The 72089-nt window shown below is 39.3% G+C and overlaps 2 protein-coding genes across 2 annotated transcripts; one reads left to right on the top strand and one right to left on the bottom strand.

Moving 5' to 3' along the window:
- Window positions 1-13954: 13954 nt before the first annotated feature.
- Window positions 13955-57891, top strand: lct (lactase). Its single transcript, XM_023951181.1, has 36 exons — window positions 13955-14589; window positions 14698-14777; window positions 14918-14995; window positions 15080-15173; window positions 16200-16284; window positions 16366-17029; window positions 17110-17758; window positions 17853-19403; window positions 19494-19762; window positions 20096-20386; window positions 20477-20675; window positions 20843-21045; window positions 21128-21234; window positions 21327-21458; window positions 21724-21947; window positions 22023-22280; window positions 22849-23036; window positions 24441-24553; window positions 29117-29769; window positions 29855-29934; window positions 30219-30296; window positions 30372-30465; window positions 32365-32449; window positions 32526-33204; window positions 33285-33933; window positions 34028-35481; window positions 53078-53174; window positions 53276-53544; window positions 53626-53916; window positions 54003-54201; window positions 54331-54533; window positions 54620-54726; window positions 54817-54948; window positions 56659-56882; window positions 56970-57206; window positions 57422-57891. Exons 1-36 carry the CDS (start codon window positions 13989-13991, stop codon window positions 57586-57588), a joined length of 11484 nt encoding a protein of 3827 aa, XP_023806949.1. The 5' UTR covers window positions 13955-13988; the 3' UTR covers window positions 57589-57891.
- Window positions 57892-58559: 668 nt separating this feature from the next.
- Window positions 58560-65143, bottom strand: LOC101156782 (gap junction gamma-1 protein-like). The gene is made up of 3 exons (XM_011489951.3): window positions 64968-65143; window positions 60297-61475; window positions 58560-60223 (listed from the first exon to the last, which is right to left on the bottom strand). Exons 2-3 carry the CDS (start codon window positions 61444-61446, stop codon window positions 60210-60212), a joined length of 1164 nt encoding a protein of 387 aa, XP_011488253.1. The 5' UTR covers window positions 61447-61475; window positions 64968-65143; the 3' UTR covers window positions 58560-60209.
- Window positions 65144-72089: the final 6946 nt, after the last annotated feature.

Below are 72089 nucleotides of genomic sequence, written 5' to 3'. Positions count from 1 at the left end.
GTCCTGCAGGCTCTGGCCCTTTAGATTCTCCGTGGTTCTCTGTGAAGTGCAAAGCCGAACTGAGCGTGTGCAGAACAGGCGGTGGTGTCAATTAGTGTGTACATCCTGTTGAGAGGGCAGGTCACAGAAGTGGGTGGCTCAGCGGGGAGGCACAGACTTGAGGTGTTAAAAGGCATGAACTGTTTGTACTGTTTCACTCAGCTGCTTTCTGCTATTGAGACGGTCTCAGTCACAGTTGCAGGTAAAATCATACAGGTGTCCCTCCTTAATCCCTTCACCCCATATGTTGCTATGGTAACTACCAGTTTTTTTAAGTCATCATAAACTTGAATAGAAAAAACACTAAAGAATATTTATTTTTATAATTGGAAATACACTCAGGCGTGAAGGGGTTAGATAAAATAAGATGTGGTTTACCTTTTTTTTTTGTTATTGATCTTAAGCTAAATGATCAGATGCTGTGAAAGTCAGTTTCTGACAAAGACAGCTCACTGTCGCCATCAAAGGGTCATTCCTGGAAATGAACAAACGCTCCAGAGACGTGACAAAACATTTAGCTTTTTCATGTTTACGTTTGAAATAAAATCACATAAAACTGTCAAAATCAAAGCAAATCAACTACAAAAGTTTGATTTAACAAGGTAGACAAACAATGATGTTACATGTTCATCTGAAGCTTTTATTTTGTTTCATTAAAAGCAGGATGAGAAGTGATCATCTTTATTGATATAATAAAGATATAATACTGATGTCACAAAGTTAATAGGAAACTGATCAATCTCTTTCTAGATATACTAAAGTGGGTGGAAAGGTTAGCGTATCGTTTTGTAATTGTTTAGTGGAAAGTCATTTTTTGTTGTAGCTGCAGCTGATGAAGTCATTTGGGCACAAATGCCATAAAATGTACTGTCATGTGAAAAAATTTGGACAAAGCCTGTGAATGTTTCCCACATATTTGGATACAAACACGTTTAAAATCAATTTGAACATCACAGAGTGATCCAAGTGACACTTCACACTTAAGACACATTTAAGGGGCTGGTAGATGACACAAAATAGTGTCTCAATGACGCGATTTTAGCCTAAGGAGCAAAAACAGCTAATATGAGGCAGGAGGTCCAAGTTTTGACCTCTATTACAATATAATTTTCTGTCCCGATCTTTTTTTCTATGCGTTGAATAATTATAATGTTTTAGTTTGATTTTTATTTAATCACTTTCTTTTCTAGAAATAAAAAAAAAACATTTGACATTTGACATTCATATGTGAACCTTTTTTTTCAAAACAGAGCTGATTATTTAATGAGGATTTCACATTTCTTCACATGACTGTGGCTTCTATGTGGTGTTGGATTGGTTATGCATAAAAATGCAACTGCAAAACTCCATCCATCCGTCCATCCTGTCAGGAACTGGAGGTGTGGGACCCAAAAATGCAGAACACCAGGATTGGTGAGAGAAACTTAAGCATTAAAAAATTAACCAGAACATGATCAAAACCATGGCGAACCAAAAAGGGTGACACAGCAGATCAGATGACCTGACGAGATTGATTTGATTTTAATTTGATTGGATAGCCCCAATCTGATCTATCCATCCATCTTGTTAACCTGCTATATCTCTTTCAGGGTCAGGGGGTTGCTGGAGCCTGTCCCAGCTACTGTCGGGAGAATGCGGTGTACATCCCGAATGGGTCACCAGTCTGTCACAGAGTTCACAATCACTCCCAAACACACTCGCGCTTGCACATCTGGGGACACTTTAACTTTAAAGTAATCAGTCAACTTATGAAGGACGTTTTGGACTGTTAGAAGCAAGGGGAAAATCCACGCATGTGTAACCTTCTCTTTGCTCCTACTGCTCCACAGGGGGTGCGGTCCACTGTGGTAGAGGGGAATTTTTCTTTTGCTCAGGTTGGGTGAAGGCTTGGGTCAAATTTTACCTATCAAGGTTAATACTATCCACCCCAAGAATTTCACACGACACGTACAGAAAATGATAACAAATGTATTAATAACAGAATTATACTCAACAGTTTCAAAATAAAAAATTGTTCAAAATAAATAAATAAAAAACCACTGAGATCTCAGGGAAAATTGCAGTTTGGAGCTCCAAAAAAAAGAAAGAAAAAAAACCCACAAAAATACCCTCAATTGTGAGTGCACTCAACAGTCCTACCGCCCTCTAATGTCCAGGAATGCAGTTCACGGAGTCGGTTTGGGTGTAAGGGGATGATGGGATGGGACCAACGGTCTCTTCACTCAAGGAGGGAAATTATCCAAGATGGAGGCGTAGAAGGACCGGGAACAGAAGACGGCAGACGAAAGAAAAACTCCTCTGGAATGTCACATAAAAAAAAAAACCAGCCTGCACAACGTGCAGAAATATTATTCATTTAACTCTCATTCACTAGAAATTTAATTAAAACAGTTCAAAAAGTTTTTTTCTTTTTCCTATTCACAGCATATCAACAACATACAATGTTTTTCCACATTTATTAACTGCATAACCAGGTTATAATAACCAATGTGACTGAATATAAAAACTGAAAAAATTCTTATAAAAAGTAATCAAAGTTATCCCGACTGGTTTTAATGTAATCCTGTGCACGCGGCAACTCGGTTTAGCATGCTAACACAGCGGTTTGAATAGCTGCAATAACTCACCAGGATATCCGTTGTACAAGTAAAAAAAAATCTTCAGTGCAGTTTCAACAAGCACAGCTCCAGCTTAAATCAAAAAGCTTTCTGGGTTTTATTTTCTTTAAACTCCAATATCAATATGGCTATTCGCTCCCACGTTCTGTTTGCGTCTCTGTGACTGCACACGGTGTTCCAAAAAAAAATCAATCCCACACAGATCTCAGTAAGAGTGAGATGATCACTCTGAGCTAAAAATAAAATCTGTACGCAAAACAATGCACTTTTAACAAAGATGGTAGACAGTTAAGATGACCACTCTTAATTAACATTTGTTAACATTAACTTTGTTAGGAAAAAAACATTTTTCCTCTTATAAACAAAAACCAACAACAGCAGGCTACCTCCAAGTGCTATATGAAGAGTGGGGTCACACCACCTGGGTTACACATGCACAGGGAGAACATGCAAACTCGACACAAAATGGTCCCAAACAAAATTTGGCTTTTCATGTTGATCTCTCATTGTGTACTTATCTCTATCATTTATTCAGATTCATGTTGCTTAGGTTTTTACTGGGCTGTGCTTAAGGCTTATTATTTTATGTCAAAAGATTTGTGAGAAATAAACAAACAGAAAAATGAATCCTTTAAATTTAAAAATGTCATTTATGCCATGCTGTAAAATAAAAGCCTTGTCACTGATGGACATCAAAGTCCACAAGTGTAAATGCTGACTCATGATTCTTGGTTGAACTTTTGTGTGAAGGTGCATTTGTTTGTTTACGGTTTGTACACAGATAGTGATTGTATCTTCCTGAAATAACCTTCTAGATAACTGCTTAAAAAAAGTTCAGAATAAATGTGATAAAGGAGTATACAAGGAACATAACAGTTGGTAAATAAAAGCCCACAAATGTCACTGAAAATATTTTGAAACTGACAAAAGTGCAAAAAAAAAACAATGAGACTCAAATCAAAGCGAACAAATAGAACTCACCCATAGAAGAGAAAGGTGGATAAAGGTGGAGAGGATTTCATGTCATCCATGCACACCAGTGAAGATCACAAATCATTGAAAAAAAAAGTTCAGCGCACTGTCTAGTGGGTCTAGATGACCCAACTCCCAATGGTAAAGTGCCTAGGATAGCACAAGGGTTATAGGTTAAACATCAGGCATATCAGCTGCATGTTTCCAGATAGAAAAAGAAGATTGCCACAGTGGAGCATAAAAGGAACAAGCTGCATTTAGCACACAGTGTCTTAAATATTAGCAAAGTTCAATGAGATTTCAAGATGATTAGGCCTCAATTCTTGACAAAAATCTATTAGAATCTTTTAATGGAAGTCCCACCCAATTCTCCAGCGTTCTCAGCGGTCCATTAATTATGATTATGCTGTTTTTCGCCAAAACAGAAATAAACCTGTGTGTTCTATAGGACATAATTACTGCAGAGTGGCAGTGATTCATTATTAATTTGCCTCTGAGTCGTGGGGTTGCCCCCATTTCCCCATTTCCCATCATCCCTTTGTTTAAACTCTCTAACTTGCAGCCCCTCACACCCCCAACCTAACTTTACCGGTGCAACAAAAATGGTGAGCAACATGGCAGATAACTGCCATGTTTTAGGTTCTACATCACAACAAGCTTTTCCCAACCTTTTTTTTTTTTTCATCTGCTCCTGATTGACAATGATTTGAATGAAGAAATACTCAGAAATGCCATTTTGAGGTTCATTGTCTTCATATGTGTCCTCCGTCATCAGAAAAATGTCACAAGACCACTAAAAATGATAAATGAGAACACAAACAACTAAAAAAACACCTGAGCGACGAGAAAAGCTATGCATTATTCCAAAGTGTCCTTATTTGATCCCTATTACAAACTCCAAACATCTGTGGAAAGATGCGAAACTGATTGTCCGCAGATGATATCCTTCACATCTGAGGCAAGTTTTCTGTAGAGTAGTGGGCCAAAAGACCTGCTGACCACTGCAGAAGTCTCCTTAAGGCTGTCAATCAACAGAAGCTCCCGAAAAGTTTTCTTCGTTTGCTCTGAAAGTGAGTCTGGTGAAGAGCTAAACCCAAGACTATGTCTGATTTCTCATTGGTTTGCTCTTTGCACATATTTTATTTGAACTTTTGCCAGTTTTGTGTTACACTAATGACCATTGTGAGTTTTTCTGTCATTAACAGAGGAGCACCAACGATGTTGTCCTCCAGAGGGTTCTCTTATCCTTTCCTTCGTACCGCTTTATCTCATTAATTGTGAACTTTTGTACGCAGGAGCTGAAGTTATGGCAGCTTTACAATCACAAAAAAAGCACCGTCACAAACAGGTGCTATTGAGAATCATGATCAGCATTCTCACTTTTGGACTTTGCTGTTGATCTGTTCCAGCAGATACATTTTACTGCACATAATAAATAACTTTATTTTGTATTTTTTATAGAAGTTATGTTCTGATACCAGTGCTTGACAAAAGTTTAATCGTGAATTATGACTCGCCGATCACACTTCTGCATGGAAAGCTGCAGTATATGTTGCTCAGGTGAGAAAACGTGTTCCTGGAGGCTTCGTGCACAATGACGGAAATCCCAATCTGGAGAAGCTCAACGAATCTAAATTCTGAATCTAATTTATCCCCCCCCCCAGTTGCATTTGAAATCACTGTGTGGTTTATGGACTTGTTGGTCAATATCCAATGTATCAAGCTGATAAGAGGAGTGGAAGGCATTGGTGGTACTTTGCCTTTGCAGCTCCTCATTAGTCTTATCTATATGAGATAGTCTGAAATAATTTACTCACTAGGACTTCTGGTTTGAAGCTGTGAAGAAACAAATCATCCAAAAATGGTGCAAAAAGTAGCCTTACAAATATTATAGCTGAAGTTGAAGCAAATTTGAGTTACTGTGATGAAGTTTTCGTTAAAAAAAACTGAGTTAAACTTTGAAAATGCCTTTTTTTTGTTTTAACCTTGTAAAATCACACAAACATGAACATTTTCCACAAATTCTTGCATTTTTCAGATTCTAAAAAAAAGCACCCATTTTTAGTAGCAATAAGGCTTTGTGTGCAGAGTAGAAGTAAACAGGGATGCATCACATTGGACTTTCCCTGACATCTGATTTAATGGTATGTTTGAGCAAATTTTTTCTGTTACTGAAATATTTAATCCTTAGTGTTTGATCTTTATTAAAAAACGAATAAATACTCCTCTATCAGGGGTCGGGAACCTTTTTGGCCAAGAGAGCCATAAATGCCACATATTTTGAAATGTAATTTCGAAAGAGCCATACAATAATGTAGTGTCCCTTCCCCACACTGAGGCACGGAGACTTAACCTCTTTTAAAGTTCTTTATTCCGATTACTGCAGACCGCAACAAACGCCGTACAATTAATTCAGCAACTCCTGAATCTCTCCCGCCGACACGAGAGCGCTTCTCCCAACTTTATATTCCCCTGCTCCCGCTGCAGCCCTCCCATTTCCCTTATTCGGCCCATAGCTGAACCCCATTGGTCCAAACTACCTAACAACAGGCTGAGCGACAGAACTGAGGGCCAATCAGATCTCTGCTTGACGCGTTCAATGAACTCCAGAACTTTTAACGCGGCCCAACAGCCATCCAACTCAGTCCGCGACAATTTGTTTAAAACTAAATATACAAATGAATGTGTGCATTTGATTTAATTTCAACATTTTTAAAGTACAATAAGTCTGTGGATTCTTTTTTAATAATATTGTTATTCTGTTGCTAATAAATGATGAGTATTTCTCGTGGTAGTTTTGCTGATGGTCTAGTCTGGTTGATACGTGGTGAGTTTCTGCTTCGTTCAGGCGTTGAGACTTTAAACGTGATCGTAGGTCTGAATGTTCTGTAGATATGACAAAGACTGATCACATGCAGACGGGGAGCCAAACACACACTCACGCTGCAGTGAGTGACGGGCAGTGGGTTTTACGTTTTTACAATCCCTGCGCGATTCACCTGCTGCCTGTCCCCACAACACCTCAGCCCCACCCTCTGCTTTCTCCCTCACACATCCCGTCTCCGCATCTGCGCGCTCTTTCTCAGAGACGGGAGCGCGTAGTTTTAGGCACGTCAATTCACAGGTTTCCAGCTGGTACAAACTCTGTGAAATAATAGATAATAGTAATCCTCAACACCATATTCCTCCTTTTTTTTTTTGCAAGTTAAGGATGCGTTTTTAGTGTCAGATAAATATTATTTTGTGAAATTTTGTAAGTTATAACTGCAGCGTTACAGACAGACTGCAATTTATCATTGATTTCAAGGTTTTGTTTCTTTAAAGTCCCACTCTGATCATATTTTGATCAATTTTGATATCATATCTGTCAAAGCCAAAATCAAAAAGCCTGTGTCGTTTTCTAGAACATAGTTTCTACAGAGTTCATTTGAAATTCGCCTCAAAGTTGTGGGAGGGTCCATTGGCTCAGAGAAAGCCCACCATCATTTCTCATCATCCCTTTGTTTACTTTCTCTCCCGCTAGCTTACAGCCCCTCACAACCCTAACCTCACATTAGCAGCTCAACACAAAATGTTGGGGCTATTCAGCCGTACAGTTTAAAGCCAGATACCAGCTCAGACGAGGAAAAAAACGACATACGTTGATCTATTTGTCTGCAAGCGGCTGCATCGCAATGGAGCGGAGCTTGTGGCTCGCTGATTGCAGTTTGTCCATAACAACTACATGCTTTTTCTAACGTCATTCTTTTTATCTGTTTCAGATTCACATTAATTTCAATAAAAATATAACCAGAAATGCAATTTTAATCTTTTTAACCTCCATCATGAGAAAATTGCGACAAGAACATGTTAAAAACATCAAAAACACATTGAAGTGAGTCTTTACGATTGGACAACCCAGTCCTACACCGTCTCTGACCAGTCACAGTTTCGAACAAAAACGTTCTCTTTCCTCACATTTTTCTCATCAAACTCCATAAAATCCTCAAACAGATCAGCATTTCAGCCCAAAGAAAGCTTCAGTCACCAGGGATTTTACTAGACTTTTAAATGGGAAGGAGGACCATTCAGCAATGGGACTCATTCTGAAGAACAGACTCTCAGCTTGAGTTCTGGTACCAGACACACTCTGTGTTTAAGATCACATTTCAAGCCTGTGTATCGGTCGTCGTAACCAGTTTTATATCCTTACAAAATAAAAGGTCAGTTACCTTCATGGTTGTAGAGAAAGCACCAGAAGAAAACATAAAGAAATGTGAACAATGTCTCAATAAAGCATTTACTACATCATCTCACATTGTCCCTGAATCACCTGGAAGCAACGTATCTGCAAAAGGACTCTTGTAAATGTGTGACACTAACCAAAGATCAGTCTAGTGGGAAAGTGTTTTATGGCTGGACTCTTTGTCGTGTAAAAACAGACGTGAAAGCTTTCTTCAAAGCTTCTGTCAAATATTTGTGAGTTTGACATTTATGGAACCAAATAAAACATATTGGTGTCATAAATGACGGCAGAACCAGAGGCAAAAATGATTTAAAACGACATTATGTAAATCTTATCTTAAAGATAACAGAGGAGAAACAAAAAGAGGAATAAAAAGCTTTAGATAAAGCTTTAAATTGAAGTAACGGACAGACGTAGAAACAAAACTCACTTTTGGAAAGAAGCTAATTTATTGGCAACACTTTAAAATAAGGGTCTCTTTATTAATGTTAATTAATTCATATTTAAGCATTATTCAATTGTAAAGTGTTACTAAGCTTTCAAACGTGATTCAAATTAAAAATATACATTAAAAAATTCAGAGCAGATGTCAATGTTTTGAAGTTAATTCTGTTTAAAGTAAACAAAATAAAAAATAATATGAACTACCTTGTTAAACCATCAGAGAAGTAGCACCTTTCCTTTCTTGTGTTTCTTTTTCACTTGGATTGAAAGTGGTGTTAAACGTCATCAATCCAATCAGCAACCCGATCACTTGAGCAGCTGTTCAAAGGACGAACCCAAACCCTCCCATATAAAATGATTACAGGCCAATTTGAGGGCCTGTCTCTGCACTGAAAAGCTTTGATGATGTGGCGGTGGCAAAGGTTTAGTTGTTTTTTAATGCCTGCCGGACACCTGCACAGGTTATGGAGGGAAGCTGGAATACAAGCAGAAAAGCCATCAGGAAAACGTGCTCATTTCACCCAGATGGCCTGAGGCGGCTCAGAAACCGCTTTAGACGCTGCAATGTTTCTGCTTTCTGCAGGTATCTAGGAGACCAGGTGAAAGCAATCATTGGCAGTGCTGCAGGCGTTGTCTTAGCGACGTAAAAGCCTCCATGATGTCTGAGTTTTTACGTCAACGTCAAGATAAGTCTGAGGATGTATTTGGACCAGGACTCCTCATAAACTACTCTGGCCTTCAAGCCGGGACACATATCACACGGCTCACGTTTTGTAGAGCTGCCACCTCCCTGTAATGATATCAAGTGTAATTCATTTTATTGAAGGTAAATTATTGTCTTTTTTCAAGCTTTCAAGCTGCTTTTTTAAGGAACTATAAATGACATTTTAACCTTTTAGATTTTTTTACTTATGGCAAAATTTTCAAAATAAAAGAAATTTAGTGATTGATGAACAGTCTTGCTGTGTTCAGATTTGTTAAATTACCAGAGAACTGTTGATCTTCACTCATCAGCCGTTATTGGTTCTCGTCTGTGCTGCACTTTCACATCCCTCTCAGTGCACAAGCTTGATGGCAGTTTTCTCCACCAGAAGGAGCCACTGCATTACCTCCAAACATCCGATTCTCCCTTATTTTGACAGCAGCTGGTGACTTTCTTTCTCTGCACCAGCAAAGCATCACAAACTCCTCAGCTCTGTGATCCCACAACGGACAAAAAACCCGGCTCTGCATGCCCAGAAAGCTCACTTCGGTATTTAAAAAAATTAAACTGAACTTTTCTGCAGCGTTACATTTTATCCAAATTAGACTTACACTTTACTTGCTTAATTGATTATTTGTTTTCGTGCAGGTAACGTCTTGTCTTGTAAAAAGTCTTGTAATTTGCTTCAGATAAAAATATTTGCTTTTATGACAAAAAAATAAAATATTTCAGTTCATGCACATTTGTACTATTGTTCTTATTTTTATAGTTCTGTTCAAGAAAATAATCTCCCTCATGTTAATAACAAGGCCATGATAGCATATTAGTACTTGTGTAACTTCAGTTTAATCTCTGAAAAGCTGCTATCTGGTGACACCGCATGAACTCTTTGAGTGGGATGTTAAAAGGAAATTGGAACCTTCTCCTTTGCTCAGATTTATGTCATTATCATAAAAATGGTGACTAAATTATGTTTATATAATGTCATAAATGTATAAAAAAAACATTCTTGATGGCTTTATAGCTGCTAAGCAATTACACACAAAACGTGGATGTTCCAGAACCTTTCTGAGGACATAATTCAATGAAACAAATGTTCATTTTCAATGAAACAAATGTTTATTTTGAATGAAACAAATGTTTATTTTGAATGAAACAAATGTTTATTTTATTTAGTTCATATACTGTGGTGTGACACTTTTGATTAAATTAAAAAAAAAAATGAAATTTCACATGTCCACAGTCCATCCATCCATTTTCTAATCCCGTTTTTTGTCCCTTTTGGGATGACAGGGCCTAACACGAAAAAGTAAAGATGTGATTTTATTTATCTTTATTTAACTAGGGAAGTCATAGTCAGTTTAAAAATCTCCTTTTCAAAGGAGCCCTGGGAGGGAACAGGGAGTCATTCATTCACATACACACCAAAACTGAAAATTTGGGTTTCTGCAAAAAGCAAGTGCAAATTTAGTTAAAAAGCTTTATATAAATATTTATAGTTCAGCAAAACCTTCTGATTTTATCTGTTAATCCACTTCTCTACTCTTTGCTTGGACAACTTCCCTTGTTTTCACTTTAGTTCTTGCCCTATAGGAACACAGACCCATTTTTCCCCAAAAAGAACAATTATGTGTGATAAACTACAGACCAAATGGACCACAACATTTCTGATGTCTTTCTAATTACACTAATGTCAGAATGGGATTTAAAAAAAAACACTTTGTGATGTTATTTAATTGTTGTTGTTGTTTTTTAGAGAATGCATTTTGCAAAATGTTTCAATAAAGTTTTAACTGTTGCAGAAAATTCGTTTTGTCTTTCCTTTCATGACATCCCTCTCTGGATTGGCTAGTTTTTTGTGTTAACCTCTTCATGCCTGACTTCAATTGTATAAAAATATATTTTTTTAAGTGTTTTTTCCTGGGTTCAATAGTACTTTGCGAATTACATGAAGGGGTTAAACTCTTAAAAACGTTATTGTCTCTCAGTCTTTAACTTTCAGTTACTAGAGAGCTGTTTTGTTTGATTTTGCCCTTTTTCTGTGACAGTTTTTATACATATGTGTCTGATCCATAATTTGTTTCTATCAGCACCAGAGGTTTTTGAAGGAGTCCCTGTGTGTTGATTCTCCAGCTACTGCATCTGTGATGCTGGAAAACCTTCTTATCAGTTAAATTTTTGATTACAAAACCTTGTTTTTGTTGCTATGCAATGATTTTTATTAACAAAATGTAAACTAAAAACAGTCATGTTGAACACGTTATTAATGCTTAAATTTGCAGTTGTACTTTACGGGTTTACTTACTAATATTTGTGAATTTCTGCTCTTGCAAATTGCATTTACAATAACTATGTGTTGGTTTGTATTTAAGCTGTCTAAATTTCTTTTTCAGGTTTTTGCTGTCTGTATTTCTATTAATTCTTACATCACACACCGCCGCACAGACTTCTTGCAGAAAACAAAAGTCTGAAAAAGTAAATCTACAGACGTTGTTGGACTTCATTCATGAAAATCATATAAACAACATAATTTAACTCACTTAAATCTTGTTTATTTCAAATTTCTTGTTGTAAGCAGGAGACAATCAAGGACCTTTGATGTGATTGCCAGTTTAGTAAAAGGGACTTTTATTCTGAAACTTTCCATTTAGTTAATTTTCTGCCTAAACATTTTCATTTAAAATCACAGGGAGGCGTCCATTTCTTTTTACCTGCAAAGTTCTTATCTTATCATGAACTCTACCACGTGTAATACGAATCTTATCATGTAATGGAATTGTCATGTTGTAAATGCAAAAAAAAAAAAATGGAAGCTGTAAAGGACACACATGAATGTTTACAGGTTATGAAACATTAATGATTATGAAGTTTAATTACCTCTGAAGATTTAATAATATTTTTTAAAAAAGAACTTTAAAACACATTGGATTACAATTTTTTCAAAATAAAATCTTGCTTTTGGGATGAAAAATTAGGGTTTTGTGATTATTTGTGGTTAAAGGGGAATTGTGTTTTGAATGCTTTGTCTGCTGGTGGTTTGAAAAAGTTTCCTACTGGTTTTGTAACCCTGCCGTAAGACAGGATTTCACTCTGGGTCCATAGTTTAAAAATGCTTCAGGTGTAACATAAAAAAGATTTGGCCTTTGAATGGAAGAAAACTTTCAGTTCTTATGAGAAATGCAGAAAATATATTTAAAAAGGATTATCTTTTTTAAAAAGTTTTTAAAACCTTTATTCTTTAGCCAACTTAAATTATTAATAATTTACTTTTTTCTTTTTTAAGCTACTTTAAACATCCTTTGATACATTTTTTATACTTTGACTTCCTTTTCTATTTTATTTATCGATTGTAAATGACTTAAAGTGACATTTGATTAAAAGAGGTGCAACAGGAATAAATTAATCCTATGATTTTAAACCTTTTTGGGGAGGAGCCATGTTAAAAAATGACTGTATTGTTGGAGATTTTTGTCTAAAGTTTGCAGCCTTTTCATTTTAGAGAAAAAAAGTTGTGAAATTTGCTCATCAAAAATGGTTATCGGGTGAATTGGGTCAGGTACAGCTTTTGAGATGATGGGAAGTTTTTTTTCTGTATTATCTTGAAACAGTGCAATACAATCAATGGCTGGTACTGAAAAAGAGAAAATAGGCAACATTTTAAAATGAAAGTCAGTTTTACTTTTTATTTCCTTAATCAATGAAAAGTTCAAACCAAATGATCATAACTGGTAAAATTTTTATAAACAATTTTTTTCCCCTGATCGTTTATTAAGCTGGAATACATCTATTTTAGAATCCACTTCAATGAGAAAGAGAAGCAGCTCAACAAGGTTTGTGATCTTCTAACAGCTCCATGTTCTCCAGCATCACTTTAGTTTTACCTCACCTTTATTTATTAGTATTTCACTGCTTACCTTTGGACAAATTTATGACCTGAACTGGATGCTTTTAATAAAAATGAAAAGAAGTCCAGAAAGTTTTCCATTGAAAAGTTTAGGACCAGTCACAGCATCAGACTCATGCAGGACTGTCTGAAATTTCTCTTTAAAACTGTTTAAATAAACAATTTCTGCTGAAATAGTCACATATTTAAGCCTTATATCATGAAAAGTTCAGAAACAGGTTAGTTTTATTTTAACAATTTAAAATCATGATTAAGCCTATTAAAATGAAATTTCAACCCCAACTCTTTTAAAAGAGTGAAGTGAAAGCCAGTTAGAAGGATATATTCGTTTGAAAAGTCTGCTTATAAATGGACCTGTATGTTAAGCTAACTAGGCAAATGCAGACAAAAACATATCAGATCGTTCAGTCGCTTCTAAAATGGGAAGACAGCGCTGTCCTTTTTTAAATCCATTGTTTATGAAATCACATAAGAGTTGTGTAGCCATGGGGGGGGGCTACCAGGGTCTCAAGGTGACTCTGATCTGCTTATAGAAAGTCTTCACTAAGGTCTCTATCTCAAGTATTTTTCATTTAAAAAGATATTTTGCTGAATTGATTAAATTACTTTTGGCAAGCCATCCATGCTTTTATATTATTAGTGAAGCACAATGATAGCAACATTTTGAAAGGGATAATAATTTCTAGGAGCGATCATATAAGTGTGATAACTGGAGAAATTATCTGGAGAGGCATAGAAACAGAGAAAACACATAACAACACACGAAAAAATCTGCTTTAGAACATCCTGCCACTGCCCTGAAGTGCACTTTCCTCAAGATTTTCTGAATGTAAAGGTCTTATTCTAGGTGCAAAACTTTTCCTTGTTTGAATTGTTGCTGAAAATACAATTATACAACTCAAGGTCTACAAACAGAAGTAAAGATGTCTATCAGTTTTGTGAGTCCAGAGTCTGAAGCAATAGAAGGTAGTAACTGGGAGTGTTTGAGATAGTACTTATGTAAGAACCACATAAAACCAAAAGAGTTTGCTTTAAAGAGCATCACAGTCAGTGGGCTGCATCAGTGCAGCCTTCAGACCCAGAATGAAGGAGCTCTTGTGGGTTGCGTGTCTGTACATCTTCTGTCTTCATGGGTGTGGAACTCTTGGAGTAAATGGAAATGAGGACTTCTTGCTCCTTGCAGGTCCTCTGACTGAAAATGTGGCCACGAGCTCCGACAAGGAGGGACTCTCTGAGTGCAGCCTTCCCATAGTTGCTGCTTCTGAGCCGTATTTGAAGGGGCTGCAGAGCAGAGGGGTGACCCACGTCAAGGTGCCGCTGTCATGGGCTCAGCTCCTTCCCACGGGTCTGGCCAGCCAGCCCCAGCAGGATGCGCTCCAGTGTTACAAGACTCTGATGAAGCAGCTGCTGAAGGTGGGTCTGCAACCTCTGGTCATCCTCCATGAATCAACCGTTCCAGACGCTCTGAGGGCAAGGTATGGAGGCTGGGAGAGCCAGGAGCTGGTAGACATGTTCCAGCAGTATGCAGAGTTCGCCTTCAGGGAGTTTGCAGATCTGGCACACTCATGGGTGACTGTCAGTGACTTGGGCAGCATCTGGCAGAACGGACCGACTGCTCAGCAAAATATTCTGCAGCTCAACAAGAATGTTTACAAGATCTTCCATGAACATATTCCAAGCAAATGTGAGTAACCCGACTTCTGTGTTTGTGACCCCTAAATGGAAACCCACTGAAGGGTTTTTCTTCTGAGGTTGTTTCATTAGCCCAACTGAAGAAACACTTTTCTTTTAGTGTTTGCAGGGAGGAAATTATCCTTTGGTCTGGAAACAAAAGACATGGCGACAGTTCCCCACATGGAAGCGTCAACAGCTGTAAGCTAAATTTTATTTATCTAGCTGTTTGGATTTTCACATGATATTCTTTTTTAAATCAAAGAAACTGATATTTATTTATAACACGTATTAAGCATAACTGTAACATTTTTCTATTTTATTTTATTTTTTACAACCAGGCCGATTTCCTTTCCGTGCACGTTCAATACAGTTGTGGCTCCCCAGCAGACTTTGAACAGCAGCTGAGGAACTTACAGGTAAAGAAAAGTTTCATATTCACAGCTGGTTTCTTGTGTCATTTGTCGAAAAGAAATCAATTGTAAACTTATTTTTTTCCATAGATATCTAGTGGAAACTTGCCCATCCTCATTTACAAGATGACTGTTCATGAATGTGCCCACAGCCAGCAACAGCCTGTGGAAAAATTACTACATGGTAAGAGCCAATTCAGATTTTTTTCACCAAAGTGACCATAAAAAATGATATTTTAAAAGGGAGGAATAACAATAAAGTGACTAGAAGAAGCACAAAAACCCTGTGGAAACAAAAAAGCCAGTTTCATAAAGCAAAAATAATAAAAGGTCGATATTACCTCATTTGTAAAATGTAAATATTTTCAATAATAAATAAGACGTTGAATCGGCAACAGCCAAAGAACTAAAGATATAAATGCTGTATATTTCTAAATATTTGTCTTGCCCAAGTACTCTTGGGCAAGACACTGAACCCCACATTGCTCCTGGTGGTTATAAGTTATTTCCATTGCAAGGGATCAGAGTGTGAATGTGTGTGTGTGCATGGGTGAATGGGAGTGTCACTGTAAAGCACTTTGTGTCTTAAAAGCAAGGTTGAAAAGCACAATATAAGTATTTGCCATTTAACATTTAAGGTGAGCACATGTGCGTCTTGCAGGTCCCTTGAGGCTCGTACAGCCACCTCAAGGGACTTTGTGTACATGGAACTAAGGATTGTTGTGCGTGTGGACAGTGTGTCATGAAGTATTTGTACGGCTAATGCCAAATGCTCGCACTTATGAGTTACAGGGATTGCTTTCATACAATGCCCTTTAACGACACATTAGTAGTTATTAAGGTGCAAGTACAGGCTCCTTAGCACTCATTAATACAGAGCGAACAGGGTGTGCATATGATACACAAGTGCCCGCAGGGCTCCTTTAAGATGCCCACACAAACTACACTCTGATTGTCTAATTTCCTCATTCCTAACACTTAGACTCTACTGCAATAAACCGCAACCCCATCCAGGTTTTGCCGTTTTTCACCCACAGGCAGCCTGTCTCCACCCATAAGGGCAGTTATGGATGGGGTCACATGCATACATAACCTGTAAACCTTGTCACAACTACCCAAGATTAAATGCATGAATTTCCATCAGATATGTCTAAAATAATACGACATCTAAATATGCAAATTTTGCCAATTCTGTCTTGAACATCTACAGTACTACAGAGCAGTGGATTGAATATTATTGGATGCGACATCGTCGACATCTTACTAAACATGGATCAAAGGGATGCTTCATTGAGGTATGACTTTAAGTCACACTTGTAAGAACAAACCATGTTTAATCACGTCTGTTAATACATATTTTGGTTTATTGCATCCAGGAGTTCTGGTCACCCAGTGTCCAGGAACAGTTATCAGAGTGTTTGGGATAAATTTGGCTCCCAAACAGCAGCAGAACGAGACGTGTTCCTTGATGAGTCTTTCCCTTCCGGTTTCCAATGGACAACCTCTGCAGAGTCTTTCAAGGTGGAGGGCGGCTGGTTGGAAGGCGGCAAAGGAGAAACCATTTGGGATCGCTTTGGCCATGATAACTTAGCCTTTGAAAATCAGACAGCAGATCTCGCTTGTGATAGCTACAACAAAGTGGAATATGATGTCTACCTGTTGAGAGGTCTTCAAGTCAATACCTATCAGTTTTCCATCTCCTGGGCTCGAATTTTCCCATCAGGCCACAGAGACAGCCAAACAGAGAAAGGAGTTCTCTACTATGACAAGCTCATCAATACGCTCATAGAATCTGGCATCCAGCCTGTCGTCACACTCTACCACTGGGATCTGCCACAGGCCCTCCAGGACAATGGTGGATGGACCAACCCAACTATAGTTGATGCTTTCAAGGACTATGCAGACTTCTGCTTCTCCAGGTTTGGAGACAGAGTCAAGACCTGGAACACATTTAGTAGCCCCTGGGTGGTGAGCCATGCTGGACATGGTACTGGTGAGCATCCTCCTGGAGTAAAAGACTACGCTTCATCCTCTTATCAGGTACAAATTTACCTTAAAATTACAATTGTCTTTTTCCTGCCCTAGTGCATTTACTTTATCATTTCTTCTTACCCTTTCAGGTCACTCACAACATTATCAAGTCTCATGCTGAGGCTTGGCATGTCTATAATGACAACTACAGGGCAACTCAGGGAGGGAAAGTGGGCATAGCACTTAATTCTGACTGGGCTGAGCCCAAAACCCCAACCAACTCTGAAGACATTGCAGCTGCAGATCGCTACCTGCAGTTCATGCTGGGCTGGTTTGCACATCCCATTTTTGTAGATGGAGATTATTCTGTGGCACTGAAAACACAAATTGAGCTGAAACTGAAAGAGTGCCCCAGCTCTCCGCCAGCAGTGCTCCCAGTTTTTACCTCTGAAGAGAAGGCCAGAATAAAGGGAACAGCTGACTTTTTTGGTCTAAACCATTTTACCTCTCGGTTGGTAAATACCGTTAAAGGGGGTTGCACTTCTGGTCCTGAGGGAGTGGGAGATTATGCAGCAGGTGTGGACCCCTCATGGCCTTCAACAGCCTCAGATTGGATCTATTCTGCACCGTGGGGACTTCGGAGGCTTCTAAACTACATCTCATTAGAATATTTGAGTGCTACCAAAGTGCCTATCTACATAACTGGGAATGGAATGCCAACAGCATACAGCAGTGAAACCATCAATGATGTAAGCAGAGTAGAGTATCTGAGAAGGTACATCAACGAGGCTCTGAAAGGTAAGTGTCGTCCATTATATAAAGCAAATGCAACATCAAATATTGTATAAACTTTTCTAAGTTGATCGCTTTCTCTTTTGATTCCATATTTTAGCACAAGCGACTGATGGAGTTGATGTGCAACGATTCACAGTGCAGTCACTCATGGATGGGTTTGAGGGCCCGCAAGGCTATAGTGAAAGATTTGGTCTTACTCATGTGAACTTTGAAGATGCAAACCGACAAAGAACCCCAAAGCAATCAGCATATTTCTTCTCTGGTGTTATTGAGAACAATGGTTTTGGAACAGCCACACGCAGTTTTAAAAATGTGGCAGAAATAACAGTGACTCCTCGTTCTTCCAAACTTTTAGCTTCAGAGGTTCCATCTGAAGCAAAGGTAGTGTGGGACACCCTGTCCAGGCAATCCAGGTTCCGGAGACACGTGTATCACTATGGCACTTTCCCACAAGACTTCATTTGGGGGGTTTCATCTTCAGCTTACCAAATTGAGGGTGGCTGGAATGCTGATGGGAAAGGACCCAGCATCTGGGATAATTTCACTCATGGAATAAACACTATCCCTGAGGTTGCAAATGGAGACGTAGCTTGCGACAGTTACAACAGACTTGATGAAGACCTGTTCATGTTAGGGGCTCTGAAAGTGAAATCATACAGATTTTCCTTGTCCTGGTCCAGAATCTTCCCTGATGGAACACGCTCTTCTCTCAACCAGAAAGGTGTTGACTATTACAACAGGCTAATTGATGGTCTCTTGGCTCGTGGCATCACTCCCATGGTAACACTTTATTATTGGGACTTGCCTCAGGCTTTACAAGATATTGGCGGCTGGGAAAGTATACAAATGATCAATTTGTTTAATGATTACTGTGACTTCTGCTTTGCCACCTTTGGCGACAGAGTCAAATTCTGGATAACCTTCAACCAGCCTCACACAATTGCTTGGGCAGGATATGGAACAGGTGCCATGCCACCAAATGTCAACAGTCCAGGAAGTGCACCATACGAAGTTGCACACAACCTCATAAAAGCTCATGCTACAGCCTATCACACATACGATGACAAGTATCGTGCATCACAAGGTGGTCTGGTCTCCATTGCCCTAGATGCTGACTGGGTTGAACCTTATGATGTTAATGTCCACCGGGAAATTCTGGCTGCTGACCGCGCGATGCAGTTCAGGCTGGGTTGGTTTGCACACCCCATTTTCAAGAATGGAGACTATCCTGAGGCAATGAAAGAACAAGTTCGTGTAAAAAGTGAACTCCAACGGCTGACAGAATCAAGACTACCTTCCTTCACTGAGGATGAGAAAAACTTCATTAGGGGAACTGCAGATGTGTTCTGTATAAACCACTACACCACCAAAATAGTTAATCATGTAACGGACCAACTGACACCTCCATCCTATCAATTTGACAGGGACATTGTAGAAAATGAGGAAACCAATTCTCCAACTACAGTCATAGGGGGCCAAAGAGCTGTAGCATGGGGCTTAAGAAGACTCCTCAACTGGATAAAGGAAGAATATGGAGATCCAGACATTTACGTCTCTGAAAATGGTGCTGCTACAGATCGGGGAATGACTTGGGACGACATTGATAGAGTATTTTTTTACAAGACCTACATTGACGAGGTTCTCAAAGGTACTTTGAATATTTTCTAAGACATGTGTTTAATGGTCAATGGCTTTTTTGAGTGTCAAAAATGAATTTCTTTGTTTGTTTGAATGACAGCTTATGAGCTTGATGGAGTGAAGGTCAAAGGCTACATTGCAACATCTCTCCTGGATTCTTTTGAATGGTTACACGGCTACATATATGCATTTGGGTTGCATTATGTAGACTTCAATGACCCAAACCGTCCAAGAACCCCAAAATTTTCAGCTCATTACTATTATCAAGTCATGAAGAATAATGGTTTCCCTGAAACAGCAGAATTTGGAAAGCTGTGGGGACATTTTGCAGATGGTTTCATGTGGAGCACTGCAACAGCATCATACCAGGTAAAGTGACTTAACCCTTTACACCAGAGATGTTGATGGCAACACCAATTTAACTCATATTTTGACAAACTGTATCTCCTCAACCAACATGAATTAGCTAATTCTTACATATCGGCTCTGCACAGATATACAACAGACTAGTAACGTAAAGTATTGCATAAATGCACAAGAATCAGCTGGAATTACGTTAATTTGGCAAGTGGTTGAGGAGTTACAGTAGTTAAAAGAATGTAAACACTGGAGCTGAACCTCAAGTTTAATAGGGTAAAACGATAGTAGTTTTTTGTAAAGGGAAATTCTTGTGCTTGATCTTTTTTCGTTTTCTCTTTTTAGATTGAAGGAGCATGGAGAGCAGATGGGAAAGGTATCAGCATCTGGGATAAGTTCACCCACACTCCAGGCAAAGTGTTGAACAATGACAATGGGGACATAGCCTGTGACAGTTACAATAAATTAGAAGTGGACATTGGTTTATTGAAGCAGTTAAAGGTAACCCACTACCGTATGTCCATATCATGGCCACGGGTGCTCCCTGATGGTACGATAAATAACATTAATGAGGCTGGGGTCGATTACTACCATCGTGTGATAGATGCACTGCTTGCTGCAAATATCCAGCCTCAGGTCAGTACAATTTTATATTCATTTTCTTTGTGTGTACTCAAATATTTCCACGGAAATGGTAAAAATTCTGCCCTTTTTATTTTGTTGCAGGTCACACTGTACCATTGGGATCTTCCACAAGCTATAGAGGATCAAGGAGGCTGGTTGAGCGATATTGTTGTGGACAGATTCAGGGATTACGCAGACTTTCTTTTTAGCCGTTTTGGACAAAAAGTCAAGTTTTGGATCACAATCAATGAACCATATATTATAGCTCTTTTGGGCTATGGTTATGGGTCATTTGCGCCAGGTAAACAAATGTGATGCTTCTAATGGAAAAACTGAAATACCTTAATTGTAGTAATGGTAATGATTTTAAACTGTTTTAAAGTTGAGAAAATTCAAGTTTAGATTTTTCCCAAATTCCATCAACAAGGATCATGCGGCTGAATTGCATCTTCTTGTATCTGTTTCCAGGAATTAGCCATGACCCAGGCTCTCTACATTACGTTGCTGGCCACAATGTGATTAAGGCACACGCAGAGGCCTGGCACGTCTACAACGACAAATATCGAGCCGAACAAAAAGGAAGGATTTCCATCACTCTCAACTCAGACTGGGCAGAACCCCGAAACCCCTACAAGCAAGAGGACATCGATGCTGCAAAGCGTTACATGGATGTAAGCCAAGATATGTTACGCTTCACAGAAATTGTGCTGCATTTTTTTCTGAAATAGATGCTGAAAAAATGTTTTTTTGTAGTTCTTCCTTGGTTGGTTTGCCAATCCCATTTTTAACGGAGACTATAATGAACCGATGAAAAGAATCATTCGAGAACGCAGTCTTGCAGCTGGTTTGGAGAAATCCAGGTATTTGAAACTAAAGCTAATTGTTATGAGTTGAAAGAACAACTTGTGTTTGGTTTACATTTCTAATTTAAACTTCAATTTTACTTCCACAGATTGCCTGAATTTACTCCAGCGGAGATAGAGAGGATTAAAGGCACGCATGACTTTTTCGGGTTAAACCATTATACATCTGTTTTGGCATTTAGTGTTGATTTTGGGGACACTCAGAACTACGATGCAGACAGGTAAGCAAGTTTTTATCCCAATACTTACTTTGTTTCTAAAATGCCATCTCTGATTTGGGTCATTTTGGAAACCCTGTCAGGGACATAATCTGTTTTGCTTTGTTTTCTAAAGATGTTTTTTACTAAATAAATTGAGTTGAGTTAAAGTTGTCTGTCATAATGTGACTCAAAAATGTAAACCTTTTGATATCTGAAGAAGTAATTTTCTTCTTTCTTGTGTGCTTTAAACGGTTTTACCCTAAAATCGTAACAATTTGACTTCCAGAGGTGTAGTGGTGATTTCTGACCGAACCTGGCTTGAGAGCGGCTCTAACTGGCTGAGGATCGCCCCACTTGGGTTCCGGAAGCTTTTGAAGTACATAAAGGATGAGTATGGAGATCCTCCAATCCTTGTTACTGAGAATGGTGTGTCAGAGAATGGACCAGTCGATCTAAATGATGAGCACAGATCTTTCTTCTATGAGAATTACATCAACGAGGCGCTTAAAGGTATCAAAGCAGTTTCAATGAAAGCAAATAGTTACACAGGTTCAGTAGATTTATTCTTGTACTTCTTTTTTCCAGCTAACATGACTGATGGCGCCAATGTCATCGGTTACACTGCTTGGTCACTGATGGACAACCTGGAATGGGCTTCTGGCTATGGAGAGAGATTTGGCCTTTTCTATGTGAACCATACAAATGCCGACAGGCCTCGTACTCCTAAGGCCTCTGTGCCTTTTTACACCACTATTGTCAGGTGCAATGGATTTCCAGACCCTGCAGATGGACCTCATGATTGTACAAACTCACTCTCTTCAACATCTGCGCCTATATCTGAAGGTAAAGAGGTTCAGGAGCCATTCCGGAGGGATCTCTGGTTTCATCTCTAATGTGACAGCAGTTTAGTTTAGACATTGAACAAAAGCTTACTTAAATCTTCAGTCTTGGCACTGACGAACGCCAGCAATAAATGATATGATGATGTGTATGACACCAAACAATGTAAAAAAAAGTTAGAGTTGGGTTACGTCAAGGAAGGAGCCAGAACATTAAAGACTTTGGAAGGTTGGCAAATGAGAACATGTTATTTTAATTTATTGTTCATTTAATTTGGCTCTGAATTTTGGGGGCAACCCTTTGCTGGTGGGGACACACTTCCCGATCTGCACCTTGTAGCTCCGCCCCTGTGTTATTTTTATTTTAACGAGTATAGCAGCTGTGCAAGTCAACCTAAAACTGCCATGGACAAATTTTCCACTTAAAATACAAAAACGTAGATTTTCCATAGTAACTGTGGCAAAGCTCTGCCCGGTTTCAAATTTGTTTGTTTAGCTGAGCTACAGGTTGCTAACTTTCTTTCCTGTTTGAACCTGATTTACAAACTCTAACCTAATGACTGTTTTATCAGCAGTAACAAAAGAACCGATCCAAGAAAACCCCGTGAACTTCCTGGGTATGAAGCTCTCCATCGATGAAGCTGTGACTGGACTCAACACCACCTTTGCTTTGCTGATAGTTTCCGTGGTTGCAGTGGCTGGTGTAACCGCTTTGCTCATTGTTTCAAGAAAGCGTTCAAAGAAAAGGAAGAATGACCCGTGATGTAAATACGAATTCATCTTCTTTAAAGTTTTCTGTAATATCTGTCAACTTTCACAATATAAACCCAATTGCACCTTAAAAGTTAAATTTTATGAGACGTCTTTTCACATTGATAGAGTTTCTCATTAGTGCCATTTTTTTTACAGCAGCTTTGATTGACAAGTTTTATGTTGCTGTAGTGAAACGTTTGCAATTTCAAAGTCAGTGACAAAATATTTTGTGACAAAAAAGATGTTTTATTTAGTATTTTGTAACAGCAATGTATAAATTTTGATAAAGCCCTGTTTTGATCCCGTGTTTTTCTGTTTCCTTGAAATGCCATTGTATAAAATATTGCCATGTAACGTGTGTTGTGTCCAATCCAATAAAATATTTCTTTACTTGCTATAAAAACCTTTCAAATTATTTGCCTTGGGGAGAACCAAAGGTAAAGGACTGAATGTGTGGACAGAAACCCAAATGATCAAATAAATGGACTTGATCAAACATGAAAGAAAAAAGTGAAAACACAATTTCTGGGGGGAGAAATTTTAGTTAATAGTTGCTAAATTTTACAAAAGAGTTGCAGATTTATTTTCCTGTCAAATCTTATTTGTTCCACTCTGGTCACTTACATCATCTCATTTCGCCAGTTCTAAAACCAAGGGGCAAAGGAGATTGCAACTGTAAAATAAGATTCTTCACAGCAACAATTCCCATTGTATTTGTTTTGTTGTTTTTTGAAGAGACAAAAAGATGTTATTGAGGGAGAGAATCCGAGTATTGTCAGTAGCAAGAGTCGGAATGTGGCAAATCATTTCTAAATTGCATATAAAGCTGGGTCAATACCTGACACCAAAGAGCCTTTACAACATGACATGCCAGAACAAGGGATCAGTATGGAGAGAAATTAGACTCAGTCGGATAGATCAAACATTGTCACCACATCCATCACATGAAGGACATCCAGATTCATTTATATGGATAATCCGGAACAAGTTTTCTGTCTGAAAACACCCCAGTTTGGGCTTTGTGACTGGAACGTCTTTTTAAATTGCCCATTATCACTTTTTAATCCACACCCTGCAGCCAATTAGAATGAAGTATTCACCCGGACCATGGTATAATCCTTGTTTAACCCTTGTGCTATCTTAGATGACCCCACCCTTACATTGACGTGTTCTCCCCACCATGACAAAGGTGGATAAAGGTGGAAAGATTTCATGTAATCCATGGACACCAGTGAAGATCACAAATCATTGAAGAAAAAAGGTTCAACGCACTGTCTAGTGGGTCTAGATGACCCAACTCCCAATGTTAAAGTGCCTAGGATAGCACAAAGGTTACATGGGTGTTGATGGCATCCTCATTGAGAGATCCGGTAAATTTGAGGGATTTTCTGATGTGACCTATTATCTGTAGCAGGGCAGGCCATCCCTGGTCATCAAGAGCTACAACCCTGCCTGTTTTCTAGCTCTTTCTGGACTCCTCAATGCTGACAACCTCAGGATCAATCAGGATGTGGAATCACTTGAGTCAGCTGATCAGCAGCAAGCTGGTCAGAGAGGACTGGAAAACAGGGTTGTTGCTCTTGAGGACCAGGGTTGGCCATCCCTGATCTGTAGAGTTGTCATTGACATAGTTACAACCTTTCAATTTATTGGAAGATCAACAACAAGGCTGGTAGTGACATTTCAGAAACTGACCACACGCCGGTTCCAGCTGAAGCCAGAGCGTGAGGTCATCAAAATAGCGGTTGCCTGGGAATCCCCAATGCCAAAATAAAAGGGCTCTAGAATTTAACTGAATTGACATCAGAAATTTGTTTTTGAAAATGAGCTTTGGATATTTGAGGGGGTTTTCCTGCTCAGATAAATGAGAAAACTCAGTGATGTTTAATCTATAGCAGAGCAGGAGACGGGAAATTATCTTTTTTAGCCTTAATTGAATGATTATTACCTTTATTGAATGTAGTTTTTCTGGGCTCTGACTTCATGAGAAGGCTTATTTCTGGAACTTGACCCCAAGACAAAACATTATAATTAACAGAAAGGTGTTCCGTTTTGAAACTGGGGGAAAATGATGCAGAATATAATTAAATTAGAAACTGCAAAACATTTTTAACCAGTTTTATTGGTTTTTGGAACTGAAATTTAAGGATGAATTTTATGACTTTAGTTGTGCTTTTATAAACCAATAACTGAAGTTTATGTTTGGCATTTGCTTCCCTCTACTGGACAGAAGGCCATAACAACAATAATCATCACAACAAAAAGCCAGATGTGAGCAAAGAGCCAGACCCGGGAGATCCCGCTGCAGCGTCCCCGTTCACTGAAAAGGGTCGATCGCTGATGTGGAGGATCCCTGTGAGGAAAACTCTAGAGTTAAACTAAAATGAGAAAGTAAAATAAGTAAACATTCTGAACAAAAATAAATAAATAAACCAATAAGTAAATAAATACATCTTAATCAATAGATAGTGATCAATAAAGTGACTAAAGAAATATCAAATGAGTAAAAAGAGAACTTAAAAATTTTTAAATATCAAATCAGCTCCTGAATTTCAGCTAAAGGTTTGAATAAAAAGGTAGGTCTTGCGCCTTCCTTTGAAAACCGTGAGGCTCTCTGGGAGGCTGTTCCACAGATGAGGTCCATAATGACTGAATGAGGCCTCGCCATGAGTTTTAGTTCTAACTTTTGGGATAACTAAAAGGTCTGTATCAGAAGGCCTCAGGGTCGCTCATATTTTAAAATCATATCAGTTAGATATGAAGGCTCGGGATGTTGTCTCGTTGTGTCTTAAGTTTTAAAATTCAGACTAGTTTTAGTTTGTCTCATCTTACACAGCAGATAAACATTTCATAATGCCGCACTGCAAAGCTTTGATGAGGAGACTTTGGCAAACATCTCTTCTTGTACCATTTCGTTTTCCAGTTTTGTAGCTAGATGTATTTTTATTCAAACGGCTTAAGAAAAAAAAACAAGTAATGATTAATTTATCCTTAATGCATAGCTTTTTTTACCTGTAACCTAAAAGGCTAAAATAAAATTCTTATCTTCACGACTGTGTTTTTATCCTGTCCAGTGGCGGTTCTACACTAACTTACTCCCTGGGCGAGTAACCCCACAGCCCCCCCCCCCAACCCCCCCCAGCACACACACACAATTTGACAACATCCTGTTGTGTTCCCTATCTTCTTTTTAGCAATTTTACATAAAAAATGCATGAATTTTCTAGACTCGTATTACAGGGGGGTCAAACTCAGTCAAACACGCTTAAGGTTTTGGGCCGAAGAAGATAAACATTTACTGAACACACTAAAGCTAAACTTTTAAACCTTTTAAACTGAACTTTTTTAACATAAATATGCATAAAAACAGGAACACTTAAACCCTAAATAACTTGTTATATTTTGCTCTCCATAGAAATATATTCTGTTAAAATTATACAAATATGAACATGCTGCAGAATAAAACAAAGAAAGCCTGGAAATATTAATAAGAAATTACAATTCAAATATTTCCGTTTTTTTTTTGCTCTTTTATCATTTTTTAGAGCATTTTTTTAAGCTGGACTCCTGCTTCATTTTTAGCAATAATTTCTTAATGTGTGACGTCCTGTGTGTGTCTTTGTGAAACATATCAGAGGGATTAGATCTAAAAAAAAAACTTATTGTGATTAATATGTTTATGTCTTGTAAAACATAAAAGACTAAATCATAGAATTCATCAGTGGGATTACTCCAAAAATATTTGGCATTTCCCTAAATTTGTGCAACACCAACAGTAGAAATCCTCCAAAAAAACTCAATCCATAAAAAATGGTCTGCACCCATCACCCCTGTTACGGTTTCTGTTTCTTTGCCCCTGTGGTTTGTTTCCTTTTTGTTCTGGCATGTTTTGAGTTTAACTTCCTGTCTTATTTTGTAGGGTTTCCTGTTTCGTTTTTGTTGTGAGTTTAACTTTGGTTCCCCATCCTTCCTGATTGTGTTCACCTGTGTGTCGGTTGTCTGTATGTATTTAAGTCTTGTCATTCCCTTCCTCCTGGGCTGGTCCATAGTATGTTAGTCTGTATGTTAGTCTGCTCTCCCCGTTTCGAGTGTTTAGTGTTTCTAGCCTGCCGTCTGCAGTGGTTTTGGTTTTGTGTCCTTAGTTTTGTTTATTAAAGCCCCCGTTCCCCTGCAACCTCCTGCCTCCTCTCGCTCTCTGCGCCTGGGTGCTTCCTCCCTTCTCCCCCCGTAACAATCCCTCCCCCTCCCCTTCCCTCTGACACACGCGGCTCCGTCTCTATGACGGGAGGCACAGCTGCGGCCCAGAGTTGATTGTCAGATAGAAAATTCTCCCAATCACCTGTTAGCGGGATTCAGCCAGCCACCGGCGAGTTGCGCCCCCCTCTCGAGTTTTTGGACTTATGCTCCAAAGACTACCGCAAAGAGGTGTGGCCGCAAGCATCTTGCAGCAGAGGGCGGTGGTCACGTGTGCGTCGGGTCTGCTGTGTCGGAGCAAAGAATTATGGGAAATAATCCCCATTGCCTGCTTTTGTTGAAAATGGGGTTGAGCACGGATGTTTGTTCTGCCTAATTCCTTTTCATGTGCCTGTTTTATGTTGTTTCACTCTGAGTTATTTCATCTTTTTTTTTTTTTTTTTTTTTGCACCATAAGTGTGAAGGGGAAAAAGGATGAAGACATTCTTAAGAGTCTGATGTGTCTAACTAAAACTGTTAAGTGTCGGCAGCTGAAGCAATTTCAAATTAAAAGCGCAAATCTTCCTTTATGATTATAGTAGCCTCTTTGAATACAGTAGCACAGCATCGGGCACGGCAAATGCCGCCCCCTATGAAGTGCCGCCCTGGGCGACCGCCCACATCGCCCATATCAAAAACCGCCACTGATCCTGTCTATAAATAGTTTTTTTGCAGTTTTTTTTTCTAAGTTATAAATTTACTTTTTGCTTCTAAAGTTAGAGGGAGTAAAAACTATATCATTTTCTTTATCTTAATCTCCTATCATCTTGAACTTTGACACGTCAGGACATTATGAAAACTCTTATCTCTTACAGATATTGGCCTGTCATAATAAAATAAACATTCAGAGGACGGCAACAAAACACAAAGCTTGATTTGGTGATTGCAAAACATGGACTACACTGGGAAGCAGTTTAGAAAAAATACTTTCTCTCTTAAAACATAAAATATTCATCATTTCTGGTATCTTAGTTTACATAAAAAACTGTTTATTTTTTTTTGCTTTTGGCACAATTTTTAAAGCTCAGAAAATCACAACCTCCTAAAATCTAGGGACAACTTCCTTTTTGTCTTAAAGAAAACATTTATAACGAATCTCGAATGCTAATCCGGCCTAATCTCAATACTAAAAAAAGTTCTTTGTCAAGTGTGGCCTGATGTTGATGACTGCATACATCATTCCTAGAGCAGTAGGTGCTGCCCCTGCAGGAACAGCCAACCAACACGAAGCCAACAGTATCAGAAGTAACTTTTTGCCTTTTAAAGGTTAAATTTCAGAGTAAGCCACAAAGAGGAAATTGACTGCTGCTCTCTCATTTTATCTGAATTAAATAACTAGTGGTTTTTTGAATGTAAATGCATGCAATAGCTGTTAAATCTATTCAAACAAACATCTTAAGTTCTTTTGGGGCTCTTTACTGTCCAAAAAAATCATCTTATTTCTCTTGGTAAAGCTGTTCCAGAAAGAAACATTAGCTCACTTTTGAAAATTTTTAAATTAGTCGGAGGTTTTCCTATTCATGTTTTTCAGTACATATAAAGTGGTTGGAAAGCAGTAAACTGTTATGATACAACGCCAAAAATGCATAAAATATGTAAATGATATAATGAAAGACCTTGCAACTGCTTCAGGGAGACTTGATCATCAAAGTCTTAGGTGTCAGACATTTCCAAAACTCCCATTAAATTCATCATGAAGACGCTTGCCGATGGTTAAGATTTGAAGGTCTTTAAACATGGAAGCTATATCTGAGTCCAGAGTCTTTCTGAAGCAATAAAGGCCAATAATTGACAGTAATAGTGTCATATTGTAATTATGCAACAAATGTAAGGCGACCCATGTTTGCTTTAAAGAGCATCACAATCAGTGGGCTGCATCAGTGCAGCCTTTAGAGCCAGAATGAAGGAGCTCTTGTGGGTTGCGTGTCTGTACATCTTCTGTCTTCATGGGTGTGGAAGTCTTGGGGTAAATGTAAAAGAGGACTTCATGCTCCTTGCAGGTCCTCTGATTGAAAATGTGGCCACAAGCCCTGACAAGGAGGGACTTGATGTCTCTGAGTGCAGCCTTCCCATAGTTGCTGCTTCTGAGCCGTATTTGAAGGGGCTGCAGAGCAGAGGGGTGACCCACGTCAAGGTGCCGCTGTCATGGGCTCAGCTCCTTCCCACGGGTCTGGCCAGCCAGCCCCAGCAGGATGCGCTCCAGTGTTACAAGACTCTGATGAAGCAGCTGCTGAAGGTGGGTCTTCAACCTCTGGTCATCCTCCATGGATCAACCGTTCCAGACACTCTGAGGGCAAGGTATGGAAGCTGGGTGAGCCAGGAGCTGGTAGACATGTTCCAGCAGTATGCAGAGTTCGCCTTCAGGGAGTTTGCAGATCTGGCACACTCATGGGTGACTCTCAGTGACTTGGGCAGCATCTGGCAGAACGGACCGACCGCTCAGCAAAATATTCTGCAGCTCAACAAGAATGTTTACAAGATCTTCCATGAACATATTCCAAGCAAATGTGAGTAAAACTGACTGAATACAAGCATAAAGGCTCATTAGAATAATTTAACATATTTTATTTATTGTCAAACTTTTTATTTTAGTGTCTGGGAGAAGGGGTTTGTCTTTTGGTTTGGATGCGGCAAATGTGGCCATCCTCTCCCAAATTGAAGCGTCAACAACTGTAAGCTGATTTTTTTTCAGTTGTTTTTTCTTTTAAATTCCAGTTTGCATTTTAGCAGAAAAATATGCAAAAAAGAGATAAATATATTTGCCATGAAACCTTTTATGAAATATCACTCTGCTTTGACATTACTGTGCTGGTTGTTGCAAGTAAATCATGACTCCACTAGAGTTGCTTATTTATAACTGATATTCTTAAGAATACATTTTAAATAAAAATTGAAAAACTCTGACAGACTTTTGTGCTTTAAAATTGTTCAAATAAATATATATTTTTCAAAACAGGCAGATTTCCTGTCTGTGCATATTGAGTACAGCTGTGCCTCTTCAGCAGACTTTGAACAGAGCCTGAGAAACATGCAGGTATGGTGAACACCGTGTTGATATGAGTATTTCAAATATCATTGTTCAAAAACAAACACAAGTTTTCCATTATAGATATCCAGCAGAAACTTGCCTATCCTCATATCAAAGATGAATGTTCGCGACTGCACTGATAGCCAACATGAGCCTCTCCGAGAGTTACTGCATGGTAAGTGTCCATACAGGTTCTGAAATATTTGCATGGAATGCATTTACGTGGCTTTTATAGGTCTGTAAAAATATGTGTTTATTCAGTGTGTTTACCAGTTAGTCACACTAACTTATTCATAAATGCATCAATCAATTTTAGAAAAATTGAAGTGGTATGATGTGAAATGAATGGCAATGATGCTTGAAAAACATAATGTAACAAATGACTTATTTAACTTGCAGTTAGTTTTCAAAGTGTTCATAAATATGTGATTCATCATGAATTAAATTCATTTTTTGCACCCACCAATCATCTGGCCCATAATTCTAAGATATACACTCCAATAAGATTTAAATAACCAATTAGAAAAATATCCACACACAGCAAATCCAAAGCAATAAACCTTAGAAAGCATTTGGCATCAGTTTGTATATTTAAACATTTTTTTCTGGTATGAAATTTGACTTTTTAACATAGAAGTCAACGGTAAACTGGGCCCTTATGAGACCTGCCTCCAGTGGTCTTTTAAAGAACTCTACCAGCTGGTATTAAATGTGAGAATGGAAAATGGGGGCTTGGAAATAAACAGCTATTACTTAGTCATTTGTCAGAAAAACCATTCTTGTTTTGCCGCCTTTTTTTAACATGATCTTGCTAATCCTATTTTTTGTCATAATATATTTTCTGAAGGACAAGTAATTCAAGTTATAAACTGGTCAATTAGATGCCTCAATTAAAATAGGTGGTGCCAGCTGGCCCCAATGTCTAACATTCAAATCGTTAACTTTCCAATAGATTTCGTATAGCCCACTATCAAGCGGTAGGGGTGTGGACTTCAATCAAGCAAACGGATTGGCGATAGTGGTTGCAATAGAATCGTTGACTCAAACCGACTCGGACCAATCACTGCTTACTGATGTTGTCTCGTTTAAACATGGCAACCTCTTTAATCTGAAAAAATTGTGTTTTGATTGACTTTTTATGGGAACTTGAAGTAAGGAATTTTCATTGATCTACACTGCTGTTGTGGAAAATGCTGTTGTTGTTTTTCGTGTACAGACATAAGGATTACAGAACAATACAAATCAGATAAACAAATCAAGCTTAGTAATTTTGACAAAGTACTTTCTGTTTTCAAGATAGGACTTAAAACATTTAGTGAAAGTAGTAGAGATGTCTTCCCAGTCATCTTGTCTTTACTGTAGGATCACAAGATCAACTTTATCAAAAGCAGAACTCAGTTTCAAGAGCACAAAGACAGAGATTTTGCCTTAATTTGAATTCAGACGAATGTCATTTGCTGACTTGTTAAAAGGCATCTTACCTTAAAATGTCAGGTTTAAGAAAAAGATGACAGTTGTTTGTCATCAAGATTGCTCTTCTTCCGGAGAGCCTGGATGACAAGAGTTTTGAAAACCACAGGGACAAGTTGTGGTAGTGAACTGTTCATTGCAGATTGTTAAAATCTACTTGGTATCGAACAAGCATGTGGATGAACTCAGATTGGAGATCTCACAGATGTGAGGTGTGTTATCTGCATGGTGGATGGATAACTGCAGTTTTTACTGTATCTGTTTTTTGGAACTCGTTAGATGTTTAGTACACAGATTTGGTAATTACATTTTTTTCTAGCTAAAATTAAACATCTACCCTGCGACAGACTGGTGACCTGTCCAGGGTGTCCCCTGCCTTCGCCCACAAGTGGCCGGGATAGGTTCCGGCAGCCCCGTGACCCCGAAAGGGACAAAACAGAACTCTTTTTTCTATACCTTGACCAAATGCTCATATCTTTATAAACGTCCATCCTGTCAGAAGCAATGCTGCTCAATATAATAGCATTTTATGACAAAATATAAACACTTCATTTACATTAATGTATATCATTTGGTTTTGCTTATTTTTTTTAACATGTCACAGTACTTCAAAGCAGTGGACTGAATATCATTGGATGTGACATTGTGGATGTGTTACTCCGAATGGATGTGCAGGATGCTTCATTTGGGTAAGATGTTGTATCAAAGATTAGTCAATGTGTATTCACCTCAGTTGACATATTTGCTTGATCGTTTACTCCAAAGTTATCATCATCAAGACTCAATAGGGATTCCAGAGTCCAGGAATGCTTATCAGAGTGTTTGGGATAAATTTGGCTCCCAAACAGCAGCAGAACGAGACGTGTTCCTTGATGAGTCTTTCTCCTCCGGTTTCCAATGGGCAACCTCTGCAGAGTCTTTCAAGGTGGAGGGCGGCTGGTTGGAGGGCGGCAAAGGAGAAACCATTTGGGATCGCTTTGGCCATGATAACTTAGCCTTTGAAAATCAGACAGCAGATCTCGCTTGTGATAGCTACAACAAAGTGGAATATGATGTCTACCTGCTGAGAGGTCTTCAAGTCAATACCTATCAGTTTTCCATCTCCTGGGCTCGAATTTTCCCATCAGGCCACAGAGACAGCCAAACAGAGAAAGGAGTTCTCTACTATGACAAGCTCATCAATACGCTCATAGAATCTGGCATCCAGCCTGTTGTCACACTCTACCACTGGGATCTGCCACAGGCCCTCCAGGACAATGGTGGATGGACCAACCCAACTATTGTTGATGCTTTCAAGGACTATGCAGACTTCTGCTTCTCCAGGTTTGGAGACAGAGTCAAGACCTGGAACACATTTAGTAGCCCCTGGGTGGTGAGCCATGCTGGACATGGTACTGGTGAGCATCCTCCTGGAGTAAAAGACTACGCTTCTTCCTCTTATCAGGTACAAATTTACTTCAAAATTACAAGTGTCTTTTTCCTGCTCTAGTGCATTTGCTTTATCATTTCTTCTTACCCTTTCAGGTCACTCACAACATAATCAAGTCTCATGCGGAGGCTTGGCATGTCTATAATGACAAGTACAGGGCAACTCAGGGAGGGAAAGTGGGCATTGCACTTAATTCTGACTGGGCTGAGCCCAAAACCCCAGCCAACCCAGAAGACATTGCAGCTGCAGATCGCTACCTGCAGTTCATGCTGGGCTGGTTTGCACATCCCATTTTTGTAGATGGAGATTATTCTGTGGCACTGAAAACACAAATTGAGCTAAAACTGAAAGAGTGCCCCAGCTCTCCACCAGCAGTGCTCCCAGTTTTTACCTCTGAAGAGAAGGCCAGAATAAAGGGAACAGCTGACTTTTTTGGTCTAAACCATTTTACCTCTCGGTTGGTAAATACCATTAAAGGTGGTTGCACTTCTGGTCCTGAGGGAGTGGGAGATTATGCAGCAGGTTTGGACCCCTCATGGCCTTCAACAGCCTCAGATTGGATCTATTCTGCACCATGGGGACTTCGGAGGCTTCTAAACTACATTTCATTAGAATATTTGAGTGCTACTAAAGTGCCTATCTACATAACTGGGAATGGAATGCCAACAGCAAACAGCAGTGAAACCATCAATGATGTAAGCAGAGTAGAGTATCTGAGAAGGTACATCAACGAGGCCCTGAAAGGTAAGTGTGATCCATTATATAAAGCATAGGCAACATCAAATATTGTATAAGATTTTCTAATTTGACTGGATAACCTTGTGTTTCCATATTTTAGCACAAGCCATTGATGGAGTTGATGTGCAAAGATTCACAGTCCAGTCACTCATGGATGGGTTTGAGGGCCCGCAAGGCTATAGTGAAAGATTTGGTCTTCTTTATGTAAATTTTGAAGATGCAAACCGACAAAGAACCCCAAAGCAATCAGCATATTTCTTCTCCGGTGTTGTTGAGAATAATGGTTTTGGAACAGCAAGACATGATTTTAAAAAAGTGACAGAATTAAAGTTTACTCCTCGTTCTTCCAAGCTCTTAGCCTCAGAGGTTCCATCTGAAGCAAAGGTAGTGTGGGACACCCTGTCCAGGCAAACAAAGTTCCAGAGACACGTGTATCACTATGGCACTTTCCCACAAGACTTCATTTGGGGGGTTTCATCTTCAGCTTACCAGATTGAAGGTGGCTGGAATGCTGATGGGAAAGGACCCAGCATCTGGGATAAATTTACTCAAGCACCTGGCAACATTCCTGAAAATGCAAATGGAGACGTAGCCTGCGACAGTTACAACAGAATTGATGAAGACCTGTTCATGCTGAAAGCTCTGAAAGTGAAGTCATACAGATTTTCCTTGTCCTGGTCCAGAATCTTCCCTGATGGAAGACGCTCTTCTCTCAACCAGAAAGGTGTTGACTATTACAACAGGCTAATTGATAGTCTCCTTACCCAGGGTATCACTCCCATGGTAACACTTTATTATTGGGACTTGCCTCAGGCTTTGCAAGATATTGGCGGCTGGGAGAGTGTACAAATGATCGATTTATTCAATGATTATTGTGACTTCTGCTTTGCCACCTTTGGTGACAGAGTCAAATTCTGGATAACCTTCAACCAGCCTCACACAATTGCTTGGGCAGGATATGGAACGGGTGCCATGCCACCAAATGTCAACAGTCCAGGAAGTGCACCATACGAAGTTGCACACAACCTCATAAAAGCTCATGCTACAGCCTATCACACATACGATGACAAGTATCGTGCATCACAAGGTGGTCTGGTCTCCATTGCCCTAGATGCTGACTGGGTTGAACCTTATGATGTTAATGTCCACCGGGAAATTCTGGCTGCTGACCGCGCAATGCAGTTCAGGCTGGGTTGGTTTGCACACCCCATTTTCAAGAATGGAGACTATCCTGAGGCAATGAAAGAACAAGTTAAAATAAAATGTGAATTCCAAGATTTGCCAAATTCAAGACTACCTTCCTTCACCGAGGATGAGAAGAACTTTATCAGGGGAACTGCAGATGTGTTCTGTATAAACCACTACACCACCAAGATAGTAAATCACTTAACGGACCAACTGACTCCTCCATCCTATCAGTTTGACAGGGACATTGCAGAAAATGAGATAACTGATTTCCCAACTACAGCCATAGGCGGCCAAAGAGCTGTTGCATGGGGCTTAAGAAGGCTCCTCAACTGGATAAAGGAGGAATATGGAGATCCAGACATTTACATCTCTGAAAATGGTGTTGCTACAGATAAGGGAATGACTTGGGATGACACTGATAGAGTATTTTTTTACAAGACTTATATTGATGAGGCTCTCAAAGGTACATAACATCGTTTTTACAATATATTTTTATTTGATACATTTGACATTACCTTTCTTTAACCATAGTCATGAATTTCTCTATTTTTTTTATGACAGCCTATGACATTGATGGGGTGAAAGTCAAAGGCTACATTGCAACATCCCTCATGGATTCTTTTGAGTGGTTACATGGCTATGTATATGCATTCGGGTTGTACCATGTGGACTTCAATGATCCAAATCGACCAAGAACCCCAAAATATTCTTCCTATATTTACTCCCAAATCATAAACAATAACGGTCTCCCTGTGCCAGAAGAAGAGAAGATTATGTGGGGACATTTTAGAGAAGATTTTCTTTGGAGTTCTTCAACATCGGCATACCAGGTGCGTTAAAATGAAAACTGTACTTAACTTGTTCAAAGTTGTTTTTTTCATCTTTCAAGTCCCTTTTTAGATTGAAGGAGCATGGACTGCAGATGGGAAAGGTCTGAGCATCTGGGACACGTTTTCCCACACTCCTGGAAAAGTGGCAAACAATGACAACGGCGACATATCCTGCGATAGTTACAACAAAATAGATGTCGACATTGGTTTATTGAAGCAAATTAAGGTGTCTCACTATCGGTTCTCCATATCATGGCCAAGAGTTCTCCCCGACGGCACGATACACAACATAAATGAGGCTGGGATCAATTACTACCAAAGAGTGATAGATGCACTGCTTGCTGCAAATATCCAACCTCAGGTCAGTGTAATTCTTTACTCTCCTTATTTTTTAATTATTTTTTTTAGAAAACATTGAATTGGAAAGTTAAATTCTGGAAACCTGCTCTTTGTTAGATCACTCTGTACCACTGGGATCTTCCACAAGCTCTGGAGGATGAAGGGGGCTGGTTGAATGAAACTATTGTCGACAGATTCAGAGATTACGCCGACCTCCTTTTCAGTCGTTTTGGACAGAAAGTGAAACTTTGGATCACAATTAATGAAGCATATATTGTAGCACTTTTAGGTTATGGCTATGGGTCATTTGCACCAGGTATGTAAGTGTGAAACTTAAACATTTGTGTTGCAACAATGACATTTTACCAGGGTAAAGATAGTAAAACATTTCTATGACACTTTTCTAACATTTTTGAGAAGCATATCAAAACATATTGTTGTCTATACTGAAAAAAAACATAGTAGTTCAACGTTCTCTATTTTTGGGATGAGACTCATCAAGGAATGAGAGGAAGTTAGGCGCGTGCCGCAAAACATTTGTAGAGTTTTGAGCTACTTTACCAGAACAAGGTGCTACATCCAGTTGAGGCTGGATTCTGAGGAGTATAGATAAGATGGATGTCATGGAAAATGGTACTTGATGATATGGCAAATAAAGAATGCTTTAGTTCTTTTTTATGTTTTTATTTCAGGAATAAACCACGACCCAAGCACTCTGCAATACGTTGCTGCTCACAACATTATCAAAGCTCATGCAGAGGCCTGGCATGTGTACAACGACAAATACCGAGCTGAACAAAAGGGACTGATATCTATTACCATCAACTCTGAATGGGCAGAACCCAGAAATCCCTTTAAGCAAGAAGACATTGATGGTGCAAAACGCTACATGGATGTAAGCTGAGGTCTTTTGAATTTTGCTGTTAATTGTAGAAGCTATTAATATATATATTTTTTTCCACAGTTCTTTATAGGCTGGTTTGCCAATCCCATATTTAATGGAGATTACACAGAGTCCATGAAAAAGTATATTCTAGAGAGGAGCCTTGCAGCTGGTTTGGAAAAATCCAGGTAACTAAAACAAATTTTAAGAGATTAGTTGACAGACATGAAGGTTAAGGTCACAGATGTCACCCATCTTCCCATATTGTTGAGTGGGAACGTCATGACATTCCATAACCTCTCTGTGCCACCTCGAACGTTATAGCCATGGGAAATGGATATATGGTAGGGCAATGGGGCAGAAACATGACACCCCAATGATATTTTAGCCAATAAAATGCTGAGGAGGAGAACATTAAAATAAATGACTCAAATTCTAAATGAAAAGTTTAAAGGGCCTACATGTATTTCATTCCTTTAGTAAGACTTTCAGAGTAAACTTTGTCTGTATACATGATCACATGTTACTTTTAGGGCACAAAAGGACACATTTTCAATGAATTATTAGTTTTTTTCACAGCTCCCTATGCTCCTTGTGGGTGCCGCTCATTTCATGAGATCAACCTAGAGCCAGCCTTGGCAGCATGTTGCCCACGAAAGCAAACAACATCCTGAACTCTTTGCAAAGATCGATGTGCTTCTTGTGCAGAGAGCAGGATTTTTTAGAAAAACACTCGGAGATGGGTGAATGGAGCAAAATACCGCTTTGGACTTGTATTTCATGAGGAATTAACATTCTAATACAGTTAAAACCTCAAAAAAGGTTGATTTTGCATAATAAAGGCCCTCTAAAGATATACCTGTAAGACTGAACAAAACCTAAAAAATAAACGCTAAATAATTTAACAATAATTGAACAAAAACAAGTACAGTATAAGGGATGGTGGGAGACTCATTTCAAATGTAATCTTGCAGGCTGCCTGAGTTCACTCCAGCAGAGATTGAACGAATCAAAGGCACCCATGACTTCTTCGGATTAAACTATTACACATCTGTTTTGGTTTTCCCTGTTGATTTTGGAAATACTCTCAACTATGATGCAGACAGGTAAGAAAACCAGATTTTTTTAAATCAGAAACTATAATTTTTAACTATTCACTTTGTTAGAATGCACTCATCCATAATCATCTACCAAACAGGGGCGTGGCGTTTATTCACGATCGGACCTGGCTGGACACGGGTTCCAGCTGGCTGAAGATGGCACCTCTGGGGTTCCGTAGAATCCTAAAATACATCAAGGACGAGTATGGAAATCCACCCGTCATCGTCACTGAGAACGGCCTCTCGGAGAACGGGCCTATTGACCTTAATGATGAACACAGGAGTTACTTCTACGAAAATCATGTCAACCAGTTGCTGAAAGGTACTAAAGCAGGTTTGCTGAAAATGAAGATGGATGTCAGGAAAAGCTTTAATAGAGTGGAATTAGGAACACAATTCTGTTTTTAAATTTTTTTTATTTAACGTTGTTTTTTTTCTCCAGCTTACTTGGTCGATGGAGTGGACGTCCGTGGATACACAGCTTGGTCACTCATGGATAATCTAGAATGGGCTGCTGGCTATTCGGAGAGATTTGGCTTTTTCTACGTTAATCATTCACATCCTGACAGACCTCGTACTCCAAAAGCCTCAGTGTCCTACTACACCACCCTTGTTAACTGCAATGGATTCCCCGACCCCGCAGAGGGACCCCATGAGTGCATGAACCTTGACGTTAAAGGTAAATAAATTCAGAGTAAAGCAGAAATACTGACAGTTTACTTATTCTTTAAAGACCCACTCCAATCATCTTTTTATCTGCTGTACTTTCAAAGCGTTCCCAGCAGTCTTTTAATTCTGATTATGCCGTTTTAGGCTAAATAAAAAACCTGTGTATTTTTGTCCAGGAAATAGTTTCTGCAGTGCGGCATTAAAAATTTGCCTTTGAGTTATGGTCGAGACCGCTGGCGTGGAGCAACCCTGTCCCCTTTCCCATCTCCCATAAAATGAACTGTTTGCCCGCTCTCCTGCTAGCTTAAAGCCCCTCACACCCCCAACTTAACATTACAGATGCCACAAAAACAGCAAGCAATATAGGAGCTGTCCAGCCATACAGTTTTGAGCTAGATTCCAGCTCACACAAGGAAAATTAAGACGTACATGGATCTATTTTGTCGACAAGAGGATGAATCAGAATCGAGCAGAGCAGAGAGCTTGTGGCCCAGTAAGCTCTTTTTCAAACTGCTTTTTTTTTCATCCGCTCCTGATTCACAACAATTTGACCAAAGAAATGCCATGAAAGCGTTATGAAAACATCAAAAACAGCATTTTCATTGGAGTGGGTTTTTAAAATAAAATAAAAATCTAACTTGAATCCATTTTAGGATTGAGACAAATGCTTGGAAGCTTTTCGAAAACTCTGTTTATTCCGTTGGCATTCCTATAATTTAGAACATTTTAATTGTTTAGGACGGTCACTCAACAGCAGGAGCATACACTCATGAAAAAAAGAATTTGCTGCTGTCTTGGAAGTTTCTTTCATTCATTTCTGACACTGAAAATGCAATTTCTAAGATAAAATGTTCACATCATTTATCTGACTATAACCACTAACTTCAGGAATCAGCATGTGATGACCCATTGCAGTAAATTACTAAAAGTTACTCTAGTTTTGTATTTAATTCTGCTTTTATGGGTTTTAAAGATAACACAAAGATAAGAAATGCACGTTTCAGATTTTAGGTGCTGAATTTCTGTTGAGTAAAGGCCCGTACACACCGGGATGAATATTCGCCAGGCGTTATTCGCCAGCGTTTTTCGCCACGTTTTTTGTGTTCACACCCAGGCGATTTTCGCTGACGATGAGCCGAGCGAACATGCAATTTCCTTCCCTGCCATTAGATGGCGCTTAATGTAAACAGAAATACTCCTGTACACAAGGTGGCGCTGCGCAACTTTACGCTTCTTAAAGTCGCTTTTTACTCAGAAGAAGAGAGCAAGTATTTACGCGATTGTCAGAATCATACAAAGAAAACATGAATATTTCAAGCACCAGTTGCTCTAACTGGTGCTTGGTTCGGGGATATTTTAGAATGTCCGTCATTATTTCTTCGCGGCAGTATAGACGCTACTTGGCGTCTATCTTCTTCGCTGGTATGTGTGCTCAGCAAGGCAGTTTTGTGTTTGAGCGCCCCCAAGTTGTGTTTTACTGTAACTTCAGAAGCTCCAGACACGTGTGCAAAAGCGCCATTCTCATTGGTCGAATAGATTTCGACGCGACGCGTCGAAAAAAAAAACGAACCCGAGGCGTTTTTTTTTTTGACGCTTTGACGCGTGGCGTTTTTTTCGCGTCGGTGTGCACACTCTCATTGGTGCCCTTTGTTTAGTCACGCGGCGTTAAACGTCGGCGAAAATCGCCGGCGAAATTCGTCCCGGTGTGAACGGGCCTTAATGGTGTCTTCTCTCTGTTTTTATTGTTTGTTGCAGGTCAGACTTAAATAATGAACCTCATTCTGACGCCTCCACAAAGAGCTGAACTCTGTGGGCCTTCAGAGACCGGACTCCACACCAATGACTTTGTTAAAAGAAAAACCAAAACTGTTTATGAAGTATGTTAGATGCTGAATTCTATTCCTCTGATGTTTACTGTAAAACCCTGTAAGTTTAAATCATACACCTATTTTTTTTAAATGTATCCCGTTATTGTGACTTCAGTTAAATTCTGCTGCTGGTTTCACTCAATGATAACAACAATAATTATAACAACTTTGATATTTTTACACACTTTTTTCCGCTACATTCTAAGCATATATGTAATAGAAGTTCCATTATTCAGTATCTTAAAATCCTCTGAGTAAATCCATGTAAGGATGGAAATTGCAGTGTAGCTCTACATTAAAATAAAGTTAAATATGTTACTTTAAACTGCCTTGTGATTTATTTTAACTGTTTGTTTCAACATCACTGGTCAGATTTGATCACACAAAGTTTTCTGTTGACTTTCCTCAAAAAATAAAAACAAATTTTACCCCCCAAAAATATTTTGTTGTTGCTGTTCCCTTTTAACCCATTGACGCCTATTGATGCAAATAAACATCAAACCAATTCGGCTCTAAAATTAAGTTTTTTTAACGTGGACTTCAAAGCAAAAACATGTAGGATTTATTTTGTATTTGGAATAAATTCAGGCGTCCAGGGGTTAATTAGTTGAAATAAGAGCCGTGATCAATCAATAATAATTTATTAATTCATCATTCATCTGCTAATCCGTCTAGTCCCCTTTTGGGGTCACGGGGCTGCCGGAGCCTATATTGGCCACTTAAGGGTGAAGGCAGGGGACAGCCTGGACAGGTCGCCAGTCTGTTGCAGGGCCACAATCACACACCCATGCACTCTCACATTCACACCTAGGGGCAATTTAGAGTAATTAATTAACCTTGATCAATAATGATCAATTGCCAAGTTTACCAGTAGAGGGCACTACAGGACTGAGGAGACCAATTCCACCCCCTTTGCAGGAACTTCCAGAGCAGAAGCTGACCCGAAAGGACAGACCAGTGAAGTAGAACAGTTGATGTTTAAAACTTTCTAAATGATTCCTTTTTAAAGTCAGGGAATCTTTTAAGTCTTACGTTTCCTCAGATGTTTGTTTTTTCAAAAAATCTTCTTTCTCCAAAAATTTTCTTGTTTCTGTCTGTTTGTTGTTTTGTTTTTTTTTCCTCTATGCTTCTCCCGTTCATGGTTCTGTTTGGTTTTTTAAATCATTTTTAAAGCAATGTTTTGATAAGTTGTAAGTCACAGTTGTTTTTAGACAAACACATGTTGAACTTTAGGGTTTTTATGAAACAGCTCACTTCCTGGAGTTTGGATAAAGTGTCATGCCAACGAGCTGACTGTTCTGTTGATTCTTTTTCATTAGTAAGGATACTTTTATATCTTCAGTAAATGGATAAATGGAAGAGAAAGTTAAAGTAATAATTGTATTAACTCCTAAATTACAACAAATAATTTCTTTTAAAATGCTTCATTTTGGTAAAAGGAAAAAAAACTTTACGTTTTCATTAATTATTTCGCAGATTGGTCATTTTTTGAGTATCGCTTATTAGTGTGAATCCCTTTTCATAAAAATAGAAAAAAAAATATTTTGGGGGGGTGTTGACCTATATTGATGATTTCATTTTTCACAATAATTGATAGCTTGTCTTTTGCTTTTGGAAGATATTTTGCCAATTGTGGGGTTATGTGACTGCGTAGTTTTTACACAGAAAAAAGGTTTACATGGTAAAGTTAATACAGCTGCGGTCTGCCTCCACGCTTCAAACAGAATAAACAGGAATGTCCCACCCACCTTGCACTGATTAACAGCCAACTAAATGAGTTTAAAATTGTAAAAATTCAAAATAAAAACAACTAAAACTTGTGATTCTTAAATAGTGTTTTAGTATTCAGTGCTCACTGTCATGGTCAGAACACGAGACAAACCCAGACTCTGGTACCCGGAAGGAAAAGGCAGGTAAGTGGTAAGGTAAGAAATTAGTTTTATTGTAGATTCAACGGGTCTTGATGAATAGTGAGGCTGGTACTCTGGCGGAGCTGAGACTGAGGCGTGGCTGAAGGTACGGACAAAGGTTTTCAGAGTTCGTGGCGAAGCTTCGGTAGGGTTGAGTGGCGAGACGGCGGATCTTGATCTTGACGTGACAGGAGCACTAGTCAGCAGCGTGGCTGGAGTTCTTGAGGAGCGGAGTGTTTTAGGGAGCTCAGGTATTCGGCTTCTGCTCGAGGTGGTGGATGACTCATGTGACTCTCGTGGAATGAAGTTCCATCAGTGTTAACGAACTGGCGAAGAATGCTGGAGCTGGGTCTCCTTATGAAGAGAAGGAGTCTGATGAGGTGAGTAGTCACAGCTGGTGAGTCAAGAGCAGAGCAGAGCTGGGAGGGGGAGGAGCGCTGACAGAGGCACCATGACAAAGGGAAGTGTGTTTAAAAAAATCAACAAACTGAAACCTTTAATATTTGTTTGCTCACCAGGACTTGTTCTTCCTTACGTTTAGTCACGTTTCCTCTTTTTCAAACTTTGTTTGAGTCCTTTTAACAGTTAACCCATTCATCTACTTCAAGACACAACCTGAACAATCAAGTTTTACAGTTAGAACTTAAAGTTCTGTGGAAATAGAGTTACAAAAAAACAAAAATATGACTGTTGGATGTGTATATAGGAAACCAGGATCAAAAATTGAAACTTTTAAGGAAAATTTAGAAGATATGTTAAGTAATCTAAACCATCATAAACAATTAATAATTTGTGGAGACTTCAATATAGATCTCATAAAGCTAGATTCACATTTACAAACATCTGATTTTTTTGATTCATTATATAGTAAAGGACTGTATCCTTTGATTACAAAGCCTAGCAGAATAACAACAACTAGTGCAACTTTAATAGACAACATTTTTACTAATATTTTGGAAACTCAAAGAAATTGTGGGTTAGTAATTAATGACATAAGCGATCACTTGCCTGTATTTGCTATATTTGACTTCAGGTTGCAAAAAAAGTCAGCAGAAATTCACCAAATATACAAAAGAATAAGGAATGATGAAACTGTGAACGCGTTCAGAAATGATCTCATAAATCAAGACTGGAATGAAATTTATACAGATGATGTAAATGGTGCATATGAGGCTTTTCTGAAATGTTATTTAGATCTTTACAATAGACATTGTCCAGAAGTTCTAAGTAGACCTAAATCTAAAAATAAAAGAAAACCCTGGATAACAAAGGGCCTACAGAATGCTTGTAAAAAGAAAAACAAACTCTATAAGGACTTTTTAAACTTAAGAACAGCAGCAGCTGAAAAACGTTATAAGGTTTACAAAAACAAGTTAACAAATGTATTGAGACAAGCTGAAAAGAAATATTATCATAGGATTCTGCATGAAAATAAACATAACTTAAAGGCTACGTGGAATATTCTGAATAAGGTCATAGGAAATAAGTCAGGATCAATGGAACTACCTCACTTCTTCCTTAAAGACAATGTGGTCATTAAAAAGCAAGAGGACATGGCAAATGAATTCAATTCATTTTTTGTAAATATAGGACCCAATTTAGCAGAAAATATTACATGTAATTTACAATCAAAAGATATTATTAAAAATAAAAATTGGATTTCTCAATCTATGTATTTATCTGATGTGACTGATAATGATATTTTGACTACAGTATACAAACTAAAAAACAAGACCTCAAAGGACAGTGACGGGACTGACATGAAATTAATAAAAATGACAATTGATTGTGTTGTAAAACCACTACATCATATCTTTAATCTTTCACTTAGATTAGGAATTTTTCCTGAGAAGATGAAAATAGCTAAAGTTATTCCTTTTTTTAAAAATGGAGACAGACATACTTTTAATAATTACAGACCAGTTTCATTACTTTCACAATTTTCTAAAGTTTTAGAAAAGTTGTTCGTTAACAAACTAGACAGCTTTATTGAAAAAAATAAATTGTTAAGTGAGAATCAGTTTGGGTTTCGTTATAATAGGTCTACAGACTTGGCTATAATGAAAATAGTTGAAGAAATTTCAACAGCAATTGACAAAAAGAAATACACAATAGGAGTTTTCATGGATTTAAAAAAGGCTTTTGACACCATAGATCATTCTATCTTGATTTCTAAATTATATGCATATGGGGTTAGAGGAATCGCCCTGAACTGGATCACCAGTTATTTAAAAAACAGACAACAATATGTGCAGTTTGGAGGTAAGAAGTCTGATCTCATGAATATTATTTGTGGACTCCCACAAGGCTCAATTGTAGGACCTAAACTTTTTATTTTATATATAAATGATATTTGTGATATTTCTAAGTTGTTACAGTTTGTTTTATTTGCTGATGATACCAACTTTTTTTGTTCTGGGGATAATCTGAAAACCTTAGCTAAAAGTATTGAAATGGAAATGATAAAACTAAAAATGTGGTTTGACTACAATAAACTATCTTTGAATCTAACTAAAACAAAGTTTATGGTATTTGGTAATAAAAACGGAACAGAAGTGACTTTGTCCATTGACAACATAAATATAGAACAGGTGTCTGAATTTAAATTTTTAGGGGTTATGTTGGACGACAAATTAACATGGAAATCTCATATATTTTATGTAAAAAATAAAGTAGCCAAGAGCCTTTTTGTTCTGAACAAATCTAAATATGTTTTACCATGTCATATTATGCACATGTTATATTGCTCTTTGGTTTTACCTTATTTTACGTATTGTATTGAAGTGTGGGGAAATACATATGAAACAAATATAAGGCCCTTAATTCTGCTACAGAAGAGAGCTATTCGAATTATTCACAAAGCTAATTTTAGAGATCACACAAATGAACTTTTTATTAAGTCAGGCTTATTAAAACTCAAAAATTTAATTGAATTGCAGACCTTATTAGTTATGTTTAAAGCCAGAAACAGAGATTTACCAGAAGACCTTCAAAAGCTTTTTATTTTTACCACAGGAGATGAAAATCATAGGAGAAAATTTGATTTCAAACAACAGATTGCTCGAACAACATTAAAGCAAAAGTGCTTGTCTATAGCAGGGGTAAAAATGTGGAATTCCCAGGAGAATCAGTTAAAAAGTTGTCAAAGTATTATTCAATTTAAACGGATGTATAAAGCTAAACAAATTAGTTTGTACAAACTTGACTGTTGAATGGAATTTTTGGAATTTATGTAATAAATGAATGGAATGTATTTACTGTGTAGTGGAACTGTACATTGTGAAATCTGAGCACAGGTGATGGTGTGAGAAATGTAAATGTAATGTTTAAAAGGGAGCAGATAATTATAAGAATTGTGTTCTTCAATTCTGCTCCTTTCCAATCATGAAAATGTTTAATATGTAAGAGAAATATGTAAACATTTGAACATCAATTTTCATGAAAGGAACAAATAAATAAATGAAATGAAATGAAATGAAAAGTTGTTCTATAACATTGTTTCTGTTAGATTCCACACAACAACAAAAACAAAAACTGCACCAAGTACACATTTCAAGGTTGTCAAACTTGAATGCAGATGAAGATACAGTTATCGCCTGGCTGAGTTCAGAGTCTTTCTGATCATGTTGTACGGCCTCCATAAACAGGGTCATAAATAGAGGTGATTTTGATCTTAACTTTGGAACAATCACACACACTTTTGAGGTAAACAGTGTTGCAGTCAGTGGGCTGCATCAGTGCAGCCTTCAGAGCCAGAATGAAGGAGCTCTTGTGGGTGGCGTGTCTGTACATCTTCTGTCTTCATGGGTGTGGAACTCTTGGGGTTAATGGAAAAGAGGACTTCATGCTCCTTGCAGGTCCTCTGACTGAAAATGTGGCCACAAGCTCCGACAAGGAGGGACTCTCTGAGTGCAGCCTTCCCATAGTTGCTGCTTCTGAGCCGTATTTGAAGGGGCTGCAGAGCAGAGGGGTGACCCACGTCAAGGTGCCGCTGTCATGGGCTCAGCTCCTTCCCACGGGTCTGGCCAGCCAGCCCCAGCAGGATGCGCTCCAGTGTTACAAGACTCTGATGAAGCAGCTGCTGAAGGTGGGTCTTCAACCTCTGGTCATCCTCCATGGATCAACCGTTCCAGACGCTCTGAGGGCAAGGTATGGAAGCTGGGAGAGCCAGGAGCTGGTAGACATGTTCCAGCAGTATGCAGAGTTCGCCTTCAGGGAGTTTGCAGATCTGGCACACTCATGGGTGACTGTCAGTGACTTGGGCAGCATCTGGCAGAACGGACCGACCGCTCAGCAAAATATTCTGCAGCTCAACAAGAATGTTTACAAGATCTTCCAGCAACGCTTTCCTGGCAAATGTAAGCTTAAATTTGTGTGTCTATTCTTTTTAATTAGTAGTATTATTTCCTTTTTCTTGGTTTACGTCTTTTTAGCCAACATTTAAGCTGTAGGACCCATAAGGAAAACCATTTCATGATGCATTGATGAAACTCTTTCACCACGTAGCTGATAGCAGAGATAGCATGTCAAGGTTATCATGTTGTCTCAATAATCCATCAATAAAGTTGCAGCAATGGTCACTTTGCACATGTGGAAAATCTTTTTTCATCAAAGACTGGTTACTTAAAGCTTTGAAGCAAAGCTTGTTCTTTACATTCTGTTTTGCTAAAATAGTCTATAATGCCTTTGTGTTTATAGGGAAACATCTTTCCTTTGGGCTGAAAGCAAAAGACCTGGAAACACTTCACCACATTAAAGCTCCAACAGTGGTAAACTAAAATCTGGTTTGATCAAAAATGAGATCATATTTGGTTAAACCTTTATCTTAAATGTAAAAATATTCAAAACGTCGAAAAATCAAACAATCGCTTAAAAAATTTAGGGAACATGTTTGATATTTGTAAATCAAAAAGAGAATTTGTAGCATATGCAATGTTTCTTTCATGGAGGGGGTCAAAGCTGAGAGTGTCTATGTCTCTGGAGCTACGTTGCCATAGGCAACAGCCCTAACTACAAACTTCTTCAACAAAGAGTTGTCTGGAACAGTATGAAGAATGCAGTGATTTTAATCTTAAGGATAATATTCCAAAATAAAACAGCAAATTTCATATTAAATTAAACAAATTTAACTTGTAAGGAATTGCCATTTGATTTATGAGTTGATATGTGTCCATAGTTTTCAAATCCTTATATTCTTCAGTGTTTTAAAGATTTTGCATGAAGATAATCTAGTATCAAAGCACAATTTATAATTCATTATAAAGTTTAACTTTATCTTGATTTTTTTCTGCAGATGTTTTGTTAATCAAAACAATTGTTGAATGAAATATAGTTGGATTTTTTGCTCTCATGCAAACATTTTCAAAACTATAAATTATTAAGAGCTCTGTTTTGTTTTCTTTTTCTCTAAACAGGCAGATTTCCTGACTGTAAAGCTTGAGTACAGCTGTGCTTCTTCTACAAACTTTGCCCAGGAGCTAAGGAAGATCCAGGCACAGTTTTCTCTTTACTTTTATTGTCTTGCACTCTTATCTTGAATATACAGTACTTATATCTCTGTATGACCTTGCAGATATCCAGTGGAAACTTGCCTATCGTAATTTACAAGATGGTTCTTCAGGATTGTTCCAACAGTCAGCAGCTTCAGCCTCTTGGAGAAGTACTCCAAGGTACGAGTCAGTTCATGATGTGGTTCAATAAATTTGGTTCTTGTACAAGGAAAAGCTATTTTTCAGGGGACTAGTGTTTGGTACTTCTACTAAAGATAATAACATTCATAAACATCATCAAGGTAGTTTTGGGGATCTATTGGTCATTTATGCTTAATAACCTTTTTCCCAAAACACTATAGTCAGTCAAAAGACTCTAGAACATTACGTGATTGGATCACATTTTTTTCTCCTCGTTTATCAAAAAGTCTGGTAAACCATCACCTCAGAACTGAAGGGTCATGCTGGTCAATGGGTGCAGCAGAAAGAAAAACCTGAGAAACCAGAATTAAGCCGAAAACAATGCCAAGACCACAAGACCCTAATCCTGCTGGTACACTGATTGGATAAGAGACTCCCTTTATTTTGACATAAAACTCTTATGAAGGAACTCTCCAACCATCATTAAACGCAAACTTTGCTGTTTTGAAGTCAGCAGGATAAAGCTGATAATCTTTGGGAAACAATTTGACTGATTTTTATTAGTTTACTTGTTCAGTGTTTCCAGGAAACAGAGGCTGTTCTATCAAGTAGAGATCAGTTTTAATATCCATATAGACTTCTATTGCAATGTTTGGAAATGCTTCTGTCTCTGAAGAACTACTGCAAGGTAAGAGTCAGTTCATGATGTGGTTGATTAAACTTGGTTCCTGGCAGAACAAAAGCCATATTAGGTAAAGTTGAGGTTAAGTTGCAAACCATTTTTCCATCATTATATGCAGTTTTATTTACTTCTTTGTAAGTTTATTCTAAAGGCATTTTTTTTTTGGTTTCTTCATGTTTTTGTCCTTAATTATAACAAAACTTTTTTGGGTATGGTCATATGCATCAGCGACTAATGTCAGAAACTGGTGATGTAGGACCCAATATGCCACTAAACTTGGTGGCAGAAACAGAATATGACAAGAACTAAGGAAATGTTACTAAAAATCCAAACCAAAGTGCAAAATCCTCATAGATGTATGGTAATTTAAAAAATGGAACTAGTGTTTCTTGACATCACAATGTCAGATAAGCTGTTAACAGAAACATGATAGACTTCCAAAGTACAATAAACATAAAAGCTCTAACCTTTGTTCTTATGGAGAGAAACTAATGTTATCTCTGATTAATATCATCGAGGCTGTGGAAATCTCCTTGTGCTTTCTGTCTACAGTCTCGCAGTCAATGTATTAATATAATTCAATGACTTGCTAAGGCAAGGACATTTTCAAATCTGTTTTAAGAGGTTCATAGCAGTATGGTTGTTACCCGGACTTCTTTTCAAGTGTCAGATTAGATTCTAGTAGGTGTCAATGATACATTTCTATCTGTCTAAATGTCTACCTGTTGGAAGGATCCCAGGTTTCTTCCCAGACTTTCAAAAAATTTCCAGGTAAACGGTGTTTGTGTAGATAATCAAAGTGGAGGACGTGTACATTCCCAATAAGTTTGACGTCTTATAACTATATTTGACATTGCGTGCTTATGGATGAATTAGTTATTGTTGGTGACATTACATTTGTGGATTTCATATTCAAACACTGAACATTTCCTAGTTCTGCAGCACAGTGGACTGGATATCATTGGATGTGACATTGTGGATGTGTTACTCCAGATGGGTGTGCAGGATGCTTCATTTGGGTAAGACATTGTAGCAAAAATTTGTAAATCTGTATTCACCTCAATTGACAAATTTTTTGATAATTTACTCCAAAAGTTATGACCATCAAGACTCAATCAGGATTCCAGAGTCCAGGAATGCTTATCAGAGTGTTTGGGATAAATTTGGCTCCCAAACAGCAGCAGAACGAGACATTTTCCTTGATGAGTCTTTCCCCTCCGGTTTCCAATGGGCAACCTCTGCAGAGTCTTTCAAGGTGGAGGGCGGCTGGTTGGAGGGCGGAAAAGGAGAAACCATTTGGGATCGCTTTGGCCATGATAACTTAGCCTTTGAAAATCAGACAGCAGATCTCGCTTGTGATAGCTACAACAAAGTGGAATATGATGTCTACCTGTTGAGAGGTCTTCAAGTCAATACCTATCAGTTTTCCATCTCCTGGGCTCGAATTTTCCCATCAGGCCACAGAGACAGCCAAACAGAGAAAGGAGTTCTCTACTATGACAAGCTCATCAATACGCTCATAGAATCTGGCATCCAGCCTGTTGTCACACTCTACCACTGGGATCTGCCACAGGCCCTCCAGGACAATGGTGGATGGACCAACCCAACTATTGTTGATGCTTTCAAGGACTATGCAGACTTCTGCTTCTCCAGGTTTGGAGACAGAGTCAAGACCTGGAACACATTTAGTAGCCCCTGGGTGGTGAGCCATGCTGGACATGGTACTGGTGAGCATCCTCCTGGAGTGAAAGACTACGCTTCATCCTCTTATCAGGTACAAATTTACTTTAAAATTACAAGTGTCTTTTTCCTGCTCTAGTGCATTTACTTTATCATTTCTTCTTACCCTTTCAGGTCACTCACAACATAATCAAGTCTCATGCTGAGGCTTGGCATGTCTATAATGACAATTACAGGGCAACTCAGGGAGGGATAGTGGGCATAGCACTTAATTCTGACTGGGCTGAGCCCAAAACCCCAACCAACTCTGAAGACATTGCAGCTGCAGATCGCTACCTGCAGTTCATGCTGGGCTGGTTTGCACATCCCATTTTTGTAGATGGAGATTATTCTGTGGCACTGAAAACACAAATTGAGCTGAAACTGAAAGAGTGCCCCAGCTCTCCACCAGCAGTGCTCCCAGTTTTTACCTCTGAAGAGAAGGCCAGAATAAAGGGAACAGCTGACTTTTTTGGTCTAAACCATTTTACCTCTCGGTTGGTAAATACGGTTAAAGGGGGTTGCACTTCTGGTCCTGGGGGAGTGGGAGATTATGCAGCAGGTGTGGACCCCTCATGGCCTTCAACAGCCTCAGATTGGATATATTCTGCACCGTGGGGACTTCGGAGGCTTCTTAACTACATCTCATTAGAATATTTGAGTGCTACTAAAGTGCCTATCTACATAACTGGGAATGGAATGCCAACAGCATACAGCAGTGAAACCATTAATGATGTAAGCAGAGTAGAGTATCTGAGAAGGTACATCAACGAGGCCCTGAAAGGTAAGTGTCGTCCATTATATAAAGCATAGGCAACATCAAATATTGTATTAACTTTTCTAATTTGATTGGATAACCTTATATTTCCATATTTTAGCACAAGCCACTGATGGAGTTGATGTGCAAAGATTCACAGTGCAGTCACTCATGGATGGCTTTGAGGGCCCGCAAGGCTATAGTGAAAGATTTGGTCTTACTCATGTGAACTTTGAAGATGCAAACCGACCAAGAACCCCAAAGCAATCAGCATATTTCTTCTCCGGTGTTATTGAGAACAATGGTTTTGGAACACATGCAAGTGAAGTTAAAACTGCGAGACAAGTAACATTTACTTACCGTTCCACCAATCCAACACCTTCAGAGGTTCCATCTAAGTCTAAGGTAATCTGGGAAATTTTTTCCAGCCAATCCAAATTCCAGAGAAAAATGTTTCACTATGGCACTTTCCCAGAAGACTTCATTTGGGGGGTTTCCTCTTCAGCTTACCAAATCGAGGGTGGCTGGAATGCTGATGGGAAAGGACCCAGCATCTGGGATAAATTTACTCAAGCACCTGGCAACATTCCTGAAAATGCTAATGGAAACATAGCCTGTGACAGTTACAACAGACTTGATGAAGACTTCTTCATGCTGAAAGCTCTGAAAGTGAAGTCATACAGATTTTCCTTGTCCTGGTCCAGAATCTTCCCTGATGGAACACGCTCCTCTCTCAACCAGAAAGGTGTTGACTATTACAACAGGCTTATTAATGGTCTTGTGGCTCGTGGCATCACTCCCATGGTAACACTTTATTATTGGGACTTGCCTCAAGCTTTGCAAGATATTGGCGGCTGGGAGAGTGTACAAATGATCAATTTGTTTAATGATTATTGTGACTTCTGCTTTGCCACCTTTGGCGACAGAGTCAAATTCTGGATAACCTTCAACCAACCTCACACAATTGCTTGGGCAGGATATGGAACGGGTGCCATGCCACCAAATGTCAACAATCCAGGAAGTGCACCATACGAAGTTGCACACAACCTCATAAAAGCTCACGCTACAGCCTATCACACATATGATGACAATTATCGTGCATCACAAGGTGGTCTGGTCTCCATTGCCCTAGATGCTGACTGGGTTGAACCTTACGATGTTAATGTCCACCGTGAAATTCTGGCTGCTGACCGTGCAATGCAGTTCAGGCTGGGTTGGTTTGCACACCCCATTTTCAAGAATGGAGACTATCCTGAGGCAATGAAACAGCAAATTCTTGCAAAAAGTGAACTTCAAGATCTCTCAGAATCAAGATTACCCTTATTCACAGAGGAGGAGAAAAACTTAATCAAGGGAACCGCAGATGCATTTTGTATAAACCACTACACCACCAAGATAGTTAATCATGTTACTGACAAACTGGCACCACCATCCTATCAATCTGACAGGGACATTGTCGAAACTCAAGAAACGGATTCACCAACAACGGCGATTAAAGAGCAAAGAGCTGTAGCATGGGGCTTAAGAAGGCTCCTCAACTGGATAAAAGAAGAATATGGAGATCCAGACATTTACATCTCTGAGAATGGAGCAGCTTTAGAAGCAGGGACCTTGTGGGATGACATTAACAGGGTATTCTTTTACAAGACCTATATTGACGAAGCTCTGAAAGGTAGGTACACTTAACAGTTTTTAGATTAAATGTTCAGGAGTTCTAATAGCTGATAAAAAAAATGTCTTTCCTTAGTTATAATTTTGTGTTTACCTTAACAGCCCATGAACTTGATGGAGTAAAAGTAAAAGGCTACATTGCAACATCTCTCATGGATTCTTTTGAGTGGTTGAATGGCTATAAACTTGGGTTTGGATTGCACCATGTGGACTTCAGCAATACTAATAGACCAAGAACACCTAAATATTCAGCACATTACTACTACCAAATCATGAAAGACAATGGTTTCCCTTTGCCAGATGATGAAAGGATGATATGGGGACACTTTCAAAAGGACTTTATTTGGAGTTGCGCAACAGCAGCATATCAGGTCAACTGAAATCTAAATTCTTTAACAATCAACCTATCACAAACATTCACAATTTTTCTAATCTTTCTTGTTCCATTTTAGATTGAAGGGGGATGGAGAGAAGATGGAAAAGGTCTAAGCATATGGGACAAGTTTGCTCATACCGCTCTAAAAATTGCCAACTATGACAATGGGGACATAGCCTGTGACAGTTACCACAAGATAGATGAGGATGTTGCCATTTTGAAGCAACTTAAGGTGACGCACTATCGTTTCTCAATATCCTGGTCAAGGATTCTGCCTGATGGCACCATTAATCATATCAATGATGCTGGACTGAACTATTATCACAGACTGGTGGATGCACTCCTTGCTGCAAACATCCAGCCACACGTATGTGTAAAATTCTATTGCTTTCAAAATATCTAAACTTCAAAGTAGAAAAGTTCTGGGAATTTGTTTTTTCTAATTTGTGTTAGATCACTCTTTACCACTGGGATCTTCCACAAGCTCTGCAGAATGTTGGTGGCTGGGAGAACGACACTATTGTCGACAGATTCAAAGATTACGCTGACCTCATTTTTAGCCGTCTTGGCCACAAAGTCAAACTTTGGGTCACCATTAATGAGCCATATAATGTAGCAATGGTAGGGCATGGCTACGGAGTGTCTGCCCCAGGTACAGTGAGTTAGTTTCATATATTAGATCTGTGAATTCATACTTTAAAAATGTAACCAGAAATAAATGAGTAAAAAAACTGGCATATTTTTAAGTACAATATTAAAAGCTCTGTTACACTGTTTCAAGGTGAAAGCTTCCGACCTGGAACTTTGCCATACATTGTCGGCCACAACCTTATCAAAGCTCATGCAGAAGCTTGGCACATATACAATGATAAATACCGGGCTGAACAGAAAGGAATGGTCTCCATTACCATCAACTCTGACTGGTCAGAACCAAGAAATCCCCATAAGCAAGAAGACATTGATGCCTCAAGACGTCTGTTGCAGGTTTATCGACACGACACACTTTGTCCAGTTTTATTCAAAGTCTGTTTAGCTTTTACTACCAGTAGCTCTTCTCTTTCTCTGAACAGTTTTACATCGGCTGGTTTGCTAATCCCATTTATAATGGAGACTACAATGAAGTGATGAAGACAGTGGTTCGGGAGCGCAGTATTGCTGCTGGTTTGCCAAAATCTCGGTATAGAAACACGAAGGACACACAAAATGTTATGACGGAACAGTATTGTACTTACCCGAATGTTTTTCTTCATTTGGCTAAACTCTGTAGGCTGCCTGAGTTTACTCCAGAGGAGATTAAGAGAATAAAAGGCACTTATGATTATTTTGGCTTCAACCACTACACCACCGTTTTGGCATTCCCAGTAGAGTACGGAAACCTTCAGCATTACGATGCAGACAGGTAAGCAAAGACCATCAATGAAAACAGTCTTATTTTTGACGCATCCATTCATGCGTTGAGTATTAGAACCGTAATAAATATTTCATCTTTTTGGGAAGACACTGAGCTGAGCAAAGCCAGTAATTTATGGGGATGAACACCAGAGTAATGCATTAGTTTCTCTCCATAACTGCTTAGAACAGAAGTTGTGGTTTCATTTAAGAACAAAAGTCTGTACTGAGGATCGTGTCCCTATCTTTCCCTATACAATCCTAGTTTGGGGTCAAAATAAAATGAAAGGCTCTTGGTTCTGTGGTTTATTTTGGTTTTTATGTTGTTTTTGGTCATGTTCTGAGTTTCCCCTTGTCAGTCACACTGTTAGTACCTCGTGGTGTAGGACCCTATACAACACCTGCAAAGAAGGCATCTGGAGGAACAACATAACAAAAGATGACCAGAAACATTTAGTGTTCTTGAAACCAAATCAAACAAATGTTAGGAGTATAAGAGAACCCCTCCTCAGGAACAGGCACATGAAGAGGAGCGGCCCCGGCACCTATCCACAGGAAAAAGACAGGGAACATGAAGGAGCGGCCCTGGTGACCTTTCACAGGATCAGGAAACTTGGGGGTCGGGGCTATTACCTTCTTTTTTCTGTACCTGGGGAGAGTCGTCGGGACTGTTCCTCTCCATGTCTGTTCCAGAGTAGGGGTTCTGTGATACCCCTCACATCTGATTGGCTGCAGGAACCCTAAATGTTTTCTGGTCATCTTTTGCTTTGTTGTTTCTCCAGGTGCCTTCTTTGCAGGTGTTGTACTGGGTCCTACGCCACCAGTTCCTGACAGTGTGACTAGCAAAGGGCAACTAAGAAGATGTACAAAACTAATAAAAAAAAAAAAAAAATTCACAGAACCCTAAAAGGTTTACTTGAACTCCCGCATATTTTCCTGTTGTAAAAAGCTGAGGTCAGTGACCATAACGAGAGCTAGACATGAAATGAGGTTTGAGTCAGTCTTAAAGCCCAAACACAGCAAACGTGGTGACGTGGTTTAGCGTCAGCTGCTTTAAATAGGACTCGTGGTCACACTAAAAACAAGTGCGGCAGTAGTGAGGCAGTCAGGAGAGTCTATTCTGCTGTGCTGCTGCTGAATCATGTAAATGAATGTGGATAGGATGCAGCAGACAGGAAATCTATTTAGACCGCTGCTTTATGAGTCAGATATGGTTGAGTAAAGTGGACGAATGGGTGATTGAAATCCTGCGTTTGCCCCTAAAACTTTCAACGATCAACAAAAAGCATTATTTTCCAACATTAAAAGGAATACATAATTCTATAATGAATCAATCTTTATGTAAAAAGCTGGATCAATGGATCCAATCCCTGAATTTTTTCCTCTTCATTTTCCTCTAGATTTTTTTTAATTAGTTTTTTGAAGCAAAAGTACTTCCTACAACTGTATTTTTTATTAAATGTTCAGGTATTGTTCTGTTCATATCACTGGCTTTCTAAAAGGTTCTTTATATGACTGACCAAGTAAATATGGTTTTTCATTGAATTTTGAAAAGACAACTCATTATTGAGTTGAATCATAAATTCATGCAGTATTTTGACAATTATCATCTCTTTGTTTTATTTCAGAGAATATATATGAATATAATGCATACATTTTGAGTGTTGATGTAAGTTATTTGCAGAAGGTTATTGTCTTAATGTGGTTGTTGTTGTCCCAGGGGAGCGGGCACCATTGTGGATCGTACGTGGTTGGATTCGGGTTCGGGCTGGCTGAAGGTCACACCGTTTGGATTCCGCAGAATATTAAATTTCATCAAAGAGGAGTATGGAAACCCCCCAATTATTATTACTGAAAATGGTGTTTCGGAAAGAGGACCCAAGGATTTAAATGATGAGCACAGGAGTTACTTTTATGAGAAATACATCAACCAGCTGCTAAAAGGTAATTTCATTGCGAGTTTTCTACACATATTATAACTGATGTGATGTAGCGGTACATTTTTTTTTCAAGTGCTATTTGTTTTCCCAGCTTACCTGTTAGATGGCGTGGACATCCGCGGGTTCACAGCCTGGTCACTGATGGACAACCTGGAATGGGCCACTGGTTTTTCAGAGAAATTTGGTCTTTTCTACGTTAACCATTCAGATCCTGATCTGCCTCGTGTTGCCAAAGCCTCCGTTTCTGCTTATTCCACCATTATCAGCTGCAACGGATTCCCCGATCCAGAACAGGGACCTCATGACTGCATGTCACCTGAACCGGAAGGTAAGGGAACTTTGTTATTCAGAGACCCAATTGGGCAAAAATTGTAGATAATTGTTTGGTTTTTGTTTTTAAGAACAAGCAGCCTGTTGGTAGAGAAGAAACTAGACAACTAGAGTGTAGTTTGTGTGACTATCCTCCAGGCTTCCTGTCAAGCAGAGTCCTCTGGTATATATTAATATATATAAACCTATTCTGATGCTTTTTTTTTCTTCCAGCTACTAAAGAGCCAGAAGGAGACAACTCTGTAAGCTTCCTGGGCTTACAACTGTCCGTCAGCGAAGCTGCGACTGGACTCAACACCACCTTTGCTCTGCTGGTTGTTGCCGTGTTTGCAGCCATTTCCATGACCACTTTCTTTGTTATTAAAAAAAAGAAAAAATAATGTAGAGAAACAACATGAGATGGAACTGTACAACTCTGAGGTCCAACATCACTGACCTGTAGCTATTCACAAGCTTCTTTAAGTATTTTACTCTGTAAATAACTTACAAAAATGTTTCATATTTCCTAATTAATTTCGTTACAGCTTATATGATCACGTTCCTTACGTTTTGGCAGAATGTCTACTTTTATTATCCAGAAGCATGAAACTAATATCCACTGATGTAAATTCTTACACAACCAGGTTGATTAGTTACATAATGAATAAAACAGTGAAATAAAAAATAAAGTATTTCCTGACTTGTTTATTTTGGAAGGCTCATAAATATTAAATGAATCCACAGTTTGTACGATAGTTTAAACTTTAATTATATCTTAAGTCTCCAATAGTCCAAAGCATCTGTAAAAATACCCTACAGTTAAAGTGAGTCCCTAGAAAATGTTAATTTTGGGAATATTTTATTTAGTGTTTTTAAGTCACAAAATAAATCCAGCAAAAACCAACAATAAGGTTGGTAAAATCGTATTTTATGTCAACATCAAATGAAAAAAGGGAACTTATTTTTTTAAAACCAGGTTTTATTCCATTCTGGATTTCAACATTTAAAATGTAAAATAAACAAGTGTATTAAAAGTTTATGTAAAAAGGTCGTTGAGTTTTGTTTCTCCTGGTGGAAGTTTAGGGATCATTTTCAGTTGCGTTTTTGTGTTTGCCAATTCCATCTTGAAAATAGCATTTATTCAAAAAGTTTTTTTCAATGCAACTCATTTCGAACAGCCACATATTGATTGCAAATATGTGAAAAGATTAGAAGTGGTAATATCCCACAAACAACTTGGATTTATCTTTTTTTTAAATAATAGATCACTGTTAAAAAGGTAAAATAAGCCAATAAAGATGCAAACATCAAAAGTTCAGCGAAATACAACAGTTTCAAGTCACCCAAGAAAAAAAATGATTGACTTCCCCTATTTTCTTTATAGTTTTACAATTTTATTCCAAAAACTAACCACAAAGTACTAGCAATACAAAAAAAGGTATAAAAAACACTAAAAAAAGTTACATTTCAAAAATAAATGAGATGAACATATTTAGGTTGGCACTGTGGGTTTTGTTTTGAATACAAAAGATGGCATCTTAAGAGTGCGCTCAAGGCACGGAATTCACATTTTTATCTTCCCAACCCTCATCTAGACTCTGGAACGTCAAAAATCAACATTTCACGTCTTGAAAAAAATAAAACATGGAAGAGTTTACGGTGAGAAGTAAACATTTCCTGGTCAAACTCAACTAATTCCTTAACAGAAGAAGCAACAGGCTGGAATTAACGTCAATAAACGGCTGCCTTTGAAGCGCCCAGCTATTGACAGCAGTGGAATAGGACTAACGTAAAGAAACTTTGGCCACAGTGACAACACCCCACAACTAGACGTAAAAAAAAAAAAAACAGAACAGCAATAAACATTTAGAGCAAAACATAACATCACGTTTTTCAAGCATTACCCAGGTTGGTTTATTCCTTTGGACAAAGGCACCTCAAGTGTGTTCAACTTCCTCCAAAAGGCCTGAACTGCAAGAAAAGCAGGTTCTACCAGGCTCTCTCTAAGGAAGATCAACCATCTTTTTTGCTTGTTTTTTTTGGAAAATGGATGCAAAAACATTCATGTAAACGGAGCAATGCGAGGATGAATCTGAAGCGATAAAATGTGGTAACAGAACCCCCAAAATATTTTTAAAAGAATCAAAGAAAATAGTAAAAAAATCATAAAACAAAAGCTGTGCTGCACATCCTCTGCCAATACCAGAAATCTAAAAAGAAAAAATACATAACATAAGTACGTCTGTTCATTTTCTAGGGAAATAAATAGAAAATCGAAGATGAAACCATTTTGATTAAAGACAGTTTTGTTACTAACGGAAACATCCTGCCTTGAACAGTAGGCAGTTTTACCCGACCCCGGATGTCCTAATGCCATATTTCCTGCTTCACATCCATGAAGACTGACGTGGGAATGCTGACCGGCGCAGTGACAACACCATCACAAGCGGCGAACAGAAACACACTTGATCGACGCCCTTGTGGGACAACACCTTTAAGTTTATGTCGATAAGCCCCCCCCGTACCTTTTCCTTTTGCAACTACAGTCATCAACTCTCACAAATACAAAACTCTTACAAACTTGCACAACTGGTTTGGCCCTACTTTAAAAAAAAAAAAAAATCAAGTTCCAGTTTAGGTGTAAGGCAAACTTGAGATTCACAAACTGAACTTTCAACACTTGACAAAAATGTCATACAAAAAAAGAAAAGTGTAATAAAAATATTTGTATAAAAAGGAATAGCTGCCCTGAGGGAGATGCACACGCGATTCATTCTAGTTGCACGATGGCAGTTTGTAAGCACTTTGGATCTTCATGCAGGTCGGTGCCTCCAGGTGACTGTTCTCCTTGGATTTGATGGTCAACCACAGCTGGTCGTAAACACTGGAAGGCCTGGACTGTACTCATTCGCCTCAAGCAAAGTCAATGTCCCATCATGCATGAGCACTCCCCGCTCAGTTCCCTTCTACTTTCACTGCTCCTCCTCTTCCTCCATGTTTGTTCGGATCGGCTGCTGGAAGGTTACGCCCGGAGACCTGAGGACACGTTCAGTTAGGCTCTTGTTCATCACTGAAGGTGTGAATACTGACAAGAGTTAAACGAACGTACCTTTGTCTGAGGTGCTGGTCTGCTTCTCCTGGGCAAAGTTGAGCCGGTTCTGCTCTGCCGCAGTGCCGTTGGACTCTGGACTGCTGCTGCGAGGAGGGCTGCTCTCCTCATTCTGATATGCTAGGTCCAGGTGCTGCTGGGCGAGTTTTAGGTGTCTGCGGAGCCTCTCCAGCTCCCGCGACGACGACTCATCGCCGAAAGACTCGCGGCCAGAGTCTCTCAAGTTGTCCCTGAAGGTCATTTTCCCAGACGGGTCCTTCTTCACAGTGGTGTGGTAGCCTGGAGGTGCTGAGGGCTGGCGGGAGAAGGAGGATCTATTGCTGGGGAGAGCCGAATGGCGAGGAGAGCGACGCGGACGAGGCTTTGGAGAGCAAAAGCATTCGCGTAGCCCGCTGTAGCCGAGGTGAAGGATTTCCAGCACGGTGAAGAGCAGACACAGAGCGCTGACAGCATACATGATAAGCAGGAAGATGGTTTTCTCTGTGGGGCGGGAGACAAAGCAGTCCACTGTGTGCGGGCACGGAGAGCGGGTGCACACGTACGACGGCGACACCTCCAGCCCGTAAAGGATGTACTGTCCAAACAGAAAGGAAGCTTCGAAGATGGCGCGCGACAGCAGCTGGAAAATGTAGACCTTCATCAGGCCATCTCTCTTGATGCGACGCCGTCCGTCGTGCTTGTTTTTGGGCTTTGGTGCGACTTCCTTGTCCTTTTCCGGCTCAATTTCCTCCATGATCATAGGATCTTCCTCCCCGTTATCTTCCGCCTCCTCATAGTCCCTGTTGGCACCTCGGCTCACAATGGGTATCCTCTTCCTGCTCTGGGGCCTGTAGTCGTCGTCGTCCATGCGGGCGATCTTGTGCATGGCGAACCCCAGGTACATGATGGTAGGCGTGGTGATCATGATCACCTGGAACACCCAGAAGCGAATGTGCGAAAGCGGCGCAAACGCATCGTAGCACACATTCTCGCAACCAGGTTGGTGTGTGTTGCACACAAATTTACTCTGTTCATCATAGTAGATGGACTCGCCACCGACTGCCGTCAGCACGATCCGGAAGACGATGAGAAGGGTGAGCCAGATTTTACCCACAAAGGTGGAGTGATTGGAAATCTCATCCAGTAGGCGCGTGAGGAAACTCCAGCTCATTTTGCTCACAGGACAGGAAATCCGTCAACTGAAGAAACCAAAAAACAAGCCCATGTTAGTCGTTTATTGGGATGCATGGTCATAATTTAATTTTACTTTCAAAAATACAAAAAACAGCCACAAGGAGGTGCTAGACCACTACAAAACTCCAAAATCCTCCTGTAGCAAAGATCCAGCATGCTCAGACAAAGATTCGTGAATGATCTGGATGTTAGTCTCAGCAAAGCTGGTGTGCACAATACAAACTCCATCTACCAGATGGGTCTTACAAAACAAGTATTACAAAAGTTATCGCGGCCAGAACTTGTAAATGGAAATCAGTTCAGAAGCTTGAAGCTTGAGCGCGTAAACAAGTACTGAAGAGCTCCTGTGGTTTCACACCTTCTGTGTCAAACCTCAACTTCTACTGAGTCATGGCAAATTACCATAAAAACTCACACTGCAATACTTCGGCAAATAGGAATAAACAGCACAGATTTACACACCAAAACACGCTTTGTTCTGCTCATGCATCCAAGAGAGAAAAAAGTAGATTGTCCAACACTTTAAAGTTTACTGCAATCGTTGGATTTCAAGTACTATTTAGCACTTCTCCTTAAGGTAATTACCCATTAATTAACAACAATAAAAGCTTATGTTTATGAAATACATCAGCCATTGGTGCTTAAGAGGTATTTAATCATCTGTAGCATACTTGTCAGTCACAAGATTGAAACATTTTCAGGTTATTTGCTCATATTTTATCTCCTCATTTATCAAAAACTTTGGCAAATCTTCACCTCAGAACTGAAGAGTCACGCTGATAAATTGCTCAATGTGTTCAGCAGACAAAACCAAAACCTGAGCAACCAGAACTAACCGCCAATGATTGCATCAGCAAAGTGGCCTTTAGTTTGGCATGAAACACTGAAAAAGATCTTCAGTTCAGAAAGCTACAGTTCAATTGATATATTTCCTTTAGTTTTTGAAGACCAACTCGGATTATTTCTTGATCTGATGTAAAGTTATTCCCAGTGGTCTTTAGATTATGATTATGCAGTTTTTAGCCAAAGTCAACAAACCTGTGTTGTTTTCTAGCCGTAATTTTGTTTTTGAGTTGCTGGCAGGACTGTTGGCATTGTTGAGAGCTCTCTGTTTAGATGCTCTCCTCCCAGCTTACACCCCCCACCTAACATTAACAGTGCAACAAAAATGGCGAGCAATATTGGAGCTATCCAGCCGTACATTTTTGATCCAGATGCCAGCTCGGATGAGAAGGACCTGGCTGCAGAAAGAAAAAAAAAAAAACGGTGCCTGACATCATTGGCCCGGAAGCAGAAATTATACAACCTACCCCAGAAAAAAAGTTTATAAACGCTTACAACGAGGAAAAACCATAACTGTTAGGGTCACCACTTAAAATTTGACTATAGGGATGTGGAGGGACTTCCTGCTTCAGTCAAGAACCTCCGAATCTGGACAAGGACGTATGCAGCCAGGTCCTCTTGGCTCGGACAAAGAAATCAACGACGCACACGCATCAAGTCTTCTACAATTGGATGCATCGGAATGAAACCGGGTTTGTTGTCGGCCGATTGAAACTTCAATGTTACAAACAGCTTTTCTTAATCTGCTCCTGCGTCACAACAATTTGAATGAATAAATGCTCAATTTAATTTTATTAATATGTGTCCATCATCAGACAAATGACACAAAAACATTATGAAAACTCCAAAGATACAATTTCATCCGAGTGGGTCTCGATACAATGACACGTGCGTGTTTTGTCTGCACTGTGCGCTTCAAACGTTCTTTTCTGTTTGTCGTGTAGTCATCAAGGTCAGGATAAAATGAAAAGCCCTAAAAATTAAACTGGACAAAATTACTGGTTTTCGCCTCTCATTCGAGCGGCTTTTCTGTTGCAATAGTCTTGTCTTTATCAATGATCAGTGGCTTCCTGCACCATCTTCATCCTGCAAACAGCTGTGTGGTAACAACAGCACTGTGGCATTCAGGTAACAGCTGCTACTTAGGGAGACAAAAAACGTGAAACAAAGGAGTTATCAGTCAATGATGGGTTAAATTAGCACTCTCCTGAGATAAGGTTTAGCAAACCCTCTGTATTTGTTCCATTAAAACACATTGAGATAACTATTATGGAGTTCCCCAAAGAAAGTCAAAGCATTTGAATAGGCCTGTTCTTCAAAAACAACAACAACTGAGTTAATTGAGAGCTTCTTTTCAATGCAAGACTTCAACGTCTTTAGTTCACAGATACCTGATTCTAAGTACCTTTGTTGCTGCTCCCAGCTAAAATGCAAAAAAAAAAAAAAAAAAAAAAAACAAGGATCAAATATACATTTATCATTTATAGAAACATGAATTAGGAATGTGTCGTACTCTTAGACTTTTTTGACTGGTAAATGAACAGAACTGAAGAAAGCATTTTGTTGATGCTACACTACTGAACTGCAATAAGTACATTTCAAAATAAAATGATGAAATCTACAACTGAAAACAATAAATCAAAAACATACTTGAGCTCTTTCGTAACGCCTCATGTGAACAGCATAATCCCCTCCACAAAGGCAGTCCGGGCCCATATGTGGCACTTGGAAGTATAGTTCCATTCCCTCACAGAGGGGCTTTTGTGGCCTCTCACATCTGGGAGACAAGTTAAAGTGAAGCCCCCGGGGCTCAGAGCTCTGAGGCATTTATTCTGATAGGATCCGTGCATAATTACCAAAGAAAGGGTGAGACTATATAAGCCTGGCCATATTTTATACATACTATACAATTAGTGGTCATTATAAACAAATATAAATGAGGTTAACTTACAGTTTTAGATGTAAATATATTTTGAAAATGCAGAGCATGTTTAAAAGAAATACTACTTCCGGTGTAATATTATACAAATCTCCGTGGCACAGTTATGGAAAAAAATAAGGAAAGAAAATGCTCTGCGTGGCAGTCGTGACGTCATCGCGTAAACGTGACCGTTGCCATCCCGAGTAAATATTCCAAATTAAAGTATATTGTCGGCTAAATTTTGCTTGAAACCACAAACACTTGCTGGGAAAACTGTCAAAGAGAGGCAAGATTCTAATAGTGAAAATATATTATATATATATATTTGTGAGTATTCCCGCCGTTAACAACATCCCCAAAAAAGCCGTAAACACACGCCCAATGTAATGAAAATGAAGACTTCAGAAATTTACGACAGTCTCTAAAGTGCCGAACATCGACTGTTCTAGAAATCCCGAACACTTTTCCAGCTTCATTTGGCGCTTCGGACTACTAGGCACTAGCATAAGCATGTGCGCCCAAACTTCAATGTGAAGGATTGACGTTTCCACCTCTGAAGTGTTCGTCTTTTCAAATTTACATAGTATTTCGACCCAACCGGAAGCACATTAGAGTTATTAGAAATGTTCAAAAATGAGAATTAAAGGCACAAAGATGCTTTAATAAAGAAGTGATGCTGCCGCGTCTTCTCACACACACACACACAGCCGCGCCTCGTCATGTTTGGCGTCTCACCTTCAGCTGAGATTCCAGCAGCTTTGTTTCCTTCACCGGACGCTCTCTTTTAAATTTTATCTCTCTTTTTGTTTTTCATCAAATCACGCCATCCACGTTTTTTTCCCCCCTCCAGAAGATTGGGGTCCGTCCTGCGCCAGTTGTGTGGATTGAACTGCTGGGAGAAGACAAAGACTGATCCTAAATCTCCCCCCACCTCCTCTTTCCCGCCCAGTCTCCGCCCACTCAACCAGATCTTTGAGGAGCTGCCGGCTCGACTGTTCCTGATGCAACCCTCACCGCCTCACCGAGTTCAGGAACTCCACACGCTTTTGTGTTGCGAGAATATTTGCAAATTGTAAGAGTAAAAAAAAAAAACATCCAAAACCCGCAGGATTTGACAATAATCTGTATCTCCCATGAAAATTGTATTTGTGGTGTTGTAACACATTCTGGTAGCATTTTTCTCATGATGGAGGACACCTTTAAGGGAACTTAAACTAAAAAAAAGTGCATTTCCTAGTATTTTTTGTTCAAATCATTGTAAATCAGGAGCAGACGAAAAGCTTAAATGTGATGTTGGACCTCCATCGGCAAGCCAGATGATCCATCCACTTGTAGACAAATGGGTCGTCTGAGCTGGTGTCTAGATCAAAACCGCATGGCTAGATAGCTCCAAAATTGCATGCCAATTTTGTTGCGAAGGCAATGTTAAGTATAAACAAAGGTTGTTGTTCACCTCACGGCATATCCCTTCAGGGGACGCCACCTAAGGTTTGGCAGAGAGTTTGGCGTTGGATGCCTCTCCTGCACAACTCTGTATTTTATCCGGGCTTGGGACTGGCACAAGGAGACCCAGACTTGGGTCTTGTCCAAGGACAAACTGGATAGAGCTCATTGCGCCCCCTGAGATCCAATGCCCCAGTCCTACAATCAGCCAACTGAGCCATCCAGTTCATAAAAGTTACGAAACAAATTAATCTGCCTGGTGTCAGTTGAGAAATTCTTTCATGTTGTGGACAAAATTACGTGAAAATCTATTAGTCTGAAGCACGTGGAGCAGCTTTTTGTTCTTCCAGCTCCTGTGTGCCTGTTAGAGGGGATGCATGTCGCATGAGGTCCTCCTTTTCCTGTCATGCAGATGTTCGGAAGTTGTTGCTTTATTCAATCACTGCTCACCCTTTCCTTAGTGGAAGTAACTAATGGGTTTTGAGTACCTCCTGGCTACCACTCTGCAGTGACCGATATGCCCTGAGGTAAAGGAGTTTCAAATTCATTTCACTTATTTGTTTGGCCCTTGTTGGTAGCAGTATGAATCCCTCATGGCAGATTGTCTAAAGACATCTTCTGAACCAATTCCTGCAGTGAAAAATGGAAACTACCATTCTTTTAGCTGATATTAACCTGGCTTTCCATCACAAGGGGCGAGGAGTCTAAGTGGAAGCTGGCTGACGCTGCACTTTCTTTGGAGGAGACTTAAATGAAAAAGATGCATTTAGATTTGAAATACTGCAGGAAGACAGAGAGATCAGCCGTGCGAGGACGTTGCTCAGATTGAATGATTGCATCTTTTTACTCTGGATCTTTTGAAATGCCTGCAGTCAGCAATTCCCCATTTCTACGCACACAATGCCTATTTACTTTTTCATCCTCTGTCAACGCACTTCATTGAGGACTGTTGAGCTGCATCCCAAATTTCTGCTCACTGCCTCTTTTTAAAGGAGCTAGCATGCAGAGAAGAGCAGTTATTTTTTAATATCTGCAGCAAGCAGGATGTCAGTGGAGGAATGCATTGCCCTTCCCCCTTTCTCAGGGAGTAGCTGAGCCTCCATTGTGCACCACAAGCATGCTTTTATTCATAGAGTGCATTATGGGGTGCCCTCAGCAAACCTCAGTCCAAATTACAGAGATATGTCCAACAATCTGGAGAATGAGATGAGAAATCTTGTGGTTTTTGCTAATTACAAGCCGAATCTTGCTCATCTGTGAGATATGTGTTGTAGATGCTGCAATCACATTGTTCCGGTTTTCTTGTTCCATATTGTTCTTTTCTATACCAGTTGTCTTAAATTTAGTTTTGGCACAATAGAGTAAATATGATGTAGTTTTACGAAAACCAAATTACACTTATTGTTCATAAAAAATATTGCTCCCAGGCCAAATTGATTGCTCCAAGTTTACAAGAGCAACACTAGGAATTGATCAAAGTAAATTAATGCTACTGTGAGAAAAGTTATCATGCCCCTTTTTAAGATGGTCCCTTTCTTGTTCTATTTGTATTTGGAACACAGGTTTTCAAAGATCTGGGTTGGAAAATCTGTGTACAAACGTCTGCTGATGTCAAACTTCCCACGTCTGATCATCCCAAATACAGAAATTCTTATGCCTGAATCTTCTATCAACCGGATCCATTAGTCTGGAAATGAAAACGTAAATTTTTTACACTGCATCAGCACTATGATGGATGGATCATATGTTTTAAAGTTAATCAGTAAACAAAATGTTATTCTAAACGTCTAAGAAGCTGTTTCTCATCTATACTGACACTAAAAAAACAGAAGTTTATGACATCGAAAAATCCAACCAAACAGCTTTTAGTTTATGAAATGTTTAAATTTTAAAAATCTCCAGGTATCCTTTAAGATTTAAATGGCAATGTTTTAAAAATAAATTTATTGAACAAGAAAATGTTTGGTTCACATCTAACTGAGCAGGATGATGGAGGATTTATTCCACTATGATACACCTCAAATCATGGGGTTCCATTAACTTGCAAGTGAACCCTGGAGTTCAGTGTGAATGCAGACATACTGTGCACTAGACAAAAAAAGTGAAAAAATAAAAAAAAACTTACAATGTATTTCAAAAAGGAAAAAACACAGTTCATATGGCAATTTCATAGACGTGCAATCCACACAAAGGCCGGAAAGTCTCTGAACAAGGTCAAACCATTTACATACAGTATAGCAGTCAGAGACCGGCCAAACTAGCCGATTTGCTTTTTACATAAGTCAAACTAAATTTGGGCGTGGGATTTTTTTCCAGCATCTGTTTGAACTGAGTCATGCAGACTCACATTTTTGTTTGGGCACCCTTTATGCCTAAATCCTACCTGGCAAAAAAGTAAGATGTCTTCTTGCACAGACTACAAGACAATAGCCGTTGTTACATTTGCAAAGTATCTTGATCGGATCAATGGTCGGATTAGAATTCAACAGTGTAAATGGGCCCAGAAAAACTTTTTCCGATTAGAACAAACGTTTACATGGGTCTCACTTTCGGTCGGAATAAATTATTTGGGCATGCGCAGAAGTGGTGAAAATACCAGAAGCGGAAATGAGTCCCGATGTAAACAAACCGAACGACTACATACATCTATTTAGCAGCTCCGTAATATACGAAATGATCTTCTGAACGTGCTTTGATTATTGTTATGGTTACCATGAAGCACCTGTTCGTTCATCATTTTATTTTTTAATCCGTGTGGTCAGTGCTTTTTTGTGGCAGAACGAAGCCGGAAGAAGAGTTAGGAGAAGGCTAACATGGGCTAACAACAACATTTAGCTTTGGATGAACCTTAAATCCATGCGGGAAATGCCGCAATCTGCATCTTGGCTGCACGTAAATATGTGGGAATAACATCAGCATTTATTTTGTCGGGACACGAATGGAAACACAAATCCACGTAATTGTTTGAACGGATTCTAAGGACTGAGTGGCATTTCTGCTTTGAGAAGTTCTCACTGCCCCAAAGCTGCTGTGTGAGCTGGCAGCCCGAGCTCTGCCCGGAGACGGGAGACATGGTTCTCCTGAATTCGGTTGCTCGTTCACATAGAGCTGCGGGACGGATGGCAGTCCGAAGCCTCCCACACGTAACAAAGCATCCTCCCCTCCCCTAAAACATAAAACTTTAGGTCCGGCTGCTCTGCTCAGAAACACGGTTCGCTCCGTCCACCGGCACCTGGACCACGCAGGGTCCGGACTTTAGGGGGCACGAAGCGCTCCTCCCTGGTGCCCCCCTTGCGAGGGGTGTCGGAGAAGATAGAAGGGAGAGGCAAGGAACCCACGGGGTGAGGGCGGAGCGCAGAGGCGCCCATGCTTTGCACCGGGCATCCGTGGAACAACCGGTCGGTCCTGTTTGAGCTCCAATTAAAGCCTTCTTTGGAGCGAAACATCCATGACGTTAAACCAGAGCAGTAGTGACACACGATCGGAATGAACTGTTTACATGAACCACGATCGGATCAACAATCGGCATAACCCTCCCTAGAAATAAACATTTTGAAACGTCCCTCCAAAATATTCTAGTTGAAATCTGGTTGTGTCAATTTTGAAAAAACTATTGCGTGACTGGTGTCAAGCGTCAAGAAGCAGGGTGCCCAGGATGAAAGTAGAAATATCCTATATACTATGGAGAGATATCACTTAAATCTTACCTGCTGAAGAAAACCTCTGTTTCGTATTTTTGTGCTTTTGTTTCTTTTAAATCCCACAATCCTTTGAGAATGTGACGTATGTAGCAGCAGAATCTAACCAGAAACTCTGCAATGAGCCTTGTAGTTTCTATATGAGATCCTTGCCTAAAATACAGCGTGTGTCATGTTAACCTTTCATTCTTCATGAGTTTTTTTTCTCTGTTTGCGTCTTTCCTCTGCAAAACTATTTGGTGCTTGCTCGAGAATTCACTGCTGACTTCACAAAAGAATCCCCCGTTGCTTTCACACAGTTTTCAGCACTTTTCAAGCCCTCTCTATTAAGCAAAAGGTGATGCAAAGGAAGAAAACTCTTGCTAATTTCCTTATGTGATCCACAGAGAACACACATTTTTTTCCTTCACAAAAGGTCATCCTTTAGAGTGTCTTTGTGCAGCTTCAGCAAGGAAAACCTCTGCAGTTCCTATTTACTTAGTTTTAGTCAGCACTTTGAGAGGAGAAGGAACAAAGTCACCAAGATAGAAAAAATTTTACTTAGTGTTTCTCGCTTACTCCAGCATTGCAGTGAAAGCCGCCAGTTTGTTTTGACCTATAGCTCTAATGGGCATTTTTTGCTAACTTTTCTGGCAGCACCACCTTTACAAAGTGAAATAGACCAAACTGGCACGCAAATGCAAATAGTCATTAATGTCCTGGTGAGAGCAGGAAATGCTTCCTCCACTTTAACGTTTTTTTTCCAGCTTGCATTCCTAAGGCAGTCTCCAAGCCAACTCGTTCGGACAAAAATGCGGAAAATGTCTCAACTCATTTTATTAAATGAGGTTAGCTTGAAGAATGGCAGTGAAAGCTGCATCTCAGCTGCAGAGCAGGAGGAATCCTTGCTCTGGCATCCTGTCAGCAATGAAATTCTTTCACTCAGTCAGAAAAGTAAGAGTACTTAAATTGAAATAAACTAAACTCACGTCCAACTCATGAAGCTGGCACTAAAAATATCCTGAAATAAGGAAACAACCATTATTTTAACATGAAATTATCAAAGAAAATTGTAAAGAATTTAGCAAGACACTGGCATTTTAAAATAGCTGTTGCACCTTTCTTTTAGATTTGACAATATTATTGTATTTGTAGAGTGATGTGACATATACAGTTTATTTGCAACTTAATTCAGTCTCCAGTATGTTTTCATTTAGTTCCAGGGGGAAAATCTCATGTTCAAATGGACATTTTCTACTTATGACTTTGGCAACTCCCAATGTTTAAGTGCCTAGGATAGCACAACGGTTAAGTGTCTTGGTTTCTGTTCATCCTGTTCAGGTCATCTGCTCTGTTGTGTCACCGTTTTGTTTCTCCCCATAGTTTTGTCATGTTTCAGTTTGTTTATTAAATGTTTTATTTTCTGTCACCAAGATTGGTCTCCTGCATTTTGGGTCCTACACCACCAGTTCCTGACACGGGGGAAATGAACTCTGGTTCACTTTAAGCTGACCAAATGTGTCCAGTCTGAATTTATCCTTAGACACCATGGTTAGGATAAGAAACAATAGTATAACCCTACATTTAACAGAAAATATCTGGTCTGTTATTTGAACAGCAGACCCCAGGACATTGCCTTGAAAACTAAATTGTTCCTTTAATATCCTTTATAAGTTTCAGTTGAAAAGATCAAGCTGCACCTGTGGGGTCTACAGTAATTAATCATTTTATAGAAGTTAGTTCAGTTCTGCAGTAAATTTAGCCCAAACATATTAATTTACAGAACACCAGGGAAGTTGAGTTTGCTGCCAGAAGAACTAATCTGTTCCATCTGAGTGTTGTTTTGAAGTCTGTGCGCCTAATAATCTGCCTCAGATCAAAGCAGCTACCCTGAACCTCAGCCCTGTAATACCATGAAATCTGGAGGATAGAACTTATTATCACGTGGGAAAAATTTTAAGAGCTTTCAAGCGCCGAAACAGTAAAAAGGGTAAAATGGAACGGACAGAAAAGTATGCTTTCAAGACAAAAATGTGCAGCTTAAAAACACCTGCAGGGCCGTGTTCAGGCAAAGAACAAACAGAGGTGTTAGTGAAATGCGGTTAAGTTTGTAATTACAGCCCCGTCGCCACAAATTAGTTTGGCATTAAAACAAACAGACTCCCATGGATTTTTAGACTTCTCTGCATAAGGAACAGAAATCGTTTAGTTCTAAAAAGACTGATGGTTGCTTTTGAACCCTAAATTTGACCATCAGAACTTTCTTTGTTGCACATTATGACATTCTTTAGTCTGTTTTTCCAGGGAGATTTACTCCTTCCAGTTCCCTCTTATCACCTTCTCGAACGATCTAAGGAGGGAACTAGGGTGACTAGGCACTGGGTAAAGAGGGGGTGGGTAGGCTTAATTTGCGAGGTCACCTTCTTTCATTTGGGGGAGGGGGGATTGCACAAAAGTGGTCCAAGGATTTTTTTTTTTTTGTCTGCACCTGAACGGTGTCTTTTCACAGCCTGTAAAGTCAGAGATGGAGCACTAAAAACGCACATCCTCCCATGAAACTCCTTTTTTTGTTTTACCTGTCATGACAGCAGCACCCCCAGTTCGGGTTACAGTCGGAGTGCACTGCGTGGTACACACAAAAGAATCCCATATCTTGCATGGAGGAGGGGGATGGCGTTACCATGGAAACAGACAGCCCTACCCCCGGAGCAGATGGTGGTGGTTAGGGTAACGGGG

Source organism: Oryzias latipes, chromosome 21 (genome assembly GCF_002234675.1).
Source record: "Oryzias latipes chromosome 21, ASM223467v1".
Classification (NCBI taxonomy): Eukaryota; Metazoa; Chordata; class Actinopteri; order Beloniformes; family Adrianichthyidae; genus Oryzias; species Oryzias latipes.
Note: the sequence above shows the minus strand (reverse complement) of the source record. Positions and strands in the feature narration are given on the sequence as shown.

What these genes read in the sequence shown, in the direction of transcription:
- lct (XM_023951181.1), top strand. Translation starts at nt 13,989, where the DNA reads ATGAAGGAGCTCTTGTGGGTTGCGTGTCTGTACATCTTCTGTCTTCAT. An exon ending in CTGCAAATATCCAGCCTCAG is followed by an intron (nt 20,387 to 20,476) that starts GTCAGTACAATT and finishes ATTTTGTTGCAG; the next exon opens with GTCACACTGTACCATTGGGA. An exon ending in GCTGGTTTGCCAAAATCTCG is followed by an intron (nt 54,727 to 54,816) that starts GTATAGAAACAC and finishes TAAACTCTGTAG; the next exon opens with GCTGCCTGAGTTTACTCCAG.
- LOC101156782 (XM_011489951.3), bottom strand. Translation starts at nt 61,446, where the DNA reads ATGAGCTGGAGTTTCCTCACGCGCCTACTGGATGAGATTTCCAATCAC.